Genomic DNA, 60,948 nt, shown 5'->3' on the forward strand with positions numbered 1-60,948 from the left:
TCAACTTCCGACATGTCAGTAACCTCGTGTGCTAAGTCTAGGTACTTCGACAATTTGTCTATTTCAGCTTTCACAAGGTTATCATCACATGGAACGGTGATATCAACAATAAATGCCCGACGCTCTAACCGATCTACCAACACAATATCAGGCTTATTAGCAACGATAGTTCTGTCCGTGATGATAGATCGGTCCCAGTAGAGCTTGATACGGCTGTTTTCCAGAACTGGCTCCGGAGTATACTTATAATACGGGACTTCAAAATGCACAAGATTGTATCAAAGAGCAAGTTGCTGATGGATAATCCTGGCTACTTGGTTGTGTCTGTGCAAATACTCTCCATTGGCAAGACGAGAACAACCGGAAATAATATGTCTGATAGACTCACCAGGATGATGGCACGCCCGACATATGTCTACTGTGCCATCCTTCATGATGTATTTCCGGTTGTTATTCGTCTTGATAACTTCATCAGCAATTGCACAGGCAAAACCTTCAGTTTCCCCAAAGAGGTCACCAAATCGCAGCCAGGTCACAGACGAAATCGTGTCTACATCAGGTCCGTAGATAGCCCGATTAATGAATTCATGCGATCTTGAGTACTGAGTATCACCGGTTTTCGCCAATTCTCTTTGGATAAAGAGAGCGGAGTAAGTCCTTTGTCTACTGCCACAATTTCTCGATGCACTGCCCATTCTTTACGTAGGAAATATTCCCTGAGATTATACAGCTCACGATTATGCAGGTTTTTGGCACTTAGAAACCCGCGGCCACCACATTTCCGTGGGATGTATAATCTCATGAAAGATGAGCGTGGATGGTGCATCCGGCATGTCGTTTACGGACCTTTCTATCTAGGGCGTCAAGCTCGGTCTGAGTCCACTTTAGAATGCCGAAAGTGTATATTAATAGGTGCATTACCCAGCTGTTGTAAGCACGTACCTTGTTTCCACGAGACAGGAGACTTTTTAAAACTTATTATTATTATTCTTACACCTATGTTAGTAAATTAAAACGTTGTACTCAATATCTGATACTCTATATAAACTAGTTTATGTAAAAGGACTGTTTTTATTTATTAAATTGTATATAATCATGTAAATCAATAGGTATCTTTATGTGCATACAAACGGAAGGAAGGATGAAGAGGCCTTGCGATATGACATTTCCGACTAGAGATAGCGTTTATATTGTATTTGACCTTCTAACAAACTAATCGGTATAAATTAATTTGTTCAAAAGTAGAGCAATACTTGTTTTAACTGTTTCGTGCTAATGCATTGCCGTAATGTATATCAATTATATTGTTGCATATATCATTGAAATAGCTTATTTCCGAAGCTGAAGTAGTTTTCGTTAATGTCAGAAATAATTCGGGAGGAGTTTACTTCCAACGCGCCCAAAGTACCTATATTTTCATAATCTCCTACCGTATCTATCACGGAGTGTTTCGAAAGGCCGGATTCCTGCCGCCGAATTCCACCTTCGCACTACACGCCACAAATTAGGATATCATCCCCACCATCTGGATGTGTGGCGTTCCTCCACAGTGCGGTTTTCAAGGAACTTTCTTCCACGTGTGACAAAGATATTCTAAGAATAGATTAGATTCCTCTGGTGTTGCAGGAGAATGTGGTCAGTAGTGATCACTTAACATCAGGTGACAAGTAGGCTCGTTTTTCCTCTTCTTCCAATAAAAAAGGCGACGCAAAAGTAATGTCACAAAATGAATTGACTACTATTTTATTGAAGCTGAATAAGATGTACTATTTTTATGAATATACATATTATATTTGAACAGCATATTGAATATTTACTCGCACTAATTAAAAAAGTACTAATCTCAAACATCTATAATTTGAAAGAAAGTACATTTACAAAATATTTTAAAGTTACACTTTAAAATGAAAAAAGTTCAAATCGGCAGAGATAATATTATGAGCTAACATACTAAAAGAAACAAATAAAAGAGAAACAGACGAATTGTCAACTTCCTTCCATTTGAAGTCGGTCATTAAGATCACTCAGTCATACATTTTCGTTTGAGGTCTTTTGTAACAGAAACATTAAGAAATCGCCAATGATTTCAGATCAGCCAGAAAGCTTAATGGCGCCAATCAGAAAATCAGTAGAAATATTCCATTACATACAGGTCCAGCTAATATAAAGTGTATACTCAATTATTAAAAAAAATAGATACAGCGCGTTTTATATTAATACAAGTAAATGTGCTTTAACACACCATCTGAGATGAAATTTAGAATTGATCCTGGCTAGAATACAATATTCTATTGTATCATAGTTTCATTCATTTCTTTATGCTATACTTATCTCTTTAATTATATTTTTTTTACCTCTGTAAGTCTGATTTAGTTGCATTATTCTGGATGGTTTGTGTTTGTTATTAACACAGTTTTCATTAATTCATTTCATTCATTCATTCAGATATATATTATTTAATTAAAATATTTTTGCTACACTTTGTTAAGCGGGCGACTAAATGTTTAACTAAATTTGTTCAATCAAGTAGTATTTTCTCTGATTAACGCGAGTGTTACATAAAATAAACACTTTTAAAGGATGAAACGCGTTTAATTGTAACTGTGTTTTTTTTTCACCAGCCTCCCTCTAATAGAGTGTACCAATATAAATAAAATATAGATTACAACAACATAATATGCCTCTAGAATATGCAGATATTGTACATCATTGCTTATCATCTGGGTACCTAATGTGGAACAGTGAACTCTATGTGCGGAGTACGGAGCAGCTATGGGCTCTCCAGTATCACCCGTAGCAGCCGATGTTTTTATGGAAGACTTGGAGGAAAGAGCACTAGCCACGGCTCCTGTCAAACCTAGAGTTTATAAACGCTATGTAGATGACACTTTTTTAATGTTACCTACGGATAAAATATCTGCATTAATAGAACATATTAATTCAATTCATTCAAATATTAAATTTCCATTTTAAAAAGACAGTAACAATCGACTGCCTTGTTTGTATATTTTAGTTATAGCAAAGTAGACGGTTCTATAAGCCACACTATTTACAGAAAGGCAACCCACACAGAGAGGTACCTAAACGGTGAATCCCGTCACCACCCATTACATGTTTGTTTCAGAGAGCCCACCCCCTACGTGATGCTGACCATCTCAATGAGGAGTTACATCATGTCATGAGAGTACTCCATGAGAACAAAATGCAGCCTCCTCGTCAGCAGCGGAACAGAGTTAAGGCGCCAACAGTGCCACGTCAACGTATCTGCTATATGGAAAGGTATACAGACAGAATTAGCAGGATCCTAAAACCAGCTTCGGTTAATCCCATTTTCAAGCCACACAAGAAAATCCAGCAATTCTTGAGACCAGTAAAATGTAATACTCCACTGCAAGATGCGGGGGGTGTCTATAAACTGAACTGCAACTGTGGAATGTCTTACATTGGGCAAACAAAACGCAATATCTCAAGCCGACAAGAACACAGCAGATATCAAACACAGACGTCACTCTGTCAGCTGTATGTGAACACATAACTGGCCGTCCTAACCACTACATCCGGTTCGACCAACCAAAAGTTTTGGTAAAAGAGAATAGATTTCTCCCAAGACTGGTATGTGAAGCCATTGAAATTTAAAAAACGCCCAAATTTCAACAGAGAAGACAGTCTAAAATTATCTAACACCAGGGAACCAATGATCTGTAAATTAAAACTTATAACTACACATACCAAAAAATAGAGCACACTGTCAGTAAATTTTGCCAAAAACCATCTGTCTATATAGCAAATACCACCTCCGAGGCAATAAGTAAACTTCAAAATGACAACTATGACAAATACTATATTTGACTCATTTCATCTGCAGTTCCCCTGAAAACGACATTTCCCAGATCTCAAAGTCTTAAAACGTCGGGTTAAATAAAATAAAAATGTAACTTTTACGCACAACTAATGTAAAGAGACAGAGTTACAATTACACGCGTTTTAATCCCATAAAATTGTTCAATCGACTTTGAAGGCCTTACGGTCTACGTGACCAACACCACATTAACCGATCTATTTTCTATACAGTAATATATATTAACTGCGTATATATTTTATATTTATGTATATTCCGGTCAACATAGAAAAAATATGATGCAAAGTAGGTGCCTACAAATACATTAATAATTAATGGAAAGTCAAAACATTATATTTAAAATAAGATAAACCATTTAAATTGTGTCTATCTGTTTATAAATGGTGTATATATTTTTCAACTCCTTAGGCTGATATAGGTACTGACTGAAATAAATTTTTTCAAAAGAACAACTTTGAGATATAATATATTAACTACGCATTATAATAAGTGACTATTAAATTCGATTCATATAGGGTTACCTAAAAAAAACGAGTAGGTACCTGATCGGAAATGACTGGATCGTCGATGATTCGAGCCTCTTCGTTGTATGCGGTCAATTGAAGATGATACTGGGGAGACCCGCCCGTGAGAACAATATCCCAAGGCTATCAAGGTGGTTTGAAGTGAGGTATCTGCTGTCTCACCTGCCTGATCACACTACACAAACTTTTTAAAACGAAGCAGGTCGTCTCTTCCAATTGATATGGCATTACTTGCGGCGGCGGTGTGTGCCGGGTCGTCTCCTTCCCTCAAATATGTGTGAAGGGAACGATGGCTGGTCCATGCGTCAACTCGTGAACGGGTGCTGCTTGTAATGCCAGGTTTGTTGGATGCGGTTACTAATTAAGTGCAAAGTGAAATATGGGGACACACACCTCTATTTATGTATATACATATACATAAATAGAGGTGTGTGTGATATATATATATATATACTCCCTACAGACGTAGTCCTGTACGCACGTGTTAAATTTGAAAATTCGGTCCCGACGTTAGGAGGAGATCACTAACACATCGGCTGAAAGTCCTGCTCGTCTCGTCCCTTATTGTCATAAAAAAACACTGTCAAAAAAAAATGTGTCATGAATAATACTTTACAAATTTTTTAATGGAGTTTCAAATATTCAACAATTAAAGGATTGGCTGTAGGATATTATTAAATAAAATCTCAGTGGAATTAATATCGTTATAAAAACTCCATATTTCAAAATTATTTTCTGCTTCTTAAACTAAGTCTAACTTAAATATATGCCTTTAGTTGTAACATTGAACTTTTTTGTTGATGAAATATGTTATATCGCTTCAGTTAATTAGTATTGTCTAGGTAGTCAACTAACTATGACGACCTGTTCAAATACTATTTTCACGGGCGATTGAGCAATAAGGCCAAGATCCACTATTAATTATACAGTTACTCAGATAACTTACAGCTTTACATGCAATGGGTTTTTAGCAAGAATAATTGGGTTCCAGGATAATGTTCGAGGTAACTATACAGCGAGGTAATAAACTCAACTGTAAAAAGTTGTTCCGGGCGTTTAATTGATCAAGGCTTCGATAATTTTTACGTCAAGAAAGAGCCTCTTGCTGCTAGACAACCGATGAAAACAGGCCAGGTTTATTACTTTAGTGTGCGTTACAAGCTACGTTTTCAACTTGCGATTTATATGTCACTTTGTGTTAGTGTGCATTGCTCAAAATAGGGATTAACAGTCAACCTCAAATTTTTGCGACGTTTTCACAGCTGTCACAGTCTATCAAGACGTATAAATGATCTAAGGATCAAGGTTCATTTTAATCCTTCTTTCCGCGACCTTCGCAAGAGGCGATAGAAGACACAAGTTTCTTTCGGCACTCGTCGACTATTTCTCGAGAGAGACCTGTATAGATCATTTTAGTATCGACAGAAACAGCGTCGGAGCTAAATAGCACACAGCCTGGGAAACTCCAGCGCTCACGGGCTTCGGGTTCGAGCAATATCCGTCGACAACGACATGTGTGAACACCCAGTGAGACATCTGATAGTTCACTTGCATAAACTCTCGGGAAGCTCAAATACATGCTACACCCATGCTTTAAATCCTCTATTAAAGATTCTGAAGCAGTTAGCTTATTGTCAACATTAAAACACCCAATATCCTAATAACCATTACATCATCCAAACGAGTGTTGTAATGTTGTACTGAATTTCATAACAACACTCCTTTGTTTTTTTTTTTCGAACTCTTCATGTGCAAAGAGTTTCAACAGACAGCCACATTCTTATTGCTCGATGCGTGGTATGTGTATGAATTTCAAATAAAGAACATTTTCGTTTACGCGCGTTCCACACTACCAGAACGTCGCGCGCCGTAAAAAAAAAGTAGGTTTTTCGAATCCCCGCCATTTTTCTTCGATATTTTTATGGTCTTCTTGACAAAAATTGAGCGATTCAATTTTAACAGTACACCGCCAGATATTTTAAACGCTGCAAAAGAACATAATATTCAAGTGAATTTTAATAATTGCACTATACAAAATGTAAATTACTACTAAAATATATTATTCTTTCATAAATACTTAGTTATTGACTACGCGCACTTATTCGCGTTTCGCTGAACGATTTCGGTCACACTTATACAGCTCTGCTTCTATCAGCCGCGTACGGCGTCGTAAGAATGAGTAATAAAATATAAATCTTGTATGCAACTGTTGATAATTAGGTATTAAACCCACATTCGTGTTTTAATACCCTTGTTACACAACAGTTGCATAAATAACTAGAAATGCTTATGGAGTCCAGGGTGGTAATAGTAATAGGCCTGTAGTTAGCCGACTCCATAGTATCCCCTTTTTTGGGAATAGATGGACAAGGGCTGACATCAATGAGTCTGGGACTACACCTTTTGGAGTATGAGTGCCGGGATTACTTGCATCTGCCGGTGATCTTAGAAAACTACTTACAGTGTGTGAAGCATAGGCCATTACGCATGATCTTTATAACAACTAGGTGATAACCCGTGACGTCATCCGCGTACACAGGACTGAGCACGTAGTAGCAATATTTTAATTAAATTAAATTAAAAGAAAAGAAACCCAATAACATAATAGTTTAATATTTTCTGCAAAGTCGTAATTCATTATTTTATTGTATCATAAATAGGTACTTTTCGCAGCGTACGCGATGAAAAGAATATTTTAGGTTTTTTTTACCAGGAAAGAATATTTTAGTTTCGGAGCCTATTCAATGCAAACAAATAAATAATTAAATCTTTGACACTTGGCCCGTAGGGCCCAGAAGCGCGAGAAATGTACAAAGTTAGTGCTTTGTGCAAAGATAGTCTTCGCGCCTCAATAAGGCTACTGGAGACCCAAGCGCTGCAGCTGGTAGCTATTTCGGTGAACGAATCAGCCTAACTATCCAACGCGGTAATGCTGCCAGTATTCTTGGTACGCTTTCACGTAATGATAGTTTTAATTTTATATTGTCATAGTATTGTTAATATTATAGTTATCCGATTATTTTATCAAATCTTTCCTCTTTATTATATTAGTATAGATAAAAAGAGCCAAGTGTTGGCTTTTGAGGCTGGATGTAAGAATTTAGATAATTGTATTGTATATATCGTAAGATTGGAAATAATTAAATACCTCGGTCACATATTGACTCCCGAGTCCCGATCTTAGAGATGTCGATCAGTGAGAGCGGACATGTTGGCAAGAAGAACTGCACGATGTTCCAAAGCGGTGAATGTTACACTTTTTGAAGCTTTTTGTTCATCATTTTACACGTGCAATCTGTGGACCAACTATACTCGTTTTTTTTTTTTTTTTGAGGGGAGGAAATACTGTTACGTATTTACGCCCCGGAACGGGGCGTAATACGTCGGACTCGAGTGCCCCCATACCGACTAAAACCTCCTCTGTGCTGTTAGCAGCCCTGGCTTTCACAGCGAAGTAGGACGTGGGCCGTGGAGGCCGCAAAGACTACGCAACAACAGTCGCGGGGCGTCTCCTAAGGAGACTCGAACCTCGGACCAGCTGTGTGCTTGTGGGAAGGAGACTATACTCGAATAATGGTCTCAGAGTTCAATACAATATACAATAAGTATATTCAGGATATTGGTTGGGTTGCCTCATTGTTGCAGTGTTTCAGGTATGTTTGCAGAATCACTTATAGTGCGTAAGAGGTGGTAGTCTTTGACTTTCAATAAGTGATGTCACATCCTTTTGTGAAAAAAAATATTTGAATTTGAATTCAAACTTATACCTACGACTTAAGAAAATTTATTGAATTAGGCGTTACTTTGCGGAAATCCATAATTATATCTACAAATAATTTAAGTTTTCTTTAGTGTTAATTCCGCCAATATTTGTTTTTAAAACAATAAGACACGTGTTTCGCCGCTACACACCAGACTAGTCTCGTGCCAGTATTTGTCGAGACAACACGTACTGAGGATGCCTCGTGCGAAACACGTGTCGAATTGTTTTCAAAACAAATATTGGCGGAATTAACACTAAAGAAAACTTAAATCATTTGTATTATACCTACGACTTATTTGTGCACAGAAAAACGTTCTGCCTGATAGTATACTACCCTGTGTGTGGGCCAGGCAATTATATATCATGATATGAAAATCAAAACCAAAATGTACGTATAATACATATATATTTAATCATAATTATGCCTAATCTAATAATTTTGAGATACATAAAAAGAACTTAATAAATATAAATGAACACTATCAAGTTATAACATAATTATTTTATACATAATATTTCAAAGGACAGTTGAACTGTTACAAAACTTATAATGTAAGTAAATAATTATTAAATGGCCTAAACAATGTCAATTTTGTTACATATATAATTTAGTATTACACCGATAATATTTAATGAGACTGCCAAAAATCTTATATTAATAACAATATGTTTAAGGCACTTGTCCCTTTGCGGTCGATGAACACGAAGCGAGAAGCGAGAAACGAGTTACCGCACAAAAAGGGCTATATTTCACCAACCAGTCGCCACTTTTTTTTGTGGAAAGTGGAAGAAAGCTCCATGAAAACCGCACTGTGGAGGACCGTCACACATCCAGATGGTGGGGATGATATCCTAACTTGTGGCGTGTCGTGCGAAGGTGGAATTCGGCAGTAGAAAGGTGATACAGCTCTTCAGAACACTGCCCGTGATAAATGCGGTGGAGGACACACAATGAAGCGACGTCTCTACGCAACGCCAAGTGATCCAGCCGTTTACAGAGCACTGGGTCCCCGACAAATCGAGCTGTTCTGCGTTGCACGCGGTCAAATGGATCAAGCTGATACTGGGGTGTGCCAGACCAGAGATGACAGCATTACTCCATGTGTGGCCGGACCTGCGCTTTGTACAGCGCGAGAATGCGGGCCGGCGTGAAGTATTGCCGTGCCCTATTTATGACGCCGTTTCTTTGAAGCCAATTTGGCTTTGCTCTCCAGATGGCAACGGAATTGGCAACCAAACTAGACACCATCAACCAACGAGCTGGTCGCGCCACCAAATTGGTTACGAAACCAAACGGACACCAGGTGAGTAACTCTCTATAGCTGTATACATTTTGTTGGTAATGGTTGTGCGACCGTGGTCTCCCGACGAAATATAATAAGCAAGTGTATGACCGCGACTATATTACTATATCTATGACTATTTAGCGATAATGTAAGGCCGATCCTACATTGGAAGCGGAGTCGGTCTGGCCAGCACACCCGGCCAGACTAGACCAGTCCAGACTCGGCGCTCCTACACTGCAGCTAGACAGGAGCGGACGAACCAGTCAAAATCCAGAGTCAGTTCTATGAGAACTCTCGACGAGAAAAGGTTTCGATATTGTCTGATTCATGATTGATACTGGACTACGATAAACAAACCTGTTTAGTTGTAGTCAGACCAGGACAGACTTGTTCCCCTCCCTGGAGCGAGTACTGGCTCCAGTGTAGGAGGGGACATGGCGCGACAATGTTTGTTTTGTTCAGTCCCGACCAAACCCGCCCAGACCGTATCGTCGGGAGAAATTCCGCTTCTAATGTAGGACCGGCCTAAAATGTCTGTTGTACGTTTCTTGAATGAGATAATATTTGATATTACTTTCTCTGGGACAAGTGCCTAAAGTGTACTTACAGCTAACTTGGTAGAAACAAAATGAATAATCTTAACTTTGCTTATGGACTTATTATGTTAAAAGATTTATTAGACACAACTAAAACTACAATTTCCTAAAACATCGATAAGAATAATCTTTATTATTAATAAAGCTTAGCATTAATAAAATATAATATAGGGATTACATGTTATTTTTATTTTTTTTTTCAATTTTTTATTAATATTTAATTCCATAAATGAAAACGTAAAAAATAAAATTTAATTTAAAATCTATTTTATATTAAAAAATTAAAATTAAACAGTTCAAAATTGTAAAATATAGAAACGCATCAGAAAATTACACGAAGAACATTCGGCTATAGTCGAGCATTCGGTCGAGAACGTGCAATCGTTTCGGTGATATCTCCAGCGACGTGTTGTCGAAATGTTCGCGGCCCCTGTAACGAAATAAATAAATATAGTATTTTCTTTGATTAACGTGAGTGTTACACATTTAAATAAAACACTTAAAGAATTAAAACGCGGGTACCCCTAAAAACGAGATCTGGAGAATCTTGAAACGTCGGGTTAACTAAAATAAAAATTTAACTTTTATGCAAAAGTCTAATGTTTTTTATGGAATAAGGGAAGAGACGAGCAGAACGTTTAGCTGATGGTAATTGATACGCCCTGCCCATTTAAATGCAGTGCCGCTCAGGATTCTTGAAAATCTCCCAATAATTCTGAGCGGCACAACAACTGAGCTCGTCACCTTGAGACATATGTTAAGTCTCATTTGCCCAGTAATTTCACTAGCTACGGCGCCCTTCAGACCGAAACACACTAATGCTTACACATTACTGCTTCGCGGCAAAAATAGGCGCCGTTGTGGTACCCACAATCTAGCCGGCATCCTGTGGAAAAGAGTCCCACTGGTAATGTAAAAACATTTACAACTACACGCGTTTAAACATTTAAAAGTGTTTTATTTAAATATTAAATAAAAAAAAATGATTAACCATATAATAAAATATAAAAGTCCAGTTAAATTTATTTATTTTAACATATTGTTGCGTAGCAACTCTTCGACGTTTATGACGAGAGTTGTCAAACGTCATATCGTGCAGCAACGTACATGACGAGAGTTGTCAAACTTCAAGACATTGATAATTTCAACAGCTCCGGCAGCAATACTCGTAGCTTTAGTAGTGTATGGAATTTTTTGGGTTTTGTAAAGTTAATGGATATTTCTAGTAAGTTCAGGATCAAATCGAACAGAAAAAAAGGATGGAAAATGTGTAAGCAGGATGAAAATAGTTAAAAGAATTTTCTAGTACAATTTAAATTTAAAGATGGAATGGGAGAATCATTTTGAAAATGGAACAGATCCGGGGGTATATACTACGGCCGTACTAAACGTGGCCTACGGCAGATCTAGTTCTGACTCGAAAGTGTAAAGAAGAAGAAGAAAAGAAGAAGTAGTGAAAAGTGGAAGTGTTCCAAGAAGAAGAAGATAGAAGAGACTAAGTGTTCGGTGCTTTTTGACGCGTTGAAGGTACCGCCGCCCACAAGAGGAACAGCGGCAGACCGGCGAAGTGCAAGTCTAGAAAAAGTGAACGCAAATAAAGACTCGTTCCTATAAGCGGAGTATTATTTCCAATCCCTGGCCCACTCTCGTGTCAATATTTTTTTATTTTGTTACCGCTACATGCAGCTAATAAATTATTTGGCGTAGTCTCCTCGTATATTGTGAGTGGCTGTCGATTGTTATTAATAAGTTTGTCGTATAAACTTTGTGTCTGTTGAGATGTCTTGTTCTGAGAATCCTTCTCGAATTTAGATATATAGAGTACAGCGATACTTACGGTGTGAGGTTCTTGGCGCGCGTGCACGCAAGATTAGCGTAGTACGTGGGCGTGGGGTACGACACGCTACGTTGGCAGCGTGAGTACAAGTGACACAGGTAGTAGGTCAGCTGTTCTATCACTGAGTACAGCGCGATACTTACTGTGTGAGGTTCTTGGCGCGCGTGCACGCAAGATGAGCGTAGTACGTGGGCGTGGGGTACGACACGCTACGTTGGCAGCGTGAGTACAAGTGACACAGGTAGTAGGTCAGCTGTTCTATCACTGAGTACAGCGCGATACTTACTGTGTGAGGTTCTTGGCGCGCGTGCACGCAAGATGAGCGTAGTACGTGGGCGTGGGGTACGACACGCTACGTTGGCAGCGTGAGTACAAGTGACACAGGTAGTAGGTCAGCTGTTCTATCACTGAGTACAGCGCGATACTTACTGTGTGAGGTTCTTGGCGCGCGTGCACGCAAGATGAGCGTAGTACGTGGGCGTGGGGTACGACACGCTACGTTGGCAGCGTGAGTACAAGTGACACAGGTAGTAGGTCAGCTGTTCTATCACTGAGTACAGCGCGATACTTACTGTGTGAGGTTCTTGGCGCGCGTGCACGCAAGATGAGCGTAGTACGTGGGCGTGGGGTACGACACGCTACGTTGGCAGCGTGAGTACAAGTGACACAGGTAGTAGGTCAGCTGTTCTATCACTGAGTACAGCGCGATACTTACTGTGTGAGGTTCTTGGCGCGCGTGCACGCAAGATGAGCGTAGTACGTGGGCGTGGGGTACGACACGCTACGTTGGCAGCGTGAGTACAAGTGACACAGGTAGTAGGTCAGCTGTTCTATCACTGAGTACAGCGCGATACTTACTGTGTGAGGTTCTTGGCGCGCGTGCACGCAAGATGAGCGTAGTACGTGGGCGTGGGGTACGACACGCTACGTTGGCAGCGTGAGTACAAGTGACACAGGTAGTAGGTCAGCTGTTCTATCACTGAGTACAGCGCGATACTTACTGTGTGAGGTTCTTGGCGCGCGTGCACGCAAGATGAGCGTAGTACGTGGGCGTGGGGTACGACACGCTACGTTGGCAGCGTGAGTACAAGTGACACAGGTAGTAGGTCAGCTGTTCTATCACTGAGTACAGCGCGATACTTACTGTGTGAGGTTCTTGGCGCGCGTGCACGCAAGATGAGCGTAGTACGTGGGCGTGGGGTACGACACGCTACGTTGGCAGCGTGAGTACAAGTGACACAGGTAGTAGGTCAGCTGTTCTATCACTGAGTACAGCGCGATACTTACTGTGTGAGGTTCTTGGCGCGCGTGCACGCAAGATGAGCGTAGTACGTGGGCGTGGGGTACGACACGCTACGTTGGCAGCGTGAGTACAAGTGACACAGGTAGTAGGTCAGCTGTTCTATCACTGAGTACAGCGCGATACTTACTGTGTGAGGTTCTTGGCGCGCGTGCACGCAAGATGAGCGTAGTACGTGGGCGTGGGGTACGACACGCTACGTTGGCAGCGTGAGTACAAGTGACATAGGTAGTAGGTCAGCTGTTCTATCACTGAGTACAGCGCGATACTTACTGTGTGAGGTTCTTGGCGCGCGTGCACGCAAGATGAGCGTAGTACGTGGGCGTGGGGTACGACACGCTACGTTGGCAGCGTGAGTACAAGTGACACAGGTAGTAGGTCAGCTGTTCTATCACTGAGTACAGCGCGATACTTACTGTGTGAGGTTCTTGGCGCGCGTGCACGCAAGATGAGCGTAGTACGTGGGCGTGGGGTACGACACGCTACGTTGGCAGCGTGAGTACAAGTGACACAGGTAGTAGGTCAGCTGTTCTATCACTGAGTACAGCGCGATACTTACTGTGTGAGGTTCTTGGCGCGCGTGCACGCAAGATGAGCGTAGTACGTGGGCGTGGGGTACGACACGCTACGTTGGCAGCGTGAGTACAAGTGACACAGGTAGTAGGTCAGCTGTTCTATCACTGAGTACAGCGCGATACTTACTGTGTGAGGTTCTTGGCGCGCGTGCACGCAAGATGAGCGTAGTAAGTGGGCGTGGGGTACGACACGTTACGTTGGCAGCGTGAGTACAAGTGACACAGGTAGTAGGTCAGCTGTTCTATCACTGAGTACAGCGCGATACTTACTGTGTGAGGTTCTTGGCGCGCGTGCACGCAAGATGAGCGTAGTACGTGGGCGTGGGGTACGACACGCTACGTTGGCAGCGTGAGTACAAGTGACACAGGTAGTAGGTCAGCTGTTCTATCACTGAGTACAGCGCGATACTTACTGTGTGAGGTTCTTGGCGCGCGTGCACGCAAGATGAGCGTAGTACGTGGGCGTGGGGTACGACACGCTACGTTGGCAGCGTGAGTACAAGTGACACAGGTAGTAGGTCAGCTGTTCTATCTCTTCGATGGCGATGTTGCCGTCATTCCGAACGCCGTAGTAACGAGTCGGACGCGCTGTACCTTTAATCGCTTGATGGGAAACCTATAAAGAATCCATACGATAGAATATAACCAGTAAGGAAGGAAATTTGCGATCCTTTAAAGAAAGCGAGGATCATTAAAAATTATGGTTCAAAAATACGTCTTTCTATATTATGAATAACAAGTGCACTGGACAGACACGTTATAGATACCAGATAATAGTCGAAAAAAATTAAAAAAAAATGTATCAATGTCTAAATATATCTAATATAATAAATCTATAATATCTTAATTTAATTATAAATAAACTCTGAAGTCAAATAACAATTACTTGAACACATGTTGATATGCAACATGAAAATATTTGAACTTTCAAATAACGAAATTCTTTGCAAAGGCGTCTTTTTTATTATTTTGTGTTCTACTGACTGTATAGGCTTGAACTCTTTATCTGTTTTAATAATAGATAAGAAGAAACTAATTATGGTAGACAGTTTGATATTCGACGTTAGGTCAATAAGAAATTATATGTCAAAGATGAATTTTTGTAGATAAAAAAAGAATACTGTAGAATTTGCCAATAATATTTCAAAACATCTAGAATTATTTCGTAAGAAATGCTCCCTGGTGTTATTATGAAATTGTTTCACAGTGAAACTCTCAAACCGTGCGTCACTAAATTCTCTCTTAAAAAATATGTCCATACAAAATAATTATGGGTCCCAAATCGAAATTAAAACTATCCTATCTCTCAAGTTGGACTAAGCTGCACTCTACGAAATAATCCCCATTTAAATCCGTTCATTAGTTTAGGAAGAAAAAAAAACACAAGGTGGTATTGTTTGCAGATGACACTTCACTTATATTCAAAGTGAAACGAAGCCAAGTTTTATATGACGAAGTAAAAACAATGCTCTATCTGACATCGTGTACTGGTTTAGCGCCAATAACTTATTGTTAAATAATCATAAAACCAAATATATTAAATTCACTGCGCCAAATGTCAAAAATGAAGATGCGAATATTTTATTAAATGGAGAGGTGGTAAAACCAGTGGAATCTGCTGTATTTCTTAGCATTACTCTTAATTCCAAATTGCAGTGGGACCCCCATATTGAAGGATTAGCGAATAGGCTTAGTTCTGCAGCATATGCGGTTAAGAAAATTAGACGGTTAACTGACATAGATACGGCGAGATTAGTATACTTTAGTTATTTTCATAGTATTATGTCCTATGGTATATTGTTATGGGGCAGTGCGGCCGAATTAATACCATCTTTGTGCTGCAGAAGAGGGCTATTCGCGCGATTTATAACCTAGGTCCTAGAGAATCATTAAGAGAAAAATTTAAAGAAATAAACATTTTGACTGTTGCTTTTCAATACATTTTTGATTATGTTCTGTATGTTCATAAGCACATTGAGGAATTCTCTAGAAACTGTGACATTCATAACGTTAACACGAGGAACAACCAAACTTGTTATGCCTACTACTCGGTTGGATCGAGTTAGTAAGTCTTTTGTTGGGCGATATATATGCTTCTACAATATGATCCCAGAAAATGAAGATATTAAGATAATAACAAACAAAGGCCGCTTGCTAAGAGATTTAATACGAATTTCAACGTTCTTAATTGAAATGATATTACTAGTGAGTGTTTCAAAACAAATATTCTTTTTTGAGATTGGTTAATAACAATTAAACCAATATTTCTAAAATAACTTCAATAAGCATACCATATAGAAGTCCATTTCACTGTTGTGTACGATCTTTGTGTCAACCACAGTACCCGGCTCAACATTTTGTGCGTTATTGCGGTCTGAAAAGAATCTGTAAGAACAAACATACCACTTTCGTTACGGTCTGTATTTTAATACGAGCCAGATAATTGTCATTTACAGAGACAAAAACTCGGCGTTATTGAGAACCAGATAGCAAAATTGGACAAGAATTATAAGAAATCTTATTAAATTCTTTATTGCCATACAGAACAATACATAAATAAAATTAAATAAATAACTTTTAAAGAATTAAAACTTATGTAATTCGAACTATTTTTACATTAGATTTTTGCGTAAAAGTTACATTTTTCTTTAGCTCACCCGACGTTTTAAGACCTTCCCAGATCTCGTTTTAGGGGGGACAGACGGATCCCCCGTAACTTGTAACCTAACCCAACCCCATGTAACTTTTACGCAAAAATCTAATGTTCTAATAGTTACAATTACATGAGTTTTAATCCTTTAAAAGTGTTTTATTTAAATGTGTAACACTCACGTTAATCAAATCAAGCTTCACCTGACATGGGATCTTGGATTCATGTTTCCATGCAGCTCTGTTTTTCAGCTTACTTAGCTATCCCTTTTATTTAACATAATATTATAAAAAAGTGTTGTTATTACCCTTGCAAGTATAAGTGTGTGTGCGAGTGTGGGCGTGTGTATATGTCCGCATAAAAAACATATTGTAGGGAAGCAATTTCCAGTGGGCGTGGTTCATATAAATCATTAAAACACCCAATACAATGTTACTTTAGAGGAAGGGGTAAGTCATTCCATATTTTTGCTGAGAGAATCTGAAACATCCCCTAAACCGAGCTGTTTTGTGTCGTTTTTATTACCGAATTATAATGCCAAGAGAATTATCAGCCACTTTATATAATAAAGTTTCACAAAAATAATAAACTTATACTAACGCCAAGACTTATATAAAAACAATGCATTACGGAATAATTATCCCTCTTAAGATGATCTTAATACACTATAGTTAGTCGATATTCTAATATTTAGACAACATTATTTACATTTAAAAAAAAATCAGACGACCCACCCGCGTTATATATTTGGATATACATTTTAAGTAACTTACGCATTGTACACAGCCTTAATTTTTGCAAAGTGAAATAATATTCAGTCAAAGTGTGATCTGTCAATTTCTAACATTAAAAAAAAATCTAAAAAAGGTAATTAAAATACTCCACCTGGTATGATGCCTCTTCTGCACAAGCATAAATAATACTTCTGGTTTTCCTTTTCCTCCCGATATTTTGTGATAAGCTGAATAAATCGCGACTAATTCACTGTTCATAACCTGGAACCAAAATGGAAATATTAAATTTACTAGTTCGAAGCCACCTTCCAAAATAATCATATAATAAGTGTATTTCAATGGGATTAAACGTTGTCCATTTTAATAATCGGATTCCCGTGGACGTGAACTACACGGATATCAGCAAAGCGTTTGATCACGTTAATCATATAATACTGATTGAGAAATTGAAGAAAGTAGGACTTTCCGGTTCTATTTTGAAATAGTTTTGCTCTTATCTTCAAGATATACCATCTACAGTTGTAATCAATGGTTTCGTATCTAATTCTTACAAAAATATATGGCGTCCCACAGGGGTCCCATCTAGGTCCAATATTATTTAATATATTTATAAATGACATAACACACTGTTTTAAATTTTCTAAATACTTTCTATATGCTAACGATCTCAATATATTAAGGTCAATAACATCATTTGAAGATGCCAAATTACTTCAGCAAGATCTAAACAGATTGACTGATTGATGCAAATTGAACGATATGTCTTTAAATACATCCAAATGCTTTACAATGCAATTTACTCGTAATACAGATACAACAGTTAATAAGAATACTCTAAATGCTCAAGGCCTATCGAATGTTACTGAATTTAAGGACCTTGGAATTTGTTTTGATAAAGAATTAAAATTTCACAACATATAGACAACATAGCCAATAAATCATTCAGAATACTCTGTTTTGTCATTAGGAATACCAAAGAATTTTAATCTCATTCAACCAAAATAGCATTATTTAACTCTTTTGTACCTTGCAGCATAGTTTGGAGTCCACAGTATGAAATATTTACTATGTATCATATATCTTATAGTGGCTTCTTAGCGAAACAGCTCTCAAGCTACCAAAAAAGGCTAAAACATTACAGTGTGATCCCACTGGCGGATAGAAGGATAGTGTTAGATCTTTTGTTTTTACACAATATTTTTAGCGGTAAAATAGATTCTCTGTACTTGCTATTAAAATTTAAAATAAACGTTCCTCCAAAATTAATAAGAAAAAATGCCTATTCGTTGTTTGTAGTACCACAATCTAGGATAAATCTGGGTCAAAACGCAACTATTTCTAGGCTCTGTAGGTCATATAACTCACTGGCCAAATCGCAGAACATTGATTTATTCATTCCGCTTGCTCAATATAAAAAGAAAATAATGTGTATATTACACACGTGACTTAGAAACCTTGTTTTCTTATTTCATTTTTATTTTTCTATTGAATATTACAATATTTATAGAATTTATTTTTCAAATTGTCAAAACTACTGTCTTATAACGTAGTAAAAATTATGAATGCTGTGGTAGCCTTATAAGTTAATTAACTCTTATCCATATTATTATATTTTAAGTTTAAGCACGTAAAGAATGTAATTTGTTTAGTTGCCCAAATAAATAAATTAATATTTTTATGACAGCTCGAAACACAACGAAAGTAAAACTTTATATAACGTTAATATTGCAATTTAGTGGATTCAACCTTAAAATTTGTTGTCTTCCCAATTAAATAACATATTACACCTTATTTACGTAGAAGCATTAATTTCTACCGATTATTTGTAATCTGTGGCACAATCGTAGTAATCGTTATGTAATAGCTAAGGGGGCGGTACCCGTCCATCAAGTACAATATTATTTGTATGAAATTTTAACATAAACAATACGAAGCTGCATGTGAGCTGTCAAAAAACTATTAATAAAATGGACAAAGTATAGGAGATCAAACGAGTGTACATGGTAACTGATCAGCGCCGCTCATGTTGCACCAATAAGTAAATTACAGTTATTTTGCATTTCTCGAATGAATCCAACTATTAGGGCTCCTGTTTCTGCAATTGAACGACTTAGTTGGGTCTATTTTGCGTGGAGTGTTGTCCAGTTACTCCAACCAGATCAGCTCGTTCCATATGTTCAGAACACTCCTAGAATGTTCGCAATTGTTTTTAATACAATAAGAGACGACACGAGCTGGACGTTCAGCTGGTGGTTATTGATACGCCCCGCCCATAACAATGCAGTGCCCGTCAGGATTCTTGAAAAACCCAAAAATTTTGAGCGGCACTTCAATTGCGCTTGTCTCCTTCAGACGTGTTAGATGTTAATTAGTCTCATTTGCCCAGTAATTTCATCCCCCTTCTACCAATCGGCGTCTTTCAGACCAAAACACAATTATGCTTACACATTACTGCTTCACGGCAGAAATGGCGCCGTTGTGTACCCATAATCTAGCCATCCTGTGCAAAGGAGTCTCCCACTGGTTCTTCTCGGAGCGACCTTGTATATATAAGCTTTTGCCCGTTGGGTGGCCGCTCCGGCACTTTCCAGGTTTACGTGAGTGACCGTTCCATTTTCAGTCACAATGGCAATGGCACCCAAGTCGTATCGTTATGAAAACACCGCAGATGGAACTCATAGACATAATAAAACAAAAGCAGATGATTTTATTATTGCTATCTCTGTCTAATAAGAAATATTAAAACCCCTATTTTGTTATTTGATCGATTGAAATGATTTTTTCATCGTTTTATTTGTCATTAAATCTAGTTCTACAATTTAAATGATATTTTAATTTGAGTATATTACCCAATTACATGTATATAAATACGAATTTTCAAGGTTTTTTAAACATTTGATTACCTGCGCAAATTGTCCTTCGGACACACCGTCTCGGAACACGTATATCTTGCGAGGAAGCGTATTCTGATTTTTCTTATAGACTCTCAGATGTTCTTCCATCATGGTTTCAAACTGGACTATCATTTCTTTCTGCAAATAGTGAAAAAAATATTAGATTTAGGCAAAGTTAGATTTAAAAAAAAATTAAAAACGAGGACAGTCGAAAGATATTCACAACTCCAGGAGTCGAGAGATACGTTATCCGGCCCTAAAATCGGGAGCTGAGTAAGTTTTCGCTACACCAGTGCCAACTAACATTTGTTAGCATTAACATAATTGCAAGTTATGGTGAATCCTAATAGGTGGAAACTATGCCCAAATATAGCAGCAGCAGGTAATAAGAAGAGTTGTGTGTGATTTAAATAACTACTATCACGGAACGGAATGTTGCAGATATCAAAAATATACCGACGGATTAAGAACCTCCTCCTTTTTTTGAAGTCGGTTAATAACTAGATTATTTCTTAGTGCCGTTTACGCGGTAGGTACCACTAAAACCAATTTTCAAAATGTGTGTCTGTCAGACGGTTTCTGTTTCTTCGGGTTACGCTTCGCTTCTATTGACCTGATTTTTTTGTAAAAAAAAAAAGTATCAATAGTCAGGTTGCCACGTAACCGAAATCTATGCCAGATAAACCGCGGGTACTATTTTGTATAGGTATATTTTGGGTCAGAATTTTGTAGTATTTGTATTTCGTATTTTGAAGTAACAGAAACAGTCCGTCCACTGCACCTGAGCACCTGTGTTTGTTTATAACGAAGTACATAAAGCATTTTGTATTATTTTTTTTTTATATTATATGTATTATTTTTTATGATAATAACATCCCGAACAACCGGACTTTCTGTCATCAGTTTAATAAAAAATAAAGTATTTTCTTTATTCCACTCCATCACAAACAAACCAAATAGAATTATCGCGAGCTACGAATGAAAGGTCTTCATTCAGTGAACGCTTACAAATTATGGGTTAATTTTCCTCCTTGCAGGCGAATGCGGCTGATGTTATCCATTTCTCGCGGCAAACACGTCTAGATGTTTTATTTAACAAAACGGTTAAGCCACGCCCCTAATCTTTTTATAAAACATGTGTTTTTGTGTTAACAAACACGAAAACGCGGCTCAGCGGACGCGGTGTTTTGTAAACGTGCTTTTTAACGCGCCACAAGGAACTATTAACCGACCGGAACCGAGCGGTCATATTAACTTAAGTGTATGGTTTTGGTGATTAATATGCTGCAACCTTTTAACGGACATTTCCAATATTCAGTCTATCTCCGGTTGTGGCCTACTTGAGATAAAAAATCGGAACTATCATTGACTTTCCTGTCACAATAAACTTATCGACAGTAACTCTCATGTTATCCGTATATGCTGTCTGTCAATGGGACGACGAATAGCTTACCAGGGATTAGAAGTTTGTATGGAAATTGCAACAGTGAACTATCGATAAGAATGACTTATCGGGTATATTGGGGCAGCTTCAGATTATTGACAGCTTATTACTGACAGTAGAAGGTAGTAATTTATCTCTATCTGTAGGTAGTATATTGGGAACGGCCGTTCGTGGACTATCTAACATCTATATGCCTGCGTAGTTAATAATAATAATATATATGTATATCTTACATCTTTAAATGAGCATTTCTTGTATATATATATATATATATATATATATAATTGGAATCTCGGAATCGGCTCCCACGATTTTCATAAAATTTTGTATATAGGGGGTTTCGGGGGCGATAAATCGATCTAGCTAGGAATCATTTTTCGAAAATGTCATTTTATTCGTGTTTTATCGATAATCAACTTAAACATAAACTTGGAAGAAAAATAACAAAAATGAGGCGTTTGAGTAGTCTCAACTGAAAAATATGACTCTTCCTGACATCTATTGGCGAATAATAATACTACTTTTTGTGAGCAACCAATTGCTTTAACGACACAACAGCAGATGGCGTTGTTAAGTAAATAGTAAATATTAAAATATTACTTATTTAAAGACCCCGGTTCGAATCCAGAAGTCCTATTAGTTTTTTTTTGTTCAAGTTTTGTACATTCCTAAAAATCCGAGCAAGGCTCGGTCGTCCGGATATTATAAAATATATACATCAATTATATTTATTACCTTGGGCGTCTGTATGCTCAGTTCAATATTGTACAGGTAGCACTTCGGATCAATGGACGCGCTCACAGCCGCTATGCTCGGAATATCAGTCTGGAAAAAAAATTAAGACAGATATTAAGTGATGTTTTAGCTGTACAAAAAAGTACAAGATCACGTTGAATTAAATTAAACTATTGAATACGCAGACTTTCCACAATTATTGGAATCGCTGTGTTGCACGTGTTAGTAAGTCTTTTGTGGGGCGATGTATATGCTTCTATAACAAGATCCCAGAAAATGTTCAAAACAAAAGTATAACGTTATTCAAAAGAATTGTTAAAAAACGTTTGTGTGGTAAAGGTTACTATAACATAAATGACTTTCTTAATGATACCACAGATTGGGAATGGAGTGACCGCCCTCAGACTATTAAATAATAAGTCTAATTGTACAATATTACTTTGTAAATATATTTTTTCGATGAAAAAAACAGCTAACTGAGCTTGTTGCGCCCGTTCTTCTCAGGTCTGAGGCATTCATTTTGGGATGGGTGGTAGTTTTTTGACTTTCAATAAGTGATGTCACATCCTATCTTGAATAAAAATATTTGAATTTAGATTTGAATTTGCTGATTAAAAACAGAAAAACAAAACAAAATTAAATATTTAACTGTAACAGACAAAACAAAACTTGTGCATTTACTGAAGATTAACTAATATTTTGATTGTTAATTTTATTGTTTTGTTACAAGTTGAATTATCGTTGACTGAATGTAGAGGCATAAAGGCATAAAAGGCATTTATTTTCTCAAAATTGATTCCTTTACAATTCTTTTTGATGTCATTTCTAATAACTACAAGATACTACTACCGCTTCGGAAACAACTAGCGCTCTGAGAGAGAAGAAGCGGCGCAAGAAACTCTCCATGATTCTTTTTTTGCGCTCTTTTCAATAAAAATATACAATATTGTACAGTCACTTCTATCGCTATAAAATAATCACAATCTAGTCCCAGGCTGTCCGATCATTTAGATATTCAGCAGTGGAGTAGTAGGATTTACGACAGAGCCATTTTTTTATAAAACATTTAAATTTATTTATAGATAATGCCTGAACAGTGGCTGGGACTTTATTATAGAAGTGTATACATTCACCCTTAAAGCTATTATCTATGTATCTTATGAAGCCTACTAGAAATAGTTACAAGCAATCCCTTATTTCTAGTGTTATAATAATGAAAATCACTATTAAGAGCAAAAAGGTGACGATTTTTGTGAAATTATATTAAATTTTCATAAATGTACTGACAATGAAAGTCATAATATTAATTTCTTTAAATTGTTATTTGAGAGACTGTCTATAACCAAGCTGATATTTAGCACGAACAGCTCTCTTTTGCAGAGCAAACACTATATCAATGTCAGCAGCATGACCCCATAGTAAAATACCGTACGTCATGATGCTGTATATAGTCTGAAACAGTCTCAACAATTTAAATATAAACCAGTGTTGGGGAGGTGTATGTAGATAAACCACGAGAGTCAATTGCCAACTGGTTTATTTTACACGAATACAATACTTTTATTTGCTTGTTGAACTCACAATGATTTTACACACTACTGACGCATTTCTATGTCCCCACACCAGTATGATTTAAATAATACAGCTTCGTAGTCTGTCCTACCTAAATACATACATATTACTTAAATATAACAATGCATATGGTAGGCGGAAATGGGAGTATGTATTGCCAGATACACTAAATGGTTTGCCTGCAAACGATTTAAAAAAGTATTGAGAAAAAACCAGAAAAGTCAAAGGATATATTAAAATAACTATTTTTAATGTAATTATGTGTATTAAGCCGGGAATTACCGGGAGGTCTGCTTGATGTGTTTTTTTATAATTATTATATTATTTCCTTTAAAGTTAAAGTTATATATTTTATTTTATGAAATGCTCACATAATGCCTCAATTTTATTTGGGTCGAGTTAGTAAGTCTTTTGTTGGGCGATGTATATGCTTCTACAATATGATCCCAGAAAATGTACAAAACAAATGTTTTACGAAATTTAAAAGAATTGTTAAAAAACGTTTGTGTGGGAAAGGTTATTATAGCATAAACGATTTTCTTAATGACACCACGGACTGGGAAGCGAACACCCTCGCTCTTTAATTATAAATGTTTATTGTACGATATTACATTGTAATCCATATTTTATATAAAAAAAAGCCCGCTGAGTTTCTTGCGCCCATTCTTCTCAGGTCTGAGGCAGTCTCTTTTGAATGGGTGGTAGATTTTGACGTTCAATAAGTGATTATAAATCCTATTTTGAATAAAAATATTTGAATTTGAATTTGAATTTATTTACGGTATGTGTGGATTGATGCATCTACTATACTCAATAACTCTTGTGTTTATAAGTATTAATTTACTTTTGTTTTCTTTTTTTGTTTTACTTGTGTAAGCCTTTCAGTTTTTGACATTTGAGTATTTTTGTTGCGTCACTTTGCATATATTGTAATTCAAATGATTTGTGAAACAATTAAAATGTAAATCTTGACTTAAAAGAGTGGCAATGAGTTTCTTGCTACTTCTTCTCATTAGCTCAACCCTTTACGAAGTAGCGTTAAATTCAGTAAGAAACAATATTTTTATTTTTTTTTTTGGCTGTCATTTCCGTGACCTACATGAATAAAGTGTTTTTGAATTTGAACATATGTAAGTATTAAGTAATTAAGAGCGATCTCATCCCCATGGATAAACCTTAAATAGTTTCTTGTGGGTGACTTTATATGTGATATATCTAATAATACTTTTTTTATTGTGAACAATAAATGAAAAAAAAATATTTATCGACTTTATCGAAGGTGTTTGGATATGTTTTTTTTTATGAAATTAAGGTAAGAAACGAGTAGGACGTTCAGCTGATGGTAATTGATACGCCTGCCCATTACAATCCACTGCCGCTCAGGATTATTGAAAAACCCAAAAATTCTGAGCGGCACTACAACTGCGCTCCTCACCTTGAGACATAACATGTGAAGTCTCATTTGCCCAGTAATTTCAACTACGGCGCCCTTCAGACCGAAACACAGTAATGCTTACACATTACTGCTTCACAACAGAAATTGGCGCCGTTGTGGAACCCATAATCTAGCCGGCTTCCTGTGCAAAGGAGCCTCCCACTGGTACAGAGATGGCGAGAAATTGTGAGGCGCATCGGCCACTATTGAAACTTCTTGACACTCACGACCGATCGGTCAAGAGCGAATCGACCGAGAAGAGCATGTTTATTTTGCAGCAATGAACGTACCTGTTCAGGGGAGGGGTGAGTTACATCAGCTCCGACCACCATCACCCCACCATCCTTCAGACATTGCGGAGCGCATCTGACATCTAGCGACTGGTTCACCCCCATCAATTTTGAGTTTACCTAAAACCAAAGAGTATAGAGACATATGTAAATTGATGGCTATGACGTGACGGATGTAAATTGAAGACAGCCGTAACCCGCTAAGTTACGATATGCTTTCTTACAGATATATTTTTTTTTAAATAAGGGACGAGACGAGCAGGACGTTCAGCAGATGCTACATGATTGACGCCCTGCCCATTACAATGTAGTGCCGCTCAGCATTCTTAAAAAACCCGAAAATTCTGAGCGGCACTACAATTGCGCTCGTCACCTTGAGACATAAGATATTAAGTCTCATTTGTCCAGTATTTTCACTAGCTACGGCGACCCTTCAGATTGAAACACAATAATGTATACACATTACTGCTTCACGGCAGAAATAGGCGCCGTTGTGGTACCCATAATCTAGAAGTGAGGTTATTACTTTAAAAAATAACAAATTGTTAAGTTATGTAGAGTCCTGAATGAAGCAAGGGATTCAAGAGCCCAAGACTCCAGAGATGAATACTCTACTTTTCACATCATCTGCGAGGCAATAAAAAGTCTACAAAAATAAGTATTAATTATAAGATAGTAATAATTTGTACTTAAATAATAATATTACTATGAGAGCTCCGACTTTTTGTTATGCTCCATTGATCATATAATATGGTCATATTCTTTTAGGTACGTATCATTTTTTAATTCTGATTTTAGATAATTAATAATATCTAATAATAATTAATCGCCGCGGCCGGGGCAAATCACAAATCACTTAGGACATTTTTGTATGAAAATATTTGAAAACATTACATTCTTCTTTTCATTCGTTCATTCTTTCATACTTATAACACAATTATTTGCAAGAGCACCTTTATTCCTTTTTTTAGTGCTCTACTTATGGTGCCGGCTGTATTGGCTAGTACCCTTTGCCTGACCCGGTAATGAACAATGATCTACAAAAATCTACTTAAATGGTTTCCAGTTCAGAAAAATATATTTTCCGAGTTCGATAATTCAAAAGTTCAATGCTCACAACATCAACTGTTCTGTATATATTAAATAAAATAATGTTTTTATATGAATTTGTCAATAATATATCATAACATCAAAAATTACTTCGTAAAATATGCACCCTGCTGTCGTAATGAAATTGTTTCACAGCAGAACTGTCAAACCATGCGTCAATAAATTCTCTCATAGAAATTATGTATGGACACATCAAAGGAAAAACAAATTTGTTGTTTTTATTTAATTTAGCAGCATTTTCCTATTTATTCGTCTTTTAAACCTTCCCTGGACTTCCACAAATAATTCAAGACCTAAATTGGCCAAATCGGTCCAGCCGTTCTCGACTTTTAGCGAGACTAACGAACAGCAATTCATTTCTATATATATAGATAGTTATCTCTGCCTTTTGAAAAGAAATAAAAGCTTGCTTCACTTTGACATTTCGTATTAGACTAAAGTAGAATATTGTAGGTGTGAAAATAATATTACCTTGAGCAAAATGTTGCGAATCGTCTGTTCATTCATTCTATTCTGAGCGGTGACATCCCTGATGCATTGAGTTAGAATGCCGACATCCAGTTCAGCCAATTGTTTCACCTGTTGAATTATTTATTTATTATTACAAGGAAACATAACAAACACATCACAAGAACTGAACAATATAGGAAAGAGATACAAAATATAAATGTAGATGCGTCCTAACACATGTTTCACAAATACAATAATAACAAAAAGAAAAATCAAAGGTATACAGTCACAAAACGCAAACATTCACAAAAGTAACTAATTTAAAAGATGTAGACAAATGAAATTAATTAAAACTAAACTTGGGGCAACGATAAGAACGATTTTAATTTTAATTCTAAACTGTGTCTGAACACAGCAGGATAAAGATATTGTATAGTAAATGCGATAGAAAAATATAGTTATGAAACTTAACAGACGCCAAACAATAAAAACAATGTTGTTATTGAAGTATGTACGGACGAGACGTGCAGGACGTTCATCTGATAGTAATTGATACGCCCTGCCCATTTCAATGCAGTACCGCTCAGGATTCTTGTAAAACCCTAAAAAATTGCGCTCGTTACCTTGAAACATAAGATGTTAAGTCTCATTTGCCCAGTAATTTCACTAGCTACGGCGCCCTTCAGACCGAAACACAGTAATGCTTGCACATTACTGCTTCACGGCAGAAATAGGCGCCGTTGTTTCTACCCATAATCTAGCCGGCATCCTGTGCAAAGGAGCCTCCTACTGGTAAATATTATTATTAGCTATATGAGTACCGAATTACCTTAATAATTAGTTTTAAAATATTTACAAAAGGAGTTTATTAATAGGAGTTAAAGTATGACATTGCCGTATTTTTGTAATATATACTTCGAATTGACATAGAAACTTCATGGTTTGAGATTTTTGAGTGAATCTTTTTTCACATGGTACCTATGTAGTTCTTCCTTTAAAAAATATGCAACATTCGATTATTCACTTTCAGTTGTTTTTTTATTCAACTTATGGCCGTTTTTAATAGCTTATATATCCTTAGTTTAACTTACTAGAGGTAGACAAATCTATCCTTTTACGATTACTTACATTTCAATAACCTATCGACATAAAACATTGGACTATAACTATATTGAACATAACTATAGATAGATAAGATCTTGTCATTAAACGGTGACAGCAAAGTATCCGTAACTATAGGGAGGTTATTGAAAACGGCCGTTAGACAAGAAACATGGATACTTCGAAAATTCGAGTGAATTTCGAATACGAGTTCCGAAGCGGAACCAACGCGACAGAAAAACAGCTCGCAATATCAATGTTGCGTTTGGAGAGATGAAAATGATTTCACACAGTTTATCGAATATAGATCAGCACAGTTCTATCGCAAAGGCATATTTATAACCTTCCTATTAAATGACAGCAATGTACATTAGTCATGGTAATTACTTTGATTAATAAATATGTGAAACTAAAAAAAACTAATTTAAAATTTTCAGTACAAATCGGCAATTTCATACTATATCCCTTATATAACAGATACCTTCTGGTATGTGTTCTTCATCCTCGTATTGACAATGACGAACAAGAGTTTGATGTTGTCATCCCACGCAGATCTGAATTTACCAAGGAGTTCATTCAATCTCACATTCAAGTTCACTAGCTTCGGCTCTTGAACATTCATACCCATCTGCTTTCCAACACGTTGGAACTGAAAAAAAAATATTATATGATTTCATATCGCTGATTTAGTGCTAAACGATTTTATTTTAGGCTGCCATTTTTTATGGGGCAGTGCGGCCGATATTAATACTATCTTTGTGCTGCAGAAGAGGGCTATTCGCGCTATTTATAACCTAAGTCCTAAAGAATCATTAAAAGAAAAATTTAAAGAAATAAACATTTTGATTGTTGCTTCTCAATACATTTTTGATAATGTTCTGTATGTTCATAAGCACATTGAGGAATTTTCTAGAAACTGTGACATTCATAATGTTAACACGAGGAATAAACATAAACTTGTTATGCCTACTACTCGGTTGGGTCGAGTTAGTAAGTCTTTTGTTGGGCGATGTATCTGCTTCTACAATATGATCCTAGAAAATGTACAAAACAAATGTGTTACGAAATTTAAAAAAATTGTTAAAAAACGTATGTGTGGGAAAGGTTATTATAGCATAAACGATTTCCTTAATGACACCACGGAATGGGAATAAAGCGAACACCCTCAGGCTCTTTAATTATAAGTGTTTATTTTACGATATTACATTGTAATCCATATTTTATATTAAAAAAAAAAAGCCCGCTGAGTTTCTTGCGCCCATTCTTCTCAGGTCTGAGGCAGTCTCTTTTGAATGGGTGGTAGTTTTGACGTTCAATAAGTGATTTTAAATCCTATTTTGAATAAAAATATTTGAATTTGAATTTGAACCTTGTCTAATTTAACCCCCCTGAAGACTTAAGCGCGTTTACCACTAAAAAAAACCATTAGCCGTATCATCGCTCTTCGACAACACTTCCCTTAAAGCCTCGCTTAGTATCGGAATACTGGGTCTCGAAATCTCGAGCTATTGCCAATTCCGCGATCATCTGGAGGGCAAAACCAAATTGGCTTTGAAGAAGCTGGGCTTCATAAATAGAGCACGGCATTACTTCAGGCCGGCCCACATTCAAGCGCGCTACAAAGCGCAGGTCCATAAGGAGTACTGCTGTCATCTCTGGTCTAGCGCACCCCAGTATCAGCTCGAATTGTCGGGAACCCAGTGGTCTGCGAACGGCTGGATCACTTGGCGTTTCGTAGACACTTTGCTTCATTGTGTTTCTTCTACGGCATTTATCACGGGGAGTGTTCCGAAGAGCTGTTTCACCTAATTCCTACCGCCAAATTCCACCTTCGCACGACACGCCACAAAGTAGGATATCATCCCTACCATCGGGATGTGTGGCGTTCCTCCATAGTGTGGATTTCAAGAAACTTTCTTCTACGACACAGCTATCGAATTAGCTTCGTTCGTTGTTTCCTGGACGAAACGACCTGAGTACCTTCAAAAAATTGCTATTTAAAATTTTATTATATATCTCGTTCCAGCTTTTGGAGAGCCAACAGCATCTGTAGATGCCTCGCGTAGTTTGAGGCATCTACACGACGTGTTGAAGTGACTCTAATACAACTTAGCTGAATTTACACTAAAATCATTATTTAAAACATTTTAAAAGTAAAATCTATTTAATAACGACCTCCTCACATGAATTAACTATGGGTATGGATTGTTATTCGACTTTAGTACAGTTCATTGCAGTCCTGTTTCACTGCCACCTATTTGATCTTATTCTGATAGCCACTGTTAACTATAGCCCACTGATAAGATTGATTCTGTTCATGAATATTATTATATCTTTTGCACTGAGTTGACATATCTCAAGTGGTTTAAGCATGGGACTTCGCAAAGTGGTGCTACGTTTACACATTAAAGGACCATATTCAGAGAGGATGTGTAACGGATTTCATGAAGTAAGTAAGATAAACAAATACATTACCGATTGAATCATGGAGTTGCAATCTAGTCTGGACGAGTCAGTCTCTACGACGAGGAATCCCCAGGCTAGCATAGCGCTGGGTTGTAGAAAACGTCTTGCCTGCCATACACCTCGTCTAAAATAGTGAAAATCCAGTTTTATATTATGCGATGCGAATATGTCAAGTATGACGCGACATTTATGGTTGGCCCCATTACGGCAAGATTATAAATACAACAACGGCGCCTTTTTTTGCTGTGAAGGAGTAATGTTTAAGCATTACTGAAGGGCGCGGTAGCTGAAATTAATAATTAGTAGGCACGTGAGACTTAACATCTTATGTCTCAAGGTGATGAGCGGAATTGTAGTGTCACTCAGAATTTTTGGGATTTTCAAGAATCCTGAGCAGCACTGTATTGACAGTACAATTCATAAAATACAACATTCGGGGTAATTATCACTAATTTGTAGATCACAAAATACTGACTAAATTAATATAATATCATTGATCATAAACAAAGTCACCGACATACCCCAAATGATTGTGAAACTTTAGTGGCAGTGGGCAGTGCACACAGTTCAACGGACAGATAGACTAGGGTAGTAAAGTCCTCGAATTGTGACCACGTAGGGTTGGTAGACCATCACAAGATGGAACAATTCAAAGTTTTCCGATAAAACGTTAGATGAGGGTAGCGCAGGACCGATCATCGTGGAGATCTCTTGGGGGAGGCCTCTGTCTAGCTGTAGACATGATGATGAAACTACCTTGGCTCCACGGTCCCGTCGCCTACTGACAGGATAGGTGGTTTGAGTATTTTCGCATTAACTTCCAGGAATTCTGTTGAAATAGCCATTCCAAACTCCTTAAAGAATTCATTGCGTGGGTAGTTCATCTACAACAACAAAAAAAAAATTGTTAAAATTCAATTTGTACCTACCAAAACCTGACTCGAACCAACTGTCCGAGTGACGCATCGACCGTAAATCTTTGTATGTCTTTTTCAACTCTCAGGTTGTGACAAAAATTTTAGAAAAAAATAAATTTGTATAATTAATCCCAGACGTGGATATCACTTAAAATAACAAACTGTTTGTTAAAAGTTGTTATAAATATATAACTCTGTTACCTTATAGAAACTTAACAATTTGTTATGTTTTTTAAAGTGATACCTAACCCTCACTTCTAGGAATAATACACAAATAAAGTTTGAAAAACAAATTTTGAACGATGCGGGACTCGAACCCACGACCTCTGCCGTTCGAGTGACGTATCGTCATAAAATCTTGTATGCTTTGTTCGACTCTCAGGTTGTGGCTTATAGAAACTTACTTAATAGCTGTTTGCGCCGCAATTATCTATTCTTTTAGTTGTAATTTTTTGTTAGGGCAAACTATAGTGCAGATAGTTTGCTGTAGGAAATAGAGAGGTACCTATAGACAACAGACGAATTAGTATCTGATTGACAGATCTAATGCCAATTGTGACACTCGCGCCGATTAACCTTGAATCAATCAATCACAGCATATTTCATACACAAACGCCTACTAATCTTTAAGCACCCACGCTAGGCAGTTCCTAGAGGATTATTGAGGGTCCCAGCAGACCAGCTCTCATCGAAACCTCTTCAGGGATGTCTGTCTATTGTTAAAAGCTATAAATACTTTTAATTTTTATTATTGTATGTTTTCCTTCTTCTTCATCGAGTGCCTCTCCGACTAGCGAAGGTTGGCAGTCAGCTTTGTAATTCTTACTTTTTGTCCTTCGCGAGGCGAAATAGTTCTGCCCCACTCGGGATTCCTGTCCACTCTCGGATGTTGTGCAGCCAAGACTTTTTTCTGCGACCTACGCCTCTTCTTCTGGCAACTTTGCCCATCATGATGAGTTGTAGGAGTTCGTACGTCTCGTGCCTAAGCAAATATGCGACTTTCCTCATATTGATGATTTCGCGTGAGTTCGCGTTTTTGATTGACGCGGCGCAGAACTTCCACATTCGTGAACTTGTGAGTAAAACTAATGGCCAACATACGTCTGTATGCCCACATTTCAAAAGCTTCTTTTCGTTTCCTGGGGTCTTGTTTAATAGTCCAAACCTCACATCCGTATAGAAGTATTGGCCAGATGTAACAACGCAGTAAACGAGTGCGCAAGGAAATCTTAAGACCGCGGTTGCAAAGTACTTTTTTCATTTTGCTAAAGGTGCTTCGAGCCACTTCAATTTTGGCCTTGATTTCTTGGTCGCTATTCCAGTTCTCATTTTAACACCATTATATTTTCTACGCACGCGCTAATATATAATTTTGGTACTTCGAGCCGGATTGAAGCGGAAGTAACTAAAGTTTGTTTTTATGTCACGCGAAAAATATTTTTGTTGCAAAGTACGGAGAGCAACTATATCAATAACATTTAATTATTTATTTACGGCCGTTCCCAATATTCAGTCTATCTCTCACTTGAGATAAAAATCGTAATTTAAATTCACACGTCCCAATATAAGGCGTTAAGAATGACTTATCGGGTATATTGGGACAGCTTCAGATTATTGACAGCTAATTACCGACAGTAGAAGGTAGTAATTTATCTCTATCTGTAGATAGTATATTGGGAACGGCCGTAAGTAATTATTTATTCAATACACTGGTTGGTTATTGCCATAGAGCCATAGATATTTTAAAACGAAATTTTTCACTATTGCTAGTTAAAAATATAAAACTCACGTCTTTAATGCATTCTTCAATTTTCTTTTTACGATCCCAAGGCGGTGTGGCAGCTTCACGGACCATTTTTGACAACTGTTTCTCATTCAACTGCTTGTTTAATGCCTGAAAATATATTTTATAAATGTAAATGTTTGATTTAGTTTTACTGTAAGAGATGTCGGGATTTTTTTTATCTTAACTGCTTACTCGTAATAAAACGCTTAAACTTAGGAATATTAGTTATAACGTGTTTTAAGCCTATCGAAGGTTCGATAAATTCTTTTTTCATAATCGTTTGATGAACATTCGATAACTAATGTCTAATATCCCTCTATCGTTTCTTCTTGATCTTTTTTTTTTATTTATTGTTCAAAATATACAAGAAACAAACATCTAAACAATTTAAGCCATCCTCATGAAACTTAAGTGTTTATGTGAGGAATAGCTAGTTCACTTATTCTAAACTTATTAAATATTTTAATACTAGCTGACCCGGCAAACGTTGTTTTGCCATATAAAGTATAATTCACGCGATAGTTTTATAATATGTGTTATTCTGGTGTGTAAGCTATATTATTGTAAAGATTCATCAAAATACAATCAGTAGTTTTTGCGTTAAAGAAGTTCAAACATACATCCAGACATACAAAATTTCACATTTATAACATTAATAGTATTAAATAATTATCATTCTAAAATTATCCCAATAAAGTACAAAAAATTTTTGACATACAATAACATGACTAAATTAAAATAGAAACGGAGACAAAGCAAAATAAAAACAAATAGAAATAATGAAAAAAGAGACACTCAGGCTATGCTCATTAGTAATAGGCATTTCCTAAAGCAGGTATGTGGTATTATTTATCGAATTGTCTCTGTTAATAGATAAATCACAATGCCAAGAAATATTCAAAAATATATTGAAAGATAAATTGTCAAGTATTCGACTCGTTTAATTCACATGGTTCGATTTCAATTAAAACTGAATCAAATAGATTGAAGTCTTCTTTCAGTTTTTAAAAAATATTGGTATATCTTCATTTAATACAAAGTTGTTAAAGTTTAAAAAACAACGATTTTTATAAGCACTTCGCTCATGCTATGCTCAAGTCAAGTCAAGTGGTAAACTAGCATTACTAAAAACTTATTCAAAGATAAAAGAAATAAGTACGATGAAAGAAAAGAGAATAAAAGAACAAAGATAAAAGACACGAAAATTTTGATGTAAATCATTCAGTAAGGAAAAGTTTACCTGTCCATAGACCACATGAAGTAACTCCATTGGATAGTAAATCTGCTTGTTTCTGGGTCCAACCCACATACAGTTAAGATTAGGGTATCGCAACCTAAAAAAAACATGTTATTTAAACAATTGGAAGTATTATAAATCATACAAATACTTTATTTGCGTATAAACATGGTGTGTTTCACATGTTTCGCCAGGTTTAACTAGGCATGCAAATAAATTTAATACAATGAATGGTATAAGTTTCGCAACGCAGAGCAGCTCAAATTGTCGGGGACCCAGTGCTCTGTGAACGGCTGGATCACTTGGCGTTGCGTAGAGACGTCGTTTCATTGTGTCTTCTACCGCATTTATCACGGGGAGTGTTCCGAAGAGCTGTTTAACCTGATTCCTGCCGCAGAATTCGACCTTCGCACGACACGCCACAAGTTAGAATATCATCCCCACCATCTGGATGTGTGGCGGTCCTCCACAGTGCGGTTTTCAAGGAGCTTTCTTCCACGTACTACAAAGCTGTGGAATGAGCTTCCTTGTGCGGTGTTTCAGGGACAATACGACATGGGTACCTTAAAAAAAAGCGCGTACACCTTCCTTAAAGGCCGGCAACGCTCTTGTGATTCTTCTGGTGTTGCAAGAGAATGTGGGCGGCGGTGATCACTTAACACCAGGTGACCCGTACCCTTTGCCCTCCTATTCCATAAAAAAAAGATATTAAACAAAATTAGATGAATTAAATTAAAGGACATGTATGCAGACCTTTATATTAAAAATTAACTAACACCATGGGATGTTTTACTGGTTGGGTGTTTTGTGGGCTAAGAATATACATACTACACGCCAACATTATCTCTAAACGTCACTGGTACATGCAGCCCCTCCCGAGTCCCGTTCCCCTCGCGCTCGTCCTGTTGCGTCAGTACGGTTCGCAGTTTCATTGCCGTAAGTACATTTCGTGATATTTTCACGCTATCACTGATTTATTTTTGAAATTTTCATTGTTACGTTTTGACTTTGCTGTTAATAGTTCTTTAGTTTCTGTTGTTCTGTGTCGCTATAATATAGATTTTTTCTAAAATAAACGTAGCCTAAGTTACTCCTTATTACATCAGCTACCTGCCTATAAGAGTCCCGTCAAAATCGGTCCAACCATTTCAGAGAACAAACAGACAGACAGACAGACAAAAATTATAAAAAAAAATATTTCAATATTACAAACAGACACTCCAATTTTATTTATATGTATAGATAACCAGTACCATAGATTGCAATATACTAAGGTATAGACAGACAAAGTGTGCAAGAGTACAGCAAGATAGAAAAGGAATGCAAATATATTGTACCCAATATTTACATAATAATTCTAATTCAAATATTTTTATTCAAAATAGGACGTGACAACACTTAATGAAAGTCAAAAACCTACACCTATTCTAAAACAAATGCCTGAGACCTGAGAAGAATGGGCGCAACAAACTCAGCGGGCTTTCTTTTCATAAAAAAATATGTTGACAAAGTAATATTGTACAATTAAACTTATTATTTAATAGCCTGAGGGCGGTCACTCCATTCCCAATCTACAGTACCATTAAGAAAGTCATTTATGTTATAGTAACCTTTACCACAGAAACGTTTTGTAACAATTAATTTGTATAACGTAATACTTTAGTGTTGAAAATTTTCTGGGATCTTATTGTAAAAGGCATTATAAGTTTATGTCTGTTCCTGGTGTTAACATTATGGTTATGACAGTTTCTAGCAAATTCACTTATGGCACATGAACATTACATTATTAAGAATATATTGAGAAGCATCAGAACAATACAGAACATATTACACAAACAAAAATATACGTTAAAGTGTTTGTGACAAATTCGTCACACTTCAGCATAATTCTGGTCTTTTATAAAAAACAAAATCAATAGCACCCAGTTTCCTGAGACAGTTTATCTGGACAATCAAACAGCTACAGAAGGCGCTCATATTGCTGAGCTCTTCAATAATTACTTTTTATCTGTCTTTGAATCACATAATAACACTCTGTACCTAGACTCAGATACTGAAAGTTCTCATTTAGTTGACATTTGCTCTGTAAAGTGTACCACCCCTTTAGTAAAAAAATATAAACGTATCTAAAGGAACCGGTCCAGATGGTATTCGTCCTATATTTTTGCGTAACTGCTATATGAATTTGGCGCCACCCTTATCCATACTTTTCAATTTATCTTTAAAACAAGGCCTTATGCCAGATTACTGGAAAATGTGTTACATTACTCCAATTCTTAAAAGCGGTGATAGACACGATATAAAAACTATAGACCTATATCAAAACTTTCTACTATTCCTAAATTATTTGAGAAAATAGTCTATGATACCATTTACCCAGCTGTAAGAAATATTTTATCAATAAACCAACACGGTTTTCTTAACAAAAGATCCACTGAGACCAATCTTTGTGAATTAGTGGATATAGTAATTAGGGCTATGGACGAAGGACATCAGGTTGATGCCATTTATACTGATTACTCAAAAGCTTTTGATAAAATATCTCATTTTATATTAATTAAGAAATTAGCTGGCATCGGTATCCATGGCAACCTTCTAAGATGGCTAGAAAGTTACCTTACCCATAGAACCCAATCAGTAACGATTAAAGGCTATACTTCCAACTTTGTCCCCATTACTTCTGGCGTTCCCCAAGGATCTCATCTTGGCCCTTTATTATTTAATATTTTCATCAACGATATAGACAATTTATTTCGGAAAATTTATTGAATAAGGCGTTACTTTGCGGAAATCCATAATTATACAAATTATTTAAGTTTTCTTTAGTGTTAATTCCGCCAATATTTGTCTTTAAAACAATTCGACACGTGTTTCTGGCACGAGACTCTGACTCACTGAGTCTCGTGCCAGATTTTGGCGAGACAACACGTCCTGAGGATGCCTCGTGTAGAGGCGAAACACGTGTCGAATTGTTTTAAAGACAAATATTGGCGGAATTAACACTAAAGAAAACTTAAATAATTTGTATAATTTATTTCGGAATACAAGCTCTCTTCTATACGCTGATGATAATAAAATATTTACAAAAATTAAAAATTCAGATGATAGCATCCTCCTCCAGAGTGACTTGAATAAGCTTGGTAATTACTGCTTAAAAAATGGTCTCACTATAAATATTGAAAAATGTTGTGCCATAAGTTTTTCAAGAAAATCTAATCCAATACTGTATAATTATCAGATATATGACACAAAATTAAAAAGAGTTCAAGAGGTTAGAGATTTGGGGGTAATCCTGGATAGTGAACTCACATTTAGAACCCACTATGATCGTATAATTAATAAATCATATAAAATGCTTGGTTTCATTTTAAGGCAGGGAAGTGAGTTTAAAAAATTGCATACATATTTAATTTTATACAACGCTTTTGTCAGGTCACATCTTGAGTATGCGTCAGTTGTTTGGAACCCCTGCTATAATATTCATATAAACTGCTTGGAACGTATTCAAAATAAATTCATTAAGCATTTAGAATTCCGACAACATTTAGATCCCACGTTTAATTTTCACTCCAACGATTTAAGTTCTTTGAAAGACCGTCAAACCCATAGAGACATTTTTATATAAATTATTACATAATATAGCTGATTCTCCATATCTATTAAGTAAAATAGGATTACACTGCAGAAGGCCTACATCCCGATGCAAAGATGTATTAGATGTTGCCTATGCGAGAACAATACATGGAAAGAACAGGTTTATAATTCGGGCATATAGCTGTTATAATAGAGCATACAGTGATATTGACATATTTCATGAAAAGTTAAATGTTTTCAGATCATTGGTTTGTGATAATTTAAATAATTACTGATTTTTTTTAACCCCATTCTTACATTTTTTTCTGAATACGTATCTCATTTGTAACTAATTCATTATAGTATTGTATAATAGGCGTGTATAGTATTGTGTAACTTATATAGCTTGTAATTAGTTGTTAATTTGTATTACTTTTGTTTTGTGGTTTTTATCTTACCGTTGCTTACCTTTTAACTAAGTGTCGTATAAATTGTTGGAAACTTCACTGGTGAAAGTGTAAGTTTTAAGATTTGTTAATATTTAAGTATCATAATACTGTTTGTTTCCTATACATGAATAAATAAATAAATAATTCTGATTACTGTCGCAACCAGCGCTGATCTTCCAGTGGGACGAATAAATAACGCCACACGCGAATGTCATATATAGCTAATATAGCACACCTTTGTTACATAAAACATTTGTAAGATTTATAACAATAACTGATTGAACTTAATATAACTGAATACCTTTGGCCCTTGACTTCGGCGAAATACTTCTCAACGGTGATGGTTTTACTTTTACCGTCATCCCCAAGTTTGAATTCCATTCTACTGGCGGGTTTCACTAGACCGTTACAAATGAATTCCCGCTTCTGGACGCGGGATGATCCAGCATCAGTGATAGTGGCTGTAACCTGGTTAGAAATGCGTTTATTGCATGTGCATTATTGTAGTTTTGTAACTAAGAACAATATCGTAGTATTTGTAACTAAGAACAGTAGTATTTGTAACTAGGTACAATATCGTAGTATTTGTAACTAGGTACAATATCGTAGTATTTGTAACTAAGTAAATTATTGTAGTATTGTAACTAAGTACATTATCGTAGTATGTTACGTAGTAAAGTTTAATGCCAATGTTCGATCCACACCTAATGCTACAAGATTCTTCGACACTTTTTGTAACATGATGATCGTGATTTTGGTAGTTTAAAACAATGATACATATTAGTAGAGGGATATCTCGTTGATTTAAGCTCGTTGCAAATTTCGGACGTGCTTGGAGTAATTTGTTTTAATAAAAATAAATCTAATAATACGAATAATTAAATTAAAATACAAAGCTGAAGTCGCTCTAAGGATTAATTTATATAAATTGCTCTTGTGCTTTTCCAACCTACCCTCAGTCCTTTCAGATAATGATATAAAGCATCAGTGCCTCGTTGATCCTCCAGAGGGCGTCTGGGATCCAATCGGAATTCATTAGTAAGTACATCAATAAGTGTCATGAATTTCGGGAAACCTTTGTGTGCCACTGAAAATAAATTTATAATGAAAATGAATGTTCGAGATAGATTGCGCAGAAACAATATCGGCACTATGAATGTCTACATTGTTTGCCGATAGATGGTGCCAGTACCAGAATGTATGTACTTAACACGCGCCTTAAGTATTTGTTTAGATATTGTGACTATATTTAATATTGTGTTTGTGAATGAGGCTAGCATCTAGTCAAGCTAGAAGTAGCTAGATTAAAATAGTTCAAATGAATACGTGAAGTTTCATTTGACAATAGTCTAGGTCATTCTAGTAAAAGTTCAAACTGAGCTATCATTTAACAATGTTTGACCTTCATCATTTTGAGATATTAATGTATATCTATTAGGAAATTAACTTGAGATGTCGCTCTTTCAATTCAATTTCAAAATATGCGATTATTGGGGTTGAGCAGATTATCAACTGCAAAATAGATCCTGTATATCGAGCCATAACCTGAGAGTTGAACAAGACATACCAAGATTTACGAACCATGCGTCATTCGGACGTTTGGCTCAGTAGAAAAGCGCTCGTAAGGAACCCGAGAAGTTACGGATTCGAGTCCGAAATTTAATGTGTATAATAAATCCCAAAAGTGAGGGATATCACTTTATTCATTACTAGTCTTTATTTTATTTTTTTATGGAAGAGCTGGGTAAACTAGCGTCCCTTGATGTTAAATGATCACCGCCGCCCACAGTTTTAGAAAAGTGATTTATGAAGGTGCCATATTCGTATCGTCTTGGATACACCCCACAAGGAAGTTATTCTACAGCTTCTTGTTGTACGTGGAAGTAGATTCCTGAAAAACCGCACTGTGGAGGAACGCCAGATATCCAGATGGTGGGGATTAGTTTTTTAGGCCACCATTTGTAATTATTATAGAATCAGTTCTTACCATCAATATTAATGAAAGGTGCTGACGTGAAGATAGCCGACTGGAACAAACCGGTCCACATTTCCAAGCCATCACCGAGATCTATGGGATTCCTTGGTCTCGTGAAGAACTGTCGACCCGCCTGCATTAACAATAATACAATTCAAACCTTTTAATCTTATAATTTACAATAGTAACTTTATAACGAAAGCAAACAGACTACTACGGATACCAGTGGGAGGCTCCTTTGCACTGGATGCCGGCTAGATTATGGGTACTACAAAGGCACCTATTTCTGCCGTAAAGCAGCAATGTATAAACATTACTGCGTTTCGGTCTGAAAGGCGCCGTAGCTAGTGAAATTACTGGGCAAATGACAGTTAACATTAAGAGGTTGATGAGACATAAGTGTCTCAAGGTGACGAGCGCAATTGTAATGCCGCTCAGAATTTTTGGGCTTATCAAGAATCCTGAGCTGCACTGCATTGTAATGGGCAGGGCGTATCAATTACCATCATCTGAACGGCCTGCGCGTCTCATCCCGTATTTTCATTCATTCATTCAAAATTGTTATGTTTTTCTAATAAAAATATTTATTAGAATCTGAATGTTTGTTTCTGAGACAACACTACATATTATAAATATAGCCCCCCGCCGCGGCTGTCCGTTAATCTGTTCGCGATAAACTCAAAAACTACTGAACTGATTTTAATAAGGTTCCCTTCAATTCGGTTTTTCACTAAACGACTGAGTGATTCATGGGGTCAGTTAAGGTGTATTATGTGTTAAGGTTCTGTCTTAGATCACTTATACGTCTAGACTGTGATAGCTGTGAAAACGTCGAAAAAATTGAGGTTGACAGTTGAACTTAATATTTAGCAATGCACGCACACTCACACAACGTGACCTACAAATCGCGAGTGTAAGACGTAGCTTGTCACGCGCACTAAACTAATAAACATGGCTTGTTGTCATCGGTTTTTGTATCAGCAAGAGGATCTATCTAGAGAATCTAGACTTATAAATTATCAAATGGATTTGTACACAATGGTTGAAATATGACCATTTTATGTCAATAAAATATTTCTGACATTGACTTTTGAAGTTGCTTAAAATCAAGCCGGTTAGCTTTCACCATAGACGATGCTAAATCACTTTTTTATGAATATAAGGGACGAGACGATCAGGACGTTCAGCTGATGCTAATTGATACGCCCTGCCCATTACAATGCGCTGCTACTCAGGATTCTTGAAAACCCCAAAAATGCAGTGCTATTTAGAATTCTTGAAAAACCCAATTCAGAGCAGCACAATTTCATTAGCTACGGCGCCCTTCAGACCGAAACACAGTAGTAATGCTTAGACATTACTATTCACGGTAGAAATAGGCGACGTTGTGGTACCCATAAACCAGCCGGCATCCTGTGCAAAGGAGCCTCCCACTAGTAACCCTTTGAGATACAACATAGTTGCTCCCTTAAAATTAAAAAATAAACTAGTTTAAGAGTAATTTTTATTCGATATAATAAAGAAGTATATGTTACCTTCACGTAATTCATCAGGCTACCCTGACGTAGTATGACATCAACGCACTGTATTGTCTCTGTAGGCGGACACAGGGCGGTTCCTTCTTTCATATAGCTGAATAAAAAAAAAAAACAGTGTCAAAGTTAAAATGATAAAACAGTGCAAAATGGTACACGTGATACCTTACGCTTTATATTAGCTTCACTTGTATGTTTGTAACTGACTCATTTAGACGCGATTTTGACCCACTTTAAACGGCCAGATTTCATTCAAACTTTGTAGATTTATCGAGGACCCATGACAATACACTAATTTGATACGATTATTCCATTATTCAATTTGCAAACTAAGATTTTTGTAAATTTCTATAATTTTCATCTATCGTCTATGAGACAGGAATTGATGTTAATTTAAAATCTCAATCTTTAGATTCAACCGATTTATCTAATATTAGGCAATTTTCGAATACCAAAGAGAATTTTTAACTCATATTTTTTAATGCAAATAATAGTTTTAAAAAAACTAAAAAAAACACGCTTTTATGAATTAACCAAACTAAAAAGCGTGTTTTTTTTTAACAACTATTTATTTTGTTGATCTTTTGGCAATTTATATAATGTTTTATCTCGATAAGGCAGGAATTGATGGTTAAGTACTTAATAGTTTTAAAAAGCACACTTTATTTAAAATCCAACTAAAAAATAAAAAAATAATTTAGAAAATAAGTTTTAAACTATTATTTCATTTGGTTTTAGTTTTCTATTAGCAATGTCACCTGCAACCTGTGCAAATTTTACGGACATACATTATATTTGCAAAAATATACAGGCTGGCTGTTGGACTGCTACATTCTTTAACTTTTGTTTTCTTATATGAAAATAAGGGTCGAGACGAGCAGGTCGTTCAGCTGATAGTAATTGATACGCCCTGCCCATTACCATGCCGCTCAGGATACTTGAAAAATCAAAGGATTCTGAGCGGCACTACAATTGCGCTCGCCACCTTAAGACAAGATGTTAAGTGTCATTTGCCCAGTAATTTCACTAGCTACGGCGCCCTTCAGACCGAAACACAGTAATGTTTACACATTTCTGCTTCAAGGCAGAAATAAGCGCCGTTTGTAGTACCCATAATCAGGGCGGCATCCTGTGCAAAGGAGCCTCCCACTGGTAAAACTGTTCACTTAAAGGCCTTCGAGGGCTTATTTATTGTATCTAAACAAGACGACCTGTATAGCCGAGTGGTTAGCGATCCTACCTACTAAGCTAGAGGTCCCGGGTTCGAATCCCGGTAGGTGCAAGCATTTATATGATGAATATGGATGTTTGTTTCCGAGTCATGGATGTTTAATTGTATTTATGTATGTTTATGTGTATGTTTATATGAATGTATGTATGTTTAAGTAAGTATATTGTATTAAATATATCGTTGTCTTGTAACCCATAACACAGGCTATATATGCTTAACTTGGGGCAAGATAATTTGTGTAAAAGTGTGTCAATATTAAAAAAAAAAAAAAAAAAAAGACAACTGTTAAGATAGAATAAATATACCTATAGCCCTTTTTGTAAAATGAATATCGTTGAAATATATTTTTCTTCCAATTTAAAGTACTTCAAAATTATTAATTACTATTACTAATATTAATTAATTTATTACTACTTTTTAATTATTTAATTTCTATACTTACGTTAATAAGGACTGGAAATCCAAAATCCCTGTTTCCTTCATTGAAATTTGGAATTTGATTACTTTTCCATTATCGTCTGCTAGATCCACCTATGTAATAAAAGTTACATTTGAAGCATTAACGTACAATAAAGAATTAGACTTACAATCACGCTCAAAAATTGTCTGGAGAAAAACGCTGCCTACTCGTCTATTAGGCAGAGTTTTTGTTCAATTGTGTTTCGGCCGCGCCTTGAAATACACGCAATGACAACGTGATCAGTGAAAAACTGTCGAAATAACAGCATATTCAAACTTTAAAATAGGTGGAGTGTCTTATTTCTGGTAAGGCTCTTTAAAATAACAAAATAGTTAATTATTCGACGTTTTTAATCATTTTGCTAAATAATTATATTTTAATTGCTAAAACAAAATACATCGACGACGGCACCATAATCAATGAGCTTCTTAAGCGACTTTGAACATTACTGCCACGAAATAAAGTGTAAATTTGAATGAATGTTTTAATCTTATCTGTATAAGTTAATGTTCATTCAACGCCGTTCGGACATTTTTGACGAGCTCTTAAAACAACGCCTAGTTGTTTATTGTAGTTATACTTACAGGTTTGAAGTTATATTTACAGGTCTTACAATTTAATTTGAGTTGTCTTCATTCACTTTTTAAAATGTTATTAATGACGATGTTTAGTGCCAATTCTGGAACGTGAGTCAAGAGAAGGAGGAATCTCATTGCAGCGTTTTGCGAGTTAGCAGCTCCTGAAGATGCCTTGTGTAGAGGCGAAACAAATGACAAAGTGATTTTGTGCAAAACAAGTCCGGATTCAATATTTTTAATTCAGTCGCTTTATTGTTTAATATGTGGGTATAACACCCTGTATAATATATATAAAAAAGTAAATAGTAATAAGAGGATACGAAATAATAGAGCAGACAAATTCTGAAACTATTCCGCTCATTTTGACAGATTTTTATTATTTCTTGTTCGCACAGACATTAACCAGGGGTTCCATTAGGTTCCGTAGTTCATATGAAAAAATCGGAACCTATATACGATCACTTTGTTGTCCGTACGTCCGTACGTACGAAATGCGTGGATTTATCGAGTTGAAATTAAAACGATATGCTCAAGTCTACAGTCTCTTGAAGCTGTGAGAAAATCACACTAAGTTAACGTAAAAAAAAGATGCAGCCGTTTATGCCGCTAACTAACTGAAATCAACATTTATAGGGTATTTTCCGTTAGAACAGTTCCGTTCTAGAACTATGAAATATGGAGAGTAATACCGTCTTATACTACAAGTGTAAGGAAATGTCCAAATTTTGAAGTTAACCGTGTCATGTGGGGTATCGTATGAAAGGGCTTCATTGGCACAAGATTGAAATAATTTTTAATTTTTTCGATTTATCACGAAGAATGAAAAATACTTTTTCTATAAGTGTAGGTAGGTACCTAATTATATATACGGAATATATACGGAACCCTCAATGGGCGAGTCCAACTCGCACTTGTCTGTTTTTTTTTTTATTTCAAAAGAAGCAACATTAAGAACATTTAGCCCTATTTCACCATTGAAGTAGAACGCGATTAGAACACTTTAAACTAAGTTTACCGACGCTCGTACACCAGTTTACAGATTCAATTGGACGTAGATAAGCAGAGAGGACTCAAACCCCACAAAGGCACTTTTGCGTTATAGGCATTTGAAGTTTCAGCTCTAAATAATCTTATCCATATAATATCCAAAAAAAATAGTTTCCGTGTATATTTTAAAAATAGGGTTTTCAATAAATTACAGATTCGACCTTCATGAGTACGATGGCATACTTAACTCTATCTTGACCAAAGTGCGGTTTGAGTCCTTTCTGCTTAACTACGTCCAATTCGCATTTCACCAACACCACCTAAACGCAGCTCTAGTCTAAACGCGTTTAATCGCTGACCGCTGAACTTTGGACGTACAACGTAATTGATACCGTTCAAGAGATGACATCTAACAATTTTTATTCTGTTCATACTTATCGATGACAGTTCTGACAGGTATTTGACACATTCTATTGTTTATCTTTGTATATATACAAATCTTCTGTACGTGTGTTGACAGAAAACTCCTCCTAAACGGCTAGACCGATTATAATGAAATTTTTCTGTGTGTTCCAATGAATTCGAGATTGGTTTAGATATTCAATTCAGTCCATATATAATTCTCCTGTCCATGTGTGAACTCCACCTAACGGTTGGACCGATTTTTAAAATTAAAGACGTGTGTACAGAACGTCTGTCGGGTCCGTTAGTATCATATAAATTAACTTTATGTCAACGCGTTTAAAAGGTATTGGTGAAATCGCTTTGTGTTTAATCGAGATCAAGACTGGTATTTTAACTTGTTTACGTAAAACTGAGTTTAATTGAACTCAATTTGAAGTGTCTGGTGAGATCGGGGCTTAGAAACAAAATGGATGAAATTACATTTAAATATCAGTACAATGTGTTATTTTCTCTAGATAGCATATTGTACTAATAGAGAAAATAAGAAAACTCAATTAGAATTGGACTGGACATATAATGAGGTTGGAAAAAGGAAAATGGACAAAGGATGTATTAGAGTAGTCCCTAGAAATGGGAAAAGTCAAAGTGGACGTCAAATTAAAAAAGGGGATGGGAGGACGAGCTGACGGAGCTCCAGATAGAGATAAGTGGAAGAAACAGGGGGAGTCCTATGTCGAAAGACAGCCTGACCAGTAAATAATGGCTGAACAATAATATAATTTTATTGAACTTATATATTAAAGAATACCATGTTTTGTAAGTAGTGTATAAGTTAAAAATATATGGTCAGTGAATAAAGGCTTTTATAACTAGCGGACCCGACAAACGTTGTTCTGTTAAAAAAAGCTATCGCCGATGGAATTTCGTAAAATCCGTTCTTAGCTGATCTCTACTCGACGAAAGGAATATTCCTACCAAATTTTAAGTCTCTACGCCTTATGGTTCCAGAGATGTAGGTATGTTATTCTTCTACTGTATTGTGTGTAAGAATATAAATTAATTAATACCCTGAATTTCGGATTAAATCGTCGTTCTTAGACAATGTCTGCCCCAAATGGGGACATTTGGAAACAAACATTGTATTTTTGAGTGTTTGCTAGAAAATGTCGTGATTCGGTAGTTTCCCACTAAGGCAGCACAATCCTGGCGTTTCTCCGGAAAATACTTGCAAACAACGTCCATTGGCCCAATGTGACCGCTAGTATGCAAGCGGTAATCACTACTGCAATCGTATCGAAACGCTGCTCAATTCAAATCAGTACTTCATAAATTTCTTCTTGTGCGTCGAAAATTAACTAGTTGTTGATCTCTGAGGTTTACTGGCTGCCTCGCTTTGCTCTTGTGATTCAGAAACACAACGTCGAGCCTATACTAACGCGGTGCTTTTTACCTGCAATTTCTTGTTCTTCGTCAGTGCAATTCGCAATGTTTCGAATCCTAGTTGCATTACGTCTATGTCGGGACAGATGGCACAATAAGCTAATAGAAACTCGAAACAAACACCCCCACCCAATGACATTCTATACATAAGAACGTCATTGCACCCACCACTCAACTTGAATAACATGACGTGCACTGTCAGTTGTATTTTATTACTCATGTAGCGTGAAACTAACAAAAAACATCATTGAATTCTTTCTATTCTCGAGATGAAAGAGAGAAAATATCAATCCATACAAAATGTATGAGAAAATAAATGTTTTTATAATAATATTTTTTTGTGATTTTTTCGATATTTTATTACTTATTATCCTATTCCGCACTAAGAGAAACCCAAAAATTCAAACAACAGAAAAAATGGTCTAGCCATTCTTGAGTTATAAATGGTGTAACTAACACGACTTTGTTTTATATATATAGATAGATTAGCTGACCCGGCAAAGGTTGTTTTGCCATATAAATTAATTTTAGAGTTAGGCCGTTTCTTGGACATTGCAACATTACTTAATTTTACTAAAATAAACGTAGCTTAAGTTACTCCTTATTACATCAGTTACCTGCCAATAAATGTCAGCTGTCAAAATCGGTACAGCCATTCCAGAGATTAGCCGGAACAATCAGACAGACAAAAATTATACAATTGATTTAACCCTTTCAGACCTGGCGTGCACAATTGAGGACATAATGTATTTTTAGTACTATGTTATTATAATTAAATTTTACGTAGGTAAAACCTACTGTTATCGCTTATGAACATTACAAGCTATTAAAATCTATACTAATACCGCCATCTCTAGCCACGTGTTTGCAGAATTTTGACAGTTTGGCCCAGTAGTTCGACGAATTTTAAAGTGTGTAGGTAAGCGATTTCTTTTATTTTGATATCTTGAGTTCATACGTTAGTTACGATTTGAAATAAATGTACATTGATAATTTATAGTGTATAAATACAGAAAAACGTGAACTGTAAATATTTAGATATTTGTCCAATAAAACGTGATAATTCGTTATGTCCCCAAAAGAGGACAAGCGGTTTTAACTACATATTTTATCATAAGATTTACAGGCTTCAATTGAATACATTTTAGATTCTATAACACATATTAGTAAGTTGTAGTAATTAATTTTAGGGTATAATTATAATTTTAACATTCTCCCATATTCTATTCTCTTTCAGATGATAATTACCCTTTGAATATATTCTCAAGGGATGCATTGAAAACGCTGCAAATGATCACCGATTCGTTGATGTCTTCGGATGATGAAAGTGTAGTCAGTAACAGTCATGGCCGATATACTAGATGTGCTTGGTTGGGTGCCGATGTATTCTGAAGAGAGTTCACTTGACTCCCTTTACGAAAATGAATATGACAGCGAAGGTGATCGTGGGTGTATCTGGGATTTTGATCCTGAACCTGAAGAGTTAGAGGAACTATCCGCTTCTCTCGAAGTCGAAATTAGTTGTTCCAGAACTTCATCAAACCAAGGAAGTGGCTCTTGCGTATCATATTTCATGCGTCTGATCTGGCATTCATGCAAGCCTTTCGAGACTACGAAATAGACAACTACTTGCTTGGAATACCGAGGGCGAAGGCTCTCTCTTCTGCATTTACGCCAAAAAATAACCCCGATACTCTAAATTTTGTGCAGCAAAATGTATGTCGCGTAACGAACTCGACAAAACAGAAACAGCCCTATAACAACAGTTACTCCAAGACGACCAGGAGAGGTGCACCCATCTACTGAAGTTGCTCATTTACCTATAGTTCATTTTTCTGCCCACGATGATGGATTTGGAACACATTGCATATTAGTGGGCTGCACAGGAAAATCCCGCATAGTGCTTGAAATGTAAAGTGCACTTGTGTGTCACATGACAAAAGCTGTTTTATAGTTTCTTATTCGTAAAAAAAGTTTCTAAAATGTATGGTTTTTGTTAGAAGATACCTTTTTTTATTTTTTTTACTCTTATTTAATAATAAAGAAGTAAGAATTAAATTGTGTTTTTATTTTACACATTTATATAAAAAACATTATATCATAATATATGTTTTTTATTACATTAACAAATACCCCATACATGACTTTTACAATCACTGAAACCGAATGTCCCCATTTGTACACATAAAGAAAATAGCGATTTTCTCAGTAATTATTTTCTTAACTACTATTTTTTTATTGTTTTCGCATTCAGTCAGGCGTATTTTAATTGAATAAAAATCAACAGTAACATACACTTAAAAACAAAAAATCGGGTCTGAAAGGGTTAAGTTTTCTTTAGTGTTAATTCCGCCAATATTTGTTTTTAAAACAATTCGACGCGTGTTTCGCCTCTACACGAGGCATCCTCAGGACGTGTTGTCTCGCCAAAATCTGGCACGACACGCGGAATTAACACTAAAGAAAAATTAAATCATTTGTATAATTATGGATTTCCGCAAAGCAACGCCTAATTCAATAAATTTTCAGACAAAAATTGTAAAAAATGTTATTTTGGTGTATGTACCGTATATATATTCATACACATGTAGTAAGAAATGGTTGTTTCAATATTACAAACAGACACTCCAATTTTATTTATATGCATAGATGTATACATTATACAATATGGTAAACATACAAACCTCAGTAGTCAATCTATCTTGTGTTGGTTTTAGCAAGGGCCTCAGACTGTAGCAGTTTTTCATTTGATCAAACGCAATCAAATTCTTCGGGAAAAATTTTGCTTTCACCACATCGAAAACCTTTGGTACCATCTTCTTTGGTCTGTCTGGAGTGATGGACACGTCATAACGAAACTAAAATTATTAGAAAAGAAATATATTAACAATTATCTTAACACTCTTTTTCATGGTAAATCTCTTTAAGGGTAAATGTATACACTTCTGTAATAAAGTCCCAGCCACTGTTCAGGCATTATCTATAAATAAATTTAAATTTTTTATAAAAAAATGGCTCTGTCGTAAATCCTATTACTCCACTGCTGAATATCTAAATGATCGGACAGCCTGGGACTAGATTGTGATTATTTTATAGCGACAGAAGTCACTGTACAATATTGTATATTTTTATTGAAAAGAGCGCAAAAAAATGCCGGGAGAGTTTCTTGCACCGCTTCTTCTCTCTCAGAGCGCCATTTGTTTCCGAAGCGGTAGTAGTATCTAGTAGTTATCAGAAATGACATCAAAAAGAATTCTAAAGGTGATTCCTTTAGAATTCTTAAGTGATCACCGCCGCAATTCTCTTGCAACACCATAGTAATCGCAGGAGCGTTGCCGGAATTTAAGGAAGGTGTACGCACTTTTTGAAGGTACCCATTTCGCATCATTTCCTCACTCCATAGCTTAGCTGTACGTAGCAGAAAGTTCCTTGAAAAGCGCACTGTCGAGGAGCGATAATTAGTCAAATTTGCATTAATAAATTCAATATTGATACAATATAATCGATTATTATTAATAATGTATTAGAAAGAAAAATCGTTAAAAATATCTGCGGACCAAAGAGAGAAGTAAGAGAGTAGAGAAAACATTTATAGTATAGATCATGAATTGCATTTATGTGTGAATAAATCGTAGACATAGAATATACTAGTCTTTTCACGATCAGACAGCCCGATAACGCAAGATCAAATTTGATTTGTGAATGTGTACGTTACACTGACCTGTATAAAATACCACTGCACAGGCTGTTCCATATGTTTGAAAGCAATTTATTTGTGATTATTTGAAGCGCCACTCGCGAGCGTCCAGAGAACTAATTGTGACGTATAATACAAATGGCTACGAGAGAAGCGTACAATAATCTGAAGTATTTTTGCATTTTGAATTAATTTCGGTCGTTTTTCGAATTATTTATTCTTCAGGAATCAACGTTATAAAGTACACATTTTTTTTGTAAATAGTTTTCCTAGCTTTAGCTGAGGTTGTCAATACTGGTTTTAGTACCGCAGAGTATCGCTACATGGCCAACAGCGCCAAAATGGCGAATATCAAACAGGCACAAAAGCAATTAGACAGCCTGGTTATAGTAGAGGTAGTGGTTTGATATTGAAAATAATAATGCCAAGAGTGGCTGTTTAAGACTTATCAATTAAAATCGGTTACAGGAATAAGAGATTCGCTTTTCTTTTCTCTCGCACGCTTTGTATGTCCAGACGCTAGTATATTGTAAGGCTACTAAATAAATGAGGGTGAACCCATTTCAATGAATACAAAGTCAAAGTAAACAGTTACTATGGCGATAAAACTTTAAAGAAAAGAATACCATATCTGCTTAATAGTTTGCCAGAGGACATCCGAAATAAATAATAAAAAAATGGAGCTGGAACGAATGACAAAACTGTCAATGCTACTCTCAAGTGGATCCCGCATCAGACCACAAGCCAGACCTAGGATGCGGTGGAGAGACTGAGTCGAGGAAGATATGAGGAGGCTTGGGAAGGAAATATCTTATAGAAGCCAGTGTACGAGTGCCCCCGCGTCGCGGTGTGCCTTTTTGCCTGTGTGATTTTGGCGCGCGCGCAGCGGCCTGTCAATGTGTATTATTTTGCGTGTATTAATAGATTGCTTATAATTAGGATGATATGAGAGAATGTATAAGAAACAAGCTATCAGACCATGTAAAAAAATCTTATAACCAAAATGAGGATCAAAACTTGGTCAGGGCGTAGTGTGCCGTACGGCACTTTCGATTTTGGTGTAGGTATATGAAACATGTAGTGCAAAAAGGAATTTCCTGATTTTGGAAGTTGGCGGCAGAAGTGTACCTAGGTGTATTTTTTTGCGACACCGCTTGATGTATCTTGCAGAGCTTCGCTCTAACGGCAACTACACAGACTGTCACGAAGGATACATTGTCGAAGCAGATAGTTACGAGTAAACCTAATAACAAAACATATGTTTACCTATTAGTGTGTTTAATACATAAAGGCTTGAGTAACAGCTTACCAATTTGAGTAAAAAGTTAAATCAAACAAAAATCCTCAAGATTGGAAAATGTTCAACAAAATTTGATAGCCTATTTTGTACTAAAATAGGCTATCAAATACCTTTTAACCTTTATATATATTATCTATAAACACCTTAATGTTTACGTTAAAATGTTTATCGAAACTGGAACCCCCACTTTTTGTAAAATATTTCGCAATATGACGCTTTAGTTGCTCTAATGTCAAATATAACTACAGATAACACGCCAGTTGAATGCAAAGTTCAGGAATGCGATAGTGCTGTAACCATTTTAATATAATAATTAAATCTCAATATTTTTTCTGCCTTTATTCAACACGCATTTCTAAAACATTTTTCGCCGTTTCTCGTTCTTGGCGATGAATAAAAGCGGCTTTTTTTAACGGAACCTGATGGACTCTGATGTCATTATTAAAATAAAAAAATAACACTGGATCGCAACTTAGTATTAACGCAATAACACGGTAACCGATGACAACGGCACAGCACTACACAGTAGGTGGGCGAGGTATTGCGTGCGGACAGCGGGGGGAGATGCTTCCGCTCTACCCAAGGCATTAAACTCGCGCGCTAATCGTACTTAGATGTTGGTGCCTGTTTTAAACCGTGTGATGCAAGAATGTCATTTAGTGGCAATTTGCTGCCGTAGCAATCAGGCCCAAATTCATTTTTTACTTGCAATTCTGAATTTGTATTTGATACATTCGCTCTTTGGTCCATATTTCTTTCTTTTGTGTTCTTTATAGTTTTAAGAGGAAGTGTTTATGGTGTCAAATCTTATTTTGGTATTGATAAACTAAATATCAAAAATATAAGAATACTTACCACTTTTATGGGTTTTATTGTCATGGGTAGATAATTAGTAATCACTGTTATAGGTCGTGCAGGGATTCCTGCTCTACGTATCATTTTGGGCAACTGGAATCTAGTTGCAACATAGGACTGTTTTGGGGCGTATTGTGAAGGAGCCCCAGATGATTGTTGTTGACTTGATGATGGTTGTTGTGGCGGTATGGCTTGCGGTGCCGGTCCTCGACCCGGTGCTGCCGGCGCGCTCGACTGTTGCGGAGGAGGTGCACCTCTGCCTCGCCCCTGTGATCTTGTTTGTTGTGGTACATTGCTTTCACCTCGACCCCATGGTTGTTGTTGAATAGGTGGTGCGGGTTGCTGCTGTTGTATGGGTGGTGCAAGTTGCTGTTGTTGTATGGGTGGCGCAGGTTGCTGTTGGTGTATGGGTGGTGCGGGTTGCTGCGGGGGTACATGTCCCCATGGTTGTTGATGCTGAGTGGGCGGTCCGGGTTGTTGTGGAGGTACATGGCTAGCGCCATGTCCCCATGGTTGTTGATGCTGAGTAGGCGGTCCGGGTTGTTGTGGGCGTACATAACTAGCGCCATGTCCCCATGGTTGTTGATGCTGAGTGGGCGGTCCGGGTTGTTGTGGAGGTACATAGCTAGGGCCATGTCCCCATGGTTGTTGATGCTGAGTGGGCGGTCCGGGTTGTTGTGGAGGTACATGGCTAGGGCCATGTCCCCATTGTTGTTGATGCTGAGTGGGCGGTCCGGGTTGTTGTGGGCGTACATAACTAGCGCCATGTCCCCATGGTTGTTGATGCTGAGTGGGTGGTCCAGGTTGCTGCGGAGGTACGATGCCGACGCCACGACCACCCGACTGCTGCTGTTGTAAGGCTGGTCCAGGTTGCCGCGGAGGTAAGCTACTGTCGCCTCGGCCCCCTGACTGCTGTTGTTGAAAGGGTGGTCTAGATTGCTGCGTAGTAGGTCCAGTCTGTTGAGAAGGAACTGAGGCTATAGGATTATATCCCATTGGTTCAGTTGAAATTGTCCCTTCTGTTGTATCTTTTTTCTTTTTTCCTCCTCTGCTTCTCTTTTTTTTACCACCTCCGAGTGCCAGGCCATCATCACCTTCTTCTACTGGTTTTGTTGTGGGCTGTTTTTGCTGAGCTGCAGGTGCAGCTACTGCACCCTGCTGCTCTACAGGTGTTGTACCTCCAGCAGCAAGAGATGATGTAGATGGTGTTACCGATGGCCCTGGGTTCTCCTCTAATGTCAAGGATGCAACAGCTTCTGTAACCCCTTTCTTATCTTTTTTTTTACCTCCTGAAACAACAAATGTTTAACAGATTCGGTACTATAGCATTAGACAGTAAAAATATAGCTGTGTGGTCAATCATGCTTAGGTGTTTAGATACTTTTTAACACACTTGTATATTTAATAACACAGACAACTGACGACGCCATCATGTTTTTCTTGACACCTTTGTTAAATGTTCATACTCAATTAGCCAATTACTCATCACATTGAGATTAGACTATTCATTTGACACATGAAAAATATTACGGTTCAGATGCACAAATGCAGCTGTTATTACTCAAAAAAGATATAATGATTAATTGTTACAGGAGCAATTGACAATTTGACAGACTATTAAAAGAAAATAAAAATCTTAATTTTTTAATATTAACTTTATTCAATTTAAGACCAAGACTAAATCTTACCTTTTACCATTTTGTAGTAGTTTCTGAAACAAGACCCATTTATTAGTGCTATATCTCAATTTATTTGGATGGACTGTTTTTAAATTATGGTAGAGTGCTTCAAAAAAAACTATTCAGAATTTTAATGTTTAAGTCAAACATTCTTTATAATCAAAGAGGTTAACAAGAAAATTATCAGTCTCTAGCGACACACCAGAACTTGAACTGCAATGTGAAGTTGTATTGTACAGCTATTGATTAATAGATTTTTTTGTAAACATTGTTAGCCACATACAATTTTTTTTAAATCATTTATATGTCTATATAGACCATGACAGCAATAGCAACATAGAAAATAATTGAGTTGAGTTTAGAGTTAGCCTCTACTTTGAGTAATGCACACACACTAACACAAAGTGTCATACAGATCGCTAGTGTAAGACATAGTTCAACTTTAATGACACTTCATTAAAGTTGTGGTACATGGTAAAACATCTTTGACATCCATAATTAGTCTCACTATTATCTGTTTTGTTTGTTTGCTACTCTCATGACTATATAATTAAATGCAGCAATTTGTGGTTTTTTAAGCCAGACTAAGTTTTTTCTTACAGAGACATCAATTATGGAGTTTTGTGATTGCTTTTTTCTTAATTAAGCAAAGAGCATATCCATGCATACACAAAAACAATAATTGTTGGACGTTTTTAAATTTTACTATCTATTTACCATATAAATTTCACTGAGTTATCCCCATCAAATCTTATTAAGTCAAACCTTACCTAGTCTAGTAAACAAGTGATCAATGCCACTCACAATTACTTGGAATACCTAAGGAAACAAGAATGTTGCCAGCTGTTTAGATAGGTGCACAATTAATTATGTAGATTAATTACTATATGGTCAACCAAGACATAATGTACCCAGAACATGAAAAAATTTGTAAAATTAATGTAGATGTACATAAGGCACATAATACACACGTATAATTCTTCTAGTGAAATTATCTGGAAGAAAATATGGGTGGTGTTGATCACTTGCCTTCATATTACCAATATACTGATTTATTTTCCTGTTATATAAAAACACATGAACAATACATGTTTTTAAAGTGATAACCCTCATTTCTAGGATTAATGCATCCTTCATAAAATTTGAAAAACAAAATTTTATGAAGGATGCAGGTTTCGAACCTACGACCTCTGGCATTCCGTGCCGGTGCTCTAACCGACTGAGCCAACCGTTAGAGTACCTCCTCGTTAAAAAATTCTTTTTGCTTTGTTCAACTCTCAGGTTGTGACTTCATCTACAGGATCTACTTTACAGTTGATAACCTGCTCAACCCCAATATTTGCATATTAGGAAATTGACTTGAGATGTCGCTCTTGTAAATCTAAGCAATATGTTATGTTTTTAAAGTGATAACCCTCACTTCGAGGATGAATACACAAACAAAATTTGAAAAACAAAATTTTATGTACAATGCGGGATTTCATTGTTCATAAAATTTTGTTTTTCAAATTTTATTTGTGTAAAAACATATCATCAAGTAGCCTGTCAAATTTATATTTTGGGTTTGTATTTTGGAGATCATGAAAATCATATTCACTACTATCTCTAGAAAAGTCTAACATAGCAGTGTGGTGTCAATTATATGATGTCTAGTCCCTTTGTAACGCACATGGATAGTTTATCAGCAATTGTACTGTTTATAAAAACAAAATATTGTGTTTTAGCAATTAAAGTGACAATAAGATGGAAAAATAAAGACACTTAACATCATGCACAGCATTATATTAAATCAATAGTTAGTAGCACAAATATATATGGATATTTCCATGTGAAATGATGTGCAAGAGATTTTTATTTTTATTTATGATAGCTTATTTTTGTAAAAAGTCATAATATAATGTTTACAAAAACAAGTGTGTAAGAAGTGTCAAAAAGAAAATTATGGAAGTAATTAAATATAAATAAGTAGTGGATGCTATGGGGTCACAGAGACATGCAATATGTCTCGAGCTGTATGTCAAACATCTTCATCCTGAAAAAAATCTCTTAATATACTAATCCCTTGCCATTAAAACAGTTTTTACATAAGATGTCTTGAATGTTTTGTCGGCAATTCTGTTATGGTTGTGGGAAATCTAACAAAATTTTCCAAATGACTTAATTGCCTACATGGATCTAAAGCAATCGTATGTTCTGTTAGTATAAAAGTTATGTAGTTCACACTTTTAAGCACATTTAAGCATATTTTTCCTAGTGTATTATATACACTGTATATTGATAGATATATTCAGATGCTACTGTAATACTTACAGTTATTATGTGCATATTGCATCATAAAATTATCTGCATTCTGGATAGATTAAACTATATTTTCTTACAATATATGAATATCTCGAAACATACACCAAACTAGATGGTCAGAACAGTTTTGAACACAGTAACAAATTCAGGCTTATTTTACTCAACTAAGTTGTATGTTTAAGAACCTCCAACCCAGTAGGCACATACTATAATCTATATTATATTATATTATTGAGTAATAGGTATTTCCTAAAACATATTACTTTAACGTCTGAGATAATAAAAAATATTTATATTGAGTAGGTAACTGCTAACTTGCTGAAGCAATGCATTTGCAATTATATTTTCTAGAATCTTTTGTTACCCAAAATGTCGTATATTTCGTCATTTAAGCGTCTTCCCTTAAATGACGAAATATACGCGATATAGAACCCGATGTAAAACTGTGTGTGTGAAAAAAAACAAACAATTCAGTTTTTGCAACTACGATATTAAATGACTATAATTTACTAAATGAATAAATAAAACGCAGTAAAAGTTTAGTATCATTATCAAATAAGTAGCAGTAGGTAGGTACTTACAAATAGCAAAACGATGATATAAAATATAATTACACAATTTCAAAGAAATAATTTACACAGAAATCAGAATGCGATTTCAGAATCAGATAGGTAGGTATACGATATTAATTCACTCGAATACTTGTCGAACCTTAGACTATGGATTATACATTGTTTTTGTTACTCTATCTACGTTGTAAACCATTAACCAATGCCCTTTCACGTTTGATACAATATCAACCAAAGAGGATGAAAATGCCACGTAACAACCTCACCGACGACCAACCCGAATAGGACACTCTTAAGTTGGCAGGGGGGTAATTAATTTCGTATTATTTTTTTTGGTTAATTCAATTGTTCTTTATCTGTTCTTCAATGTTTGATCCAAAAAATTTTGATTTTTCAATGTGCCATTTAGATTTATCTTTTGAGACAGAAATCTTTCTCTTTTCTGGACTTAGTCTATGGTAGGGAAGTCCTAATTTCGCTATAAAGTGTGGGGAATCTCCTTGGATGTCAGAGCAATTATCAAGCCTAGAGAAGTAATAAAAGGAGAGGCATTGTACTGCAGTATCTTGAAATGCAAAACAATAATTTGAAGTTATTCAATTTCATTTTGATCTCCAGGTGACCCTAATATGTTGCGTGTGTGATTTAAATAACCTACTGTTTTAAAGCGAAAATCTGTATTTTTCTTTATACTACTCGTTTCTGAAAACGCATTTAATCAGAAATTACATGGCTTGCATTGGATAAAGCTGTAAAAGCCGTTGCAGTGAGAAATATTGCACAGATATATTTACTTAAACATATTTTTGTTTTTTTTTTTATTTTTTTAGGAAATCAAACAGTTTTTATCAAATTATAGTAAAATTCAAATTAAGCACAAACAAGCTTAAAGTTCCATAAAATTAAATACAAACCTAAAATTTCAAAGCAAAAGGACGGTCGTTAAATTTATTTCACAAATATTCACATACAAACTAACATTTACATTGTTACCCACTTAGAATAATAACGCTTAGAACGTGAGTACGCCCAAGCGAAATGGACTACCATTCTATTCTATTCTTCCTACTGTGACTTCTGTGGAAGTGGTAGACCACCAGCTTAGAGTACTTTACTTATCTTAATGGTAGTGATCGGTACTAAAGATTTAAACAAGTTCTATTTTCTTATAGCTGAAACATATACGAAATACGAAGACATACACAAATACAATTACTTATATTATTAAATATAAGTACTTAGTTATATTTACAACTAAATCTTATTTATTTTAATATATTTACACAAAATATATACAAAAGCAGTAAAAACTAGGGAGATGAGACATTTAAAGGAAGTTGGGCGGGAAACTTCAGGAGGTATAAAATTGTACAAACAAGGGCAATTGAAGAATAAATGATGATATTTCCCTCACTTAGACCATATTCACAAAGGGAGTTGTCCTTTATTCTTAGTTTAGCTAAAAAATCTGGAGCACAAGCATGATTAAATCTGACTTGTTAGCACTGATTTCTGGGAATTTTAAATTTGGAGAAACAAGGTTTTTAAGGAATTACAGGTTGTAGAGCTCCATAGAATTTGCTTTTAGAGTTTTTGGAAACTTGCCAAATGTTGGACCAACTCTCATGCATCTTGGGTTTCAGGATGGTGCGCAAGTCATGGGAGAAAATTTTAGAATATTCTTATTACTTGTTTCAGTAGCTGACCTCGCAAGGGTATCTGCATTTTCATTACCAAGGATGCCTGAATGACCTGGAATCCATGCTAAAACAATGTTAATATTGAGGTCGTAGCATTCTTTCAATGATTCTCTTACTTTAAGTATAATAGGAAACTGACTTTTTGACCTAAATGGATTTGATAGTTTTGATTGAAGGCAACTTTTAGAGTGTGAAAGAATAATAGAATTGTTCATGCCATGACACTTAACAATTGAAATTGTTCCAAGTATGGCAATTGATTCCCCAGTGAAAACAGAAGTGATAGATGGGCAGCTGTAACTAATCTACAGCTAATCCATGCTGCAGCACCAACCGGACTCATGTCTGTTTTAAAAGTACCGTATTTAGTAAGTAAGTAGTAGTTAAGTAGAGCATTTTATTAGCTATTATATAAAAAAATATAATAACTTTAATTTAAGAAAATAAAAAAAATCACAGATTTCACGGTGAGATCCAGCCACCAGAAGCAGCGCCCGTACACGAGCATGACGCATGGACCAGTTATCACCTCCCTCGACCATATTTTAGGGAAGGGAATGACCTGCTCCACGTCGCTGGCGCAAGCAGTGGCATTAAAGCGAGCATGATGATGCCTGTCATGAAAACTCTACCAAATAACAAAAGATAATGTTCATCTACATAAGATTTTAGCGATACTCACTAAAATGCCTTTACTTACAATTTGACCACATTGTTTAAATTTAATAATATTGCGATGTAATATTCAATATATTTATTTCCTTAAATTTATTTCATAATGACACTCTTGGTCCTAATTTATTGATGACACGAATAGCTCTTTTCTGCAGTGTGAAAATAGTGTTAGTATTAGCAGCATCTCGTTAGCCAAGTCAAAGTACTTGGTTAAGTTGTCCTTCTCAGCTTTCATGAGGTAGTTTTCATATGGGATAGTGATTTCGACGAGGACAACCTGGGCGCCGGGATCGGTTAACAACCACATTACCATGCTTATACAGGCGACAATAATCCTGCCCGTGATAATAGACCATTCCCTAGAACCAGCGCTGGTACGTATTTATAGTACAAGCTATTATTATTAACCGCATTTTCAACCGACTTTAAAAAAATTGATCTAATAAAAATCCGAAATAGATTATTTTGTTTATTATTTTACTACACATTGTCCAACATCCTTACATAATTGTTTCATTATCAATCACAGGAAACCGTACAAATGTCGTTCTAATTTCTTTAATCCATACAAAAATAATTACTAACAATGTTGTATCAAATTGTATGTTATTTTAATAAATTGGATAAAATAAGGTTTTGAAATAAATAATTACCCTATTACCTTTGGTAAAACTATATCTCTGTTACGGCAACATTTCAGTTGCCACTGTTTTATGTTATGTTCATTCTGATTACGATAAGTTTACTGAAAATAGTTTAATATGGATTAAAAATATTTTTTTTTTGGAAATAATATTTCATACATTATTTGATACGAGCATTTTACAAATTATATTGAAAACGCTAGGTGAAAAGTAATACTTACGCGTGGAAGCTCCGAAGCAAGAAAGAAGGAACTCCTCGATTTTTACATACAAGCTACGGCTTGTACGGTTGTAAAGCACCCGTAAAATAAATAAAATAAGCCTTTATTGCTGT

The 60,948-nt window shown here is 36.1% G+C and overlaps 1 protein-coding gene and 1 long non-coding RNA gene across 3 annotated transcripts; one reads left to right on the forward strand and one right to left on the reverse strand.

The window, feature by feature from the left end:
- Positions 1–8,533: 8,533 nt before the first annotated feature.
- LOC126965509 (protein argonaute-2-like) lies at positions 8,534–57,759 on the reverse strand. Of its 2 annotated transcripts, XM_050809148.1 has the most exons (23): positions 57,608–57,759; positions 54,735–54,757; positions 53,730–54,335; positions 53,047–53,663; positions 49,879–50,052; positions 43,767–43,855; positions 42,094–42,190; positions 40,571–40,691; positions 39,537–39,670; positions 38,885–39,051; positions 34,565–34,658; positions 33,328–33,432; positions 31,378–31,505; positions 30,631–30,745; positions 28,637–28,804; positions 27,076–27,183; positions 25,495–25,614; positions 22,198–22,287; positions 20,028–20,156; positions 17,276–17,385; positions 16,032–16,125; positions 14,154–14,356; positions 8,534–10,458 (listed from the first exon to the last, which is right to left on the reverse strand). In XM_050809148.1, the coding sequence occupies exons 2-23, from the start codon at positions 54,742–54,744 to the stop codon at positions 10,359–10,361; spliced, it is 3,579 nt and encodes a 1,192-aa protein (XP_050665105.1). In that variant the 5' UTR covers positions 54,745–54,757; positions 57,608–57,759; the 3' UTR covers positions 8,534–10,358. The 2 variants fall into 2 exon arrangements, with proteins under 2 accessions (XP_050665105.1, XP_050665104.1); XM_050809147.1 differs by having other exon boundaries at positions 53,047–54,335.
- Positions 57,760–59,307: 1,548 nt separating this feature from the next.
- On the forward strand, positions 59,308–60,430 carry LOC126965537 (uncharacterized). The gene is made up of 2 exons (XR_007729551.1): positions 59,308–59,667; positions 59,755–60,430. It is a non-coding gene; the product is annotated as an uncharacterized LOC126965537 (long non-coding RNA).
- The last annotated feature ends 518 nt before the right edge of the window (positions 60,431–60,948 follow it).

The sequence above is a fragment of the Leptidea sinapis genome, chromosome 7 (assembly GCF_905404315.1).
Source record: "Leptidea sinapis chromosome 7, ilLepSina1.1, whole genome shotgun sequence".
Classification (NCBI taxonomy): Eukaryota; Metazoa; Arthropoda; class Insecta; order Lepidoptera; family Pieridae; genus Leptidea; species Leptidea sinapis.

What these genes read in the sequence shown, in the direction of transcription:
- LOC126965509 (XM_050809147.1), bottom strand. An exon ending in TTGAAGAATGCATTAAAGAC is followed by an intron (nt 31,506 to 33,327) that starts GTGAGTTTTATA and finishes TTGTTGTTGTAG; the next exon opens with ATGAACTACCCACGCAATGA. An exon ending in CAGAAGAGGCATCATACCAG is followed by an intron (nt 16,126 to 17,275) that starts GTGGAGTATTTT and finishes TTGTTCTTACAG; the next exon opens with ATTCTTTTCAGACCGCAATA.